Consider the following 72,089-nt stretch of genomic DNA (forward strand, 5'->3'; position numbering starts at 1 on the left):
GTACGAAGACACTTCAATAACTTGTTTGTCTCTCTTTCCACCTTAGCATGAAACTTCTTAAACTGCTAAAGTACCTGGTATTTTGTTTTCAAAACATATACCCACACATTTTGTGAAGTATCATCAATAAAAGTTATAAAAAAAACTTACAATCACTAACAATTTCCACCTCAATAGGACCACATACATCGAAGTAAATTAAATCAAGTCTATTCCCTTTTCTTTTAGAAGTGCTACTAAAAGAAACTCTATGCTACTTGCTAAATAATCATTTATCACAAGGGTTTAAATTCATACTATTGGCAAAAGGAATGAGAGATTTCTTTGTCAAAATTCGCAACCCTTTCTCATTAATATGAGACATTCATTGATGTTGTTAATGATGTGTCCTAATATTAGATTTAGATGATGTCTGGTATATGTAATTAATACATGTGATGTATTTTTGTATATAATTAATAAAAGACAAGTTGATCATCATTCATTAAACTCTCCAGTTTGTTATATGAATAAGTCCCTGAATTTCTTGTTTTGTTGAAGCATATACCGAATAAGTGGCTAATTTCCTTTAATTATTGATGAGTTATATTTGTATAGGTTGTTATATTATTATGTTTTCTGTGCTGTTAGTTTATATTTCAGCTTCCTATATAAACCCGAGCAATGCTGTCATTTGTAGGTTTTGATTCATTTTCAATAATTGAAAGTTTCTCTCTCTTGCATTTCATTTCTCTCTCTTGAATTTCGTTTCTTTTCATATCCAAGTTTCATTACATGGTATTAGAGCAGGGTTTACACTCAAACTCATCCTAAATCAGTTTTCTCTTTGCCTAGTATTCTTCATGTACCAAGCATAATTAAAAATTTACTAAATGTGTCACATTTTACTCATGATCACAATGTTGTTGCTGAATTTTATACTAATTCTTGTTTGATAAAGGATAAGAGTTCAAGAAAGGTGTTACTTTAGGGACAACTTATGGATGGACTTTATCAATGGACTCCAGCATTTGCTCATGCTGCTTCCAGCTCTTATGTTCATCCTATCAGTTAGCCTGTCAAACCTTTTTCTTCCAAACCTATTTTGTATTTGAACCAAAATAATAGATATCATTTGTCTTTGAATACTTGTAATAAATAGTCTCCATTTGATCATGGACTATTAGTTAGTGCTAATGTAGCTCAAAGTCAGAATGTTTGTCAATAATGGCATGTTTGGTTAGGGCATCCCTCATCCAATATACTGAAAAGTGTCTTGAATAAAATTCAAATTCCTTTTTCAAAGTCTAAAATTTATTTCTGTGACTCTTGTAAAATGAAAAAATTGCATCAGCTTCCTTTTGCTGATTATCCAATCAAATGCACAAAACCTTTGAAGTTGATACACTCTGATCTATGGGGACCCTTACCAGTTGTGTCAATTGAGGGTATAGATACTATATCATATTTGTGGATGCCTATACACGTTACACTTGGCTATATCCCTTGAAATTTAAATTTGATGCTCTTTCTACCTTTATTATTTTTCACAAATTTGTTGAACTTTAGTTTCAAGCTAAACTGAAATCCATTCAAACCAACAATGGGGGAGAGTTTAAAGCCTTTTTACCCTATCTTTCTAGCCATGGGATACAACCTCGTTTCACATGTCCTTATACTCATCAACAAAATGGGATTGTTAAAAGGAAACATAAACATATCACGAAAATGGTCTAACTCTATTAGCTCATGTAAACATGCCTTTGAAATTTTGGGTAGAGGCTTTTCTCACTGCTATTCACACTATCAATTTGTTGCTTTTCACTCCTCTCAAGTTAACTACTTCATTTGATCTCCTATACAATCGGTCACCTAATTACCTATCTCTCTAACCTTTTGGATGTGTTTGTTTTCCTTATCTTAGACCCTATAATAGGCACAAATTTAATTTTCATTCTAAAAATGAGTATTCATTGGATATAGCCAAACTCAAGCTAGTTACAAGTGTTTGCATCCATTGGGTAAAGTGTATGTATCGAGACATGTTCAATTCAATCCAAGTGAGTTTCCATTTGCTGTTCTATTTCCTTCTTGATCATGTAATTCGGACACTATTGGGATGTCAACTAATGGGTTATCAACCTCTTACTTCCAATTTTTTCCATCTCATTGTTCCTAAATGACACCTCCCTTAGCTCCTATCAAAACTTCTTCAAGTTCTTCTTCTGTTCAACATTCTTGTCCTATATCTTCTCCACCTCCATTTGTTCATTTATCTCGTTCTTTATCTTCTGCACCCACACAACCTGTTCCTAAACCTAGTCCTGCACCATCCCCTTCTATTCATCCAATGATTACAAGATCTAAGTCTAAACAGTTAGTGACCTCTTCACCTTGTTCCTTAGTAAGCTCTTTAGAACCAAACTCAATTCGTAAAGCTCTTTTAGACTCGTGGTGGGTTAAAGCCATGGAAGAGGAATTTTTAGCTTTGTTGCGTACACATACATGGGGATTTTGTTCCTCCTTCTACTGATACGAATTTAATTGGTTGTAAGGGTCAAGTATAACTCTGATGGGACTATCCTTAGACACAAAGCTAGACTTGTTGCAAAAGGCTTTCTTCAAAATCTGAGTGTAGATTATACTGACATCTTTAGTCCCGTAGTGAAAGCTCCTACCATTCATGTTCTTTTCTCCATAGCAATATCTTTTGGTTGGGAGATTCAACAAGTTGACATCAATAATGCCTTTTTGAATAGGGATCTAACATAAGATGTTTTTATGACTCAATCTAAGGGTTTTCTTGATTCTAAGTTTCCCACACGTGTTTGCAAACTAAGAAAGTCTCTATATGGACTTAAATAGGCTCATCGAGCCTAGTATACCAAGTTACGAACTGCTTTACAGAGCTGGGGTTTCTCTAAAGCCACTTCGGATGCTTCATTATTCATAAACGCACTACTAAATTTGTGTTGTTTATCTTAGTCTATGTTAGTGACATTTTATTAACTAGTTCTGATCCTACTGCATTGAAGTCTTGTATTCATGATTTGGACAAGCATTTTGCTCTTAAGACTCTTGGACCAATTAGTTATTTTATGGGGTTTGAAGCATATAGAAATTCCAATTGTTTATACTTGACCCAGTCCAAATACACAATGGATTTGCTAAAGAAAGTTGTTATGCAGGATTGTAAACCCTGCTCTATACCTATGGCATCGAGTGTTTCTTTAACTGACGAGGGTGATTTGTTTGCTAATCCTTCTTTGTATCATACTATGATTGGCTCTTTGCAATATTTAACTTATATAAGATTGGACATAGTGTTCACGGTTAATAAATTAAGTCAATTTTTGTTTGCTCTTAGATTGCAACAATGGTCAGCTTGTAAAAGATTATTGAGGTATCTTAAGGGAACTGTTGGTCTAGGATTGTTGTTCTCCTTATCTTCTAAGGATATGTCTCTAGTTGTTTACATAGACATAGACCATGCTGGCTGCAAGATTACAAGGAGGTCAACTAGTGGCTTTTGTGCATATTTGGGTACAAATTTAGTTGTTTGTGGTTCCAAAAAGCAATCTGTGGTAGCTCAATTGGTGGGAGAAGCTGAATATCGAGCTATGGCTTTAGGTGTTACTGAACTTTTGTGTCTTCGATCTTTACTTTCTGAGTTGGGTTATGCATGCTCAACCACACCTATTGCATGGAGTGATAATTTGGCTGCTAAAAGCATGGTAGAGAATCTTGTTTTTCATTCTCGAACAAAACATATAGAGATTGATGTTTATTTTGTGAGAGAGAAGGTTGAAAGTGGTGAAATTGAGATTCGGTATGTGCCTACTACTCATCAAGTTACTGATATTCTCACTAAGGGACTGCTAAGAGATCGATTTCTATTCCTTTGCAATAAGCTTGGTTTGGTTTTATCTCTTCCACAACACAATCCTAAGTCTACTGTCAACATTTCAGAAATAACTCACTTTAAGGAGTTTGATTTGAAGGGGAATGTTGAAGCATATATCGAATAAGTGGTTGATTTCCTTTAATTGTTGGTGAGTTATATTTGTATAGGTTGTTATATTGTTATGTTTTCTGTGTTAGTATATATTTCAGCTTGCTATATAAACTTGAGCAATGCTGTCATTTATAGTTTTTGATTTATTTTCAATAATTGAAAGTTTCTCTCTCTTGCATTTCATTTCTCTCTTGGATTTCATTTCTTTATATATCCAATTTTCATTACATGTTTGAGAGTCTTATTCTTAAAGTGTTGAGAATATGTGACGAGATTCTCTGGTGACAGGATTTCTTAAATATTCCTGGTCCTTAGATTAATCGGATGGGGACTCTGATTAGTCGATTATGGACTGGCACGTTGTTTACTACCTTGATTAGTATGAGATACTAGTGGTTAAGGGTGGTTAGTCACATACCATATAACATAGAGATGTCTCTAATAAACTTGTGGGTGGTTGTTAGAGAACAATGCACTGAATGTGATACTGATGTCTAATCACATGGCATTGTGGAAAATGATTTTGTCATTAAGTTACGATTGTGTATTAATCCTTAGACTTGAACTGACATGGTTGTCATGTGTATTGGTGTGTAGGATTTGCTAATATGTCAAACCATCCAATTGCGAGGTCACAACGTTCACCTAAGTGGTTTCGTATTGCTGATGCAAGGAGATAGGTGTTCAAGAATAGAATTTGTCACCTCGTCGTTACTGATAAGGCGAACGTCCTATGTGGTCTATTGTTAGTACAAGAAAGTCATTGGTTAAGGCAGTATGATTAATCAGGAAAGTGTTTCCTGAAGTGTCATCTAGTCATGTTGATAAGATCAGACATATAGTTAGTTACTGAGTTTTTGAGTTTATCATTCAATAACTCTCGCTCAGTTGGGATGTTAGGTGACGAAAGGATTATAGTACACGATAATCATTAACTATAATAGGCTCACTTGAAGTTAGGCTTCATTACTTTCTATATTGTCTTAAATCGCTGCTAAGTGCTTCCCAGGATCTTTTAGATCGTCACCAAAATATGGAGAGATTCTTGTGATAGGTCGAGGTGTTTTGGTCGGTACTAAATAGGTTTTGGTGCTATTTGTTTGCTAGCAAGTAATGAAGCTAGAAAGTTACACACTATATAGCATGGCATCTAGTATCAATACTGTACACCTGTTGTGTCTCGGACCTCAGTAATAGTTAATGATGGTTTTGGATATATCATTAAATATTAATAACAACGGTTCGTTAATAGTTAATGGGTCGGTTACGATTTGCTAATTGTTAGTGGACCGGGTTGCAGTTTCTTCTAGAAATAGTAGCAGAGTCAACTGCTAGTCAACTCTAGCGCTTCCCTAGCCAAATGTAATGGATGACACATGGCATGAAATTGGAGGGGGCAGTGGGGGTTACTTGGAGATAGAAAATGATGGGAGAGATTGCAAAGTTTTTAGCTATTTCTTCAAGCTCTCATTTCGCTCATGCTTCATAAGAAATTCATAGAGCGCAAATGTTATGCACATGGAAAATTTCAAAGAGTTAGGTGAGACACATGAGTGTTGGTGAATCAACATCCTCAGGTTAGCAAGGGATGAAAACTGCGACATGGTATCAGGTAGCTGGTTAGGTGTGGATAGACTAGGCTCACCACAACTTGAGATGAATTCAGTCTCAGTGTAGAAACACTTTCTACACCTACCCGACATTGGGCTATAGGTATGTGATTTATTGTATTCATATGATGAAATATCGTGTTGCTTAAATATCTAAACTGTGTATGGTGTGTGTATTAATGACTTTCATTGTGCATATCTGATGTGCAAATATTTTTAAACTTTACCTACATCATCGTACGTGTATTCCAATGAATGCCATATGTTTGGTGAAACACCATCTTCAACTACATTCAAGTCACTATCAAGTAACTTCATCATCTGAGTTTTGTACAATGTATGAGAAAGAATACCTTTAGCAATTGTTAGTGTTATATGCACTAATGCTAGATTTAGATAACATCTAGCGGGCTTATTTTAATACATTAATTATATTTTTGTATAAATGTATAAAAAGCAAGGTTTTCTTCATTCATATTTTTTCCAATCATTTATATGAATGAGTCCCTAGATCTTCTGTGTGAGAATCTTATTTTCAAGGTGTTGAGATTATGTAACAGGATTCTCTGGTAACAAAACTTCTTAAACTATTCATAATCCTTAGATTCTTTAGATGTGGATTTCGATGAATCGAGTATGGACTAACACAAGGGTTACTACCTCTTTTGGTATGGGGATACTGATGGAAAAATGGTGTGTCATGTGCTATATGACATGAGATGTCGTTAGTAAACCTATGGGTGGTCGTTGGGGAATGATCAGCCGAATGTGATACCAATGATTGACCACATGGCCTTGTGGATAATGGTCGTGTCATTAGGTTGCGATGGTGTTTTGATCCTCAGACTTGAACCAGTATAGTTATTTTGTGTATTGTGTGCGGGATTTGCTAATGAACTGAACCATCCAATTGGGAGGTGAAAATGTTCATCTATATGGTTCTGTATTACTGGAATATGGAGACAGGTGTTGGGAATAAGATCTGCCACCCTCGTCGATATTTGATAGGGTGAGCGTCCTATACAGGGACAGATACACTAGTGAGCTGCCCTGGGCTGAAGCCGAGGGCAGCCCATAAGAAAATTTATTTTTGTAATGTAAATTTGTTAATTTTTTACTAGTAGCCCAGCCCATCCCACCTGCTTGAATCCGCCCCTGGTCCTATATGATCTACTATTAATGTGACGGGACAGTCCCTAGCCAGGGCAGATTGCAAGTTAAGAAAAATGTTTCCTAATGTGTCATCTAGTCACATTAATGAGGTCTGACACATAGTTACTGAGTTTATTACTCCATGGCTTTCACTCAGTCGGGACGTTAGGTGATGAAAGGATTATAGCATACGGTAATTGTCAACTGTAATAGGTTCACTTGAAGTGAGACTTCACTGCCACCTATATTATCCTAAACCACTAGTAGGCACTATTCAGGAACTCTCGAAACATCGTTGGGATTTAGAGAAGTTCTGGTGATGAGTTAAGAGGTTGATCAATAATGAAAAGGATTTCAGTATTATCTAATTGCTAGCAGGTAGTGAATCTAGAAAGTTACTCACCATATAGTGTTACGATTGGTATCGACATTGTGTGGACAAAATGTCTCTGGAAATGGTTGGTCAAAAGTTGACCCTTAGCCCTTTCTGCCAATAGTGCATAGTATATAGTGTGAAATCAATTATTGATTGCACAGTAACAAGGGGTGATAGACGTGAGAAGGGATTGATTCTTTAAAATAAGAAAATAAGGGGAGATTGGATAAAAGAACAGAGGCAAGGCCTTTACCTTTTTTCTTTCATCTTTTCCAACGTTGCTTTCTTTTTCTTTTTGCTTCCTTTAAAAAATCATAGAAATTATATATGTAATTGCTATGTGTATAATTTTGAGACACAGACACCAGTGATAGGCATATTTTCTGTGTCTAGCTCGGGAAGAGGTGACTGGAATGGTACCTTACTGCATATTAGGTGTGGACAGACTAGGACCAGCACTACATGAGGTGAACACAGTCTGAGTACAGAAATAGTTTTTGCACCCTAACCTTACATCGAACAGCAAGTATGCCAAGATGTTTACTTATGTATTCAATTGTTGAATATGTGTGTTGCTTAAATATCCAAGCTATGTATGACATGTATATTATATTTCGTTGCACGTATTTGATATACAGTAAACAAATTATTTTTGCCTATACTGCCATACTAATGATTCCCTTTAGCAACCACTATCAAACACTTGTGTGAGCTTCCATTTCCCATCACCAAAATCAATGTAATAACCTTTGTTATCAAGATCTCAACAAGAAAGTAAGTTGAGACATATATTTGGTACGTGACGCATTTTATCCAAAGTTAATGTGCAACCAACATTAGTCTGCAAGAGAATAACACCAATTCGTACCATAGGAGCTATACCACAATTAGCCATGTTTACCACACCAAAATTTCCTGTTATGTACTCAATAAAAGATCTTTTCCAGGGGTAGGGTGGTTGGATGTTGTTAAGAACCTACTCGATATAAGGATCTGACACACTATCACACTGCTTTTCTTCACAAGAAGCAACCACCAATTCTTCCTCCATATCCGTCACACCAACAACAATATCTTCTTTTGACTTCTTTTTAACTTTCTCATCATTTTGTTCCTTTTTCCAAACCTTGCAATTTCCTTTTATATGATTTTTGACAATGATAGCAAATAACCTTTCCTTTTGTCTGTGACTTTTCTCTGGATTTATCATACCCTTTAGAACTTCTGCTTTTGCTTCTACCCTTGTTCTTTGTGACAAAAACATGTGACTTATCTATATTCATAGTCTTTCTTTTGATCTCTTAGTGAAGCAAACTATCTTCAACCATAGATACAATCAGTATCCCATTTGGAACAAAATTACTAAGAGATATCACTAGAGTTTCCCAACTATTTGGCAATTTGATCATCCATCGTTATTTCCATAACGACCGACTAGTTCACCAAATCTTGAAACTCACTCAAGTGATCCAAAATAGATTGCCCATCCCTATACTTCAAATTCACAAACTTTTTAATTGCAAAAGTTTTGTTCTGAGTTGTTTTTCTTTCATAAAGCTTCTTTAATTTTTTCTATAAGTTATAAGCATCTACTTCTATGCTAATATGGTGAAAGCACTAGTGTCGATCCATTGCCTTATAGTCCCCACTGCCTTCCTGTGCATTTTTTCCCAATCATCATCTGATTTTCCAGCAGGCTTGGTAGAACTAAGTTTGATAGAGTCAAATAAATCTCTGTAATAAAGAAAATCTTCCATCATCGACTTCTAAATTGAATAATTAGATGCATTCACACAATTAATCCGCATTCAAATCGACACCAAGCTCTGATACTATTTATTGGTCCACGATAATGAATTAATTGTGCAAATTAAATATTAACCATGTGCAAAAATCAAACACAAATAATAAACATACATGAATACGAACACAAAATTGTATGTGAACAACCCTCAAGTGTAGAGGAAAAAATTGCGGACCAAACTTCGAATCAAATTTACTATTGAAAGAGTCAAATATGATCAAATCACAAGATTAATATCCAAACTTGAGATCACTTATAATGGAGAATACAAAAAATTACTTCCCTACCAAATCCTTACAACTCTATATGATTGTAATCCAAAACTAGAGAAAAGTCTACTCCAAATAGCTTTAAAATTGTACTTGAACTTTTGCTTCAACTATGTGAAATTGAATTTGTTATTGTTGTTGTTTCATCTTGTGCCCTGCACAATTGCTCCTTTTTCGCTTTTCTTCTTTGTGTGTCTCTGTGGGGTTTACCCAACCCTAAAGTTTATTGATTTCTTTATTTTTATTTTTATTATTATATTATATTATTTTTATATCTAATGGGCTGGACTTTTCAGTCTAGGTCAGGAGGGTTGTCTCGTTATTTGGGTTAACAATAAAATTTTTTAATAATTAAAATATAATTTTTGATATTTTATATATTAAGGATCAAACATCATATTTTTAATTATTAAAAAAATATAATAAATCAATCAATTTATTCAAATATTAACAATTGATCATCGACTTAATATGTCATTCACTAAAATAAGTGCATTTTTACACGCATTAACATTCTATTATAATAAGTATTTAAAATAATAATTTTTAATAATTGATATACAGATCGTGACAATTTGTACATTCATGATCAAATACTATATTTTTTAATTATTGAGAGAACGTCGTATATAATAAATCTATAAAAAATTTTATCTACTAATATAAATTGGGTGTTTATGATAATGTATCGTTATTACACTTTATCAAAAAATGAAATGTATTAGAGGCACCTTAACTAATATTCTAAAAATAATTATCTAATACAACTCTAAATGCTATTTGAACTAAGTTTGGCATTTGTATTGGCCCACTATATTGAAAGGACATAAAATATAAAATACCATTATAAAAGTCAAATTTAAGTATTTAAATATATAATATTTAAACTTAAATTCAGAATCCCTTTGCCTAATACGATAATCACCCATAATTTAAGGGAGAAAACTATCAATACATTTATTCCACCCACAGAATGGTAAAGAAATACAGAGGGCTTAGGTCTAAAAAATTAATTAATAATATTATTTATGACTAGGATGCTTGTCACGACATTGCCAGTTTTGGATAAGACCACTCCAACCACCAAACCCTATCTGTCAGAAGGACGTGGAAATAGCAACAAACCCCCTCATGTGCCTCCTTTCACATACAATGAATCAAAATAGTATTTTATCCTACAATAAATAATACATTCTATAATCTATGTGTTTTTGTTTATCTATTTTTATTATCTTTATAACAAAAAAATAAAAATATCTTTAAGTCATTTATATATATTTTGTGATAATAATTTTTAAAATTAATAAAAAATAATTTTATAAAAAAATAATACTATTCATCTAGACTGGAAGTGAATGTGACACTTTTTTATTGAGTAATATAAAAGTGTCACCTGAACGAGTCTAAATGAATAACATTATTTTTTTTGTAAAATTGAGTTATCTTGAGAATAATATTTTTTAAAAAACAATTCATTAAATAAGGTAATTAATGAAACATTTTCAATTGAGTTTATACTTTGTATGATTCAAAATAGAAAAAATAATTTCATTAATCATAACTAAATAACTTATTTTAGACACTGTATTTATTATATTTTATTTATAATATTTAAATAATTATATTGATTATCAGTCAATACAATTATTTAAATATTAAAAATAAGATGCATTTATTGGTTTCTAACCATACGCATTGCCACGATCAGCATTCTCCTCTTTTAATTTTTTTTTTAATTTTTAAAACATCAAGAAAATGAAATAAAATAGTTGTTGGTTGAAAAGTAAATTTGGCTTAGATTTCTTGTGGCTTACTTTATGGTATTTTAAGTTTTTGTGTTTTTTTTTTTCTTAAAATAATGATATGAAATAAAGTGTGGTTCATTTTAGATTTGAAAAGTAAAATGAATTTAAAAAACTCTAAAAGTGTAAATAAAATAATTTGTTGTTCGAGATTGATGGGCTGATGGGATATGCGCTGAAATATTTATTTCACTAATTCTTTACTTTTATGATTAATAATAAAATAGGGTAAATTGCATTTAATTAGTATCCTTAAAATTTGATAAAATTATAAAGGCTTCTTTTATTTGTGTAAATAGATCATTTTCCTCTTAAACAAAAATGATAAAAGACTTGTGTAAATGGATCATTTTACTCTTATTATTTAATTCTTCTATCTCCTTCATCTTTCTTGTAGATTTGGCCCTTTGTTTGGTAATTTTCCATTTTCTTCAATGGTTGTCCATCATCTCTGATGACAACTTCAACGTCTTCTTCACCATTTGTTTTTCTAATTTTTTCTCTCACTAAGAAGTCACAAGATTATTATTTTTTTTTCAATAGCAACATAATAGAGAGAGAAAATAAGAAGAAGAAGAAGAACTTCAAAGCCTTAGAAATATTAGGTACATTTCTCTTTTATCTCTCTCTCTCTCTTTTGAGTAATTGAGATTAAGAGAAATCATTTCGGCGATAGGATTCATCCATTCTTTTTCTTATTCTTTTTGTCTATGTTTTATGTTTCTCATTATTAAAGAATCCCAAACTTAGATCTAACTAGGTTTTTCTAGTGGCTTTGATGGATCAAGCAACCAATTGCTTTAAATGGAAATAACTAGCTAGTTGCTTTGATTATCAATGGTGGTAGGTGGCGACAATTATTGTTTCTAGCCACCACCAATAATTTTTTTTTATCTTTGTGTTTTTCTCTTTTAACTACAAATAAGATAGGAAGAGAGGATAGAAAGCATTTTGCAGGATTTGAAAAGATTAACAAATAGGAACAGAAAATTCATGTCATTTTTAGTATGTTAAATGGGGGTCTGTGTCAATTTATCAAACCTCATGGAGCTCTTTGTAATTTACCTATTAAAGTAGGAAAAAAAAAAAAAAAAGGTATCTCATCATTTCAATAAAAAAGAATCAGTATCGAAAGAAAAGTTACATGCTTCTACCTTCAATTTCTTATCTAAACAATACAAATCATAGGAGGGTATGTAATAATATTAAGGGTTAAACAACAATAGGTGTATTTATTTTAAATTATTTTATTTTTAATATGTAAATAATTTAGTAATTAATAATAAATATATTAAAGTATTTAATCAATTAATAAAATTATTTATATAATTTAATCAATCAATATTGGCAATGTTAACTATTGTTCCAAGGGAAGTAATTAAATATTAATAAATATACAGTATTTTAAATAATATATATTTATTACATCTTATTTTAATATTTAATAATTTTATTGACGAATGTAAATATATTTTATTTTCTAAATTATTTAATTAATTAACAAAATTATCTGAATATTAAAAATGATTAATTTAAGATAATTAATAAATTTTCTAAATATTAAAACAAAATATGATAGATACATATTATTTAAAAATGAATTATTTTATTATTATTATTTAATTATTATCATCTTTACAAATAATTTATTATAAGGGCAATATTTAAGGAATAAATTTATTTTTGGAAAGAGAGAGGGGAATGAAAGAGATAAAAGACCTCGGACTACGAGAAGTCTTATCCACCACATCGCAGCAGCCTTCGGGAAATCTCTTCGCTACCCGGTAGATAAGATAAAACCGCCACCAGGGCAGCCCCCCACTCCGCCATGTATAAATACTCTTCTCAGCTTCCCTCTGAAAACCCTTCCGAATTAATTCAGCGTATCTGGTAATTGTTATTTGTTTTTGGTTCGTGACAAAATCATAAGAAAAGGGGTAGAAGAAAATTAACCAAGGTCGAAGATGCTGGCAATATTTCACAAGGCGTTTGCTCACCCGCCGGAGGAGCTGAACAGTCCGGCGTCCAAGAAGCGGAAGCTGCCGGAGGAGACTCTCCGGGACTTTATCGCAGCCCATCCCGACAACACCTTCTCTCTGAGCTTCGGACAGTCCGCTGTCCTCGCTTACGTCCCGCCTGAAACCCCTCACTGCCTTCGTCAGAGGTAATATTAGTTATTAGATAATGACTTTTGTCTAGTTAACTAGCTAGCTCTATTTCTAATGAATCTTATTAATATGGTGGTTCAATGTTTCTTGGCTTGGCATGGCATGGCGGATTTGATGATTAATTAGGTTGTTTTGCGGGGTGGATGAAATATACTGCCTGTTCATGGGGAGCTTGAACAACCTCTGCCACCTGATCCGGCAGTACGGGCTGTCCAAGGGCACGAACGAGGCCATGTTCGTGATCGAAGCTTACCGGACTCTCCGGGACCGGGGGCCATATCCGGCTGACCAGGTCGTCAAGGATCTGGACGGAAGCTTCGCCTTCGTTGTCTACGACAGCAAAGTTGGCTCAGTTTTTGCCGCCTTGGTACGTAGTTGAGATTAATTTTAATAAGTTGCTGTTTGTTGTTTATGATGGATGGATATATATATATATATATATGAGAATATTAAAGTTATGGGATTGGTGTTTGGTAGGGGTCTGATGGGGGAGAGAAGCTGTACTGGGGCATAGCGGGGGACGGGTCGGTGGTGATATCGGACGATGTGGGGGTGATAAAGGCGGGGTGTGCCAAGTCATATGCCCCGTTTCCGACGGGGTGCATGTTCCACAGCGAAGGGGGGCTGATGAGCTTCGAGCATCCGATGAACAAGATGAAGGCGATGCCCAGGATCGACAGCGAGGGGGTTATGTGTGGAGCCAACTTCAAGGTGGATGTCTACTCCAGGGTTAACTCCATCCCTCGTACCGGCAGCGAGGCCAATTGGTCCCATTGGGATAGGGATGAGTGATGAGTCCCCCAATTATCATTAACAACACTGCTCCTGCTGCCCAACTCTCTTGTCTCTGTCTGTCTGTCTGTCTCTCTCTCTCTCTCTCTCTCTCTCTCTCTCGCTTTGCTTCGTGGTTATTCAGAAAGAAATATGTAACTTAGTCCTGTTTAAGGTTTCACCGTCTACCTATATATGTATAGTAACTTTCTACCCTTTCATTAGGGTTTGCGGGGGGAAGACTGTAGATGTAGTCCAATAAAATATGGGTAATGTTTACCACACAAAAACTGGGATTATATATATTTCTTTAATTGTTTTCGCCTCATTAACATGTAATAAATAGGTTTTATTTAAAAGTAATATATATGCTTTGTACTGTATTTAAGCAATTAATTAATGGGCGCAGTTTAACATTAGCCTTGACTACCTACAGGGATCAATTCCTTGGAATGTTTTGCATTTTCAAGTTAGGCCATTGTCATTGGAAAATGTGTTTCAAATTTGAAGTGATCAGTCAAATCTTCCCAGCAAGCATTCTTTAAGTTTAAGATATAGTTCATGTAAATCATCATCATCGACTTGGAAAACTAATTTTTGTAATTTTATACTTGGGAACTTTAATATTTATTATTTATGCCCTTAATTTGTCTGTTCTGTATCCTTAAATTAATTTTTTTTTTAAAGATTTTATGAGAAGTGTGCCTAAAAGGGTAACAAAGTTACAACAAATTAAGTATGATATGATATGATTTATTTAACATTTTACCGTAAAAGTTAATTAATTGATACAAATATGAATCAATCATCTTTAAGTGTGTGATAATGGCTAATTAATTAATTACCGTAGTCAATGAATTGTTGCCTCATAAGTAATAATTAATTCAGTGGGAATTAAAAGTATGATTAAATGGAAACCCTAATTTCAAACATCATGTGTCTTGTCATTAGATTTAAAAACAAATTAAGTGCGTGGGTGATTGATGTAGCATTATTAATGGGCCATAGGCCATGATTTAAAAAACATATATATATTCCATCATGCAATTGCAGAAGAATAGGTCAACGGCGTGTCCATTTGCGGATGGCTGCCTGCCTTGCCTTAACATGGACAGCTACAATGCCTACCTTTACAAGTGTTGCCACAATATGGCAAGACGTATCGGTCATCCCCCCCCCCCAAAATCAGTCTCTTCTTCTATCACCTTCGCCTGCAAATACACGTGTATATATATATCTCTCTCTGTATCTCATAATTCACGAAGAAACCCCTTCTTCCTCTGTAATTTTCTCCTTCTGGCATGGAGATGGTTGGCTGGCGGCCGATGACCGCTCATCCCTGGTGTTTTTTTTTAACTACAATACACGAAGATAGGAGCTCCAATTTAGAAATTTAAAGAGAATGAATAATCGAATTTAATGTTACGTAAAATATAAAGTGAAGGGAGATTAATGACATATTTAAAAATATGATGCAGTCAATGCAATTTGACCAAATTTTAGATTCCCTGTGTGAAATTTACTTAAAGATTAAAATTTATTGAGTGAAATTTTAGTTTTGGATCAAGTGTTAAATAATTCATTTTATTTTTTATTTTAATGTCAAATTAATTAACATAATTAAAGAAATAATAAATAAATAATTATATTTTTAAACTTTAGCTATTATACTTTAAGAAATGTTAAATAAGTCATTATATTTTTAGATCAAGAGCTGCGTTAGCTATAATTTGACATTTTTTTTACACTTCAATAATATTTTAATTTTATTAATGACATTAACTTATTATTAATAAGAAAATCTCACACAATCATTGTCGACGTTCAATTTCAGCTGCGGTGAGTAAGTTCAAAGTGTCAAGAAGAAGGAAACAGAGGTTTCAGATGTGAGTTAATACCAGAATTTTAACGTGGTTCGGCCAGAACGATGCCTACTTCCACGACCATGCTCTGATTGTTCTTTCAGAACGGCGGTGTCTCATTATTCCTCTTGTCCCTCATGATATCTCTGATTCTTATTTATATCGAGGGACCTTTACAATTTAGATAACATATAGAAATACAATGATTATATAATGGGGGACAAACAACCCTTATCATCTACACAAAATCAGGAGTGACATCATCATTACAAGGGGCATGGGCTGTTGCAGATAAAGTGAATAGTCCCTACCTCTAACTTCTCAATAGCTTTACCACTTATGCGAGCTGGCGGTTTCAGGCTAGCGACCTGGGCGGTTCGGCGAACTGAGGCTTTTATCGGGAGCTCGTTAGTTGCTTTACGGGCTTCGGACTTCGGTGGTGTACGGACTTCCTTTGACCAGGTCGCCTGGACTTTCTAGGCTCTGGGTGATTGGGTCGGCCTATTGGACTGAGCCCAGCCCACGAGAAGTGAAGCGGGAATGGCGTATAACATAAGCCCCCCAGCTCGCGGTACGATCTTCGCACTGGGGGCTGACGCGTGCCAGCTGTTAACCCACCCCTCTGACTTCTGCTTAATTATTTCAAATCTCGTCGTTCCACCCAGCACGCCTCGTCGGCAGCGCATTTAGTGCGCACGTTCTCCCATTACTATACATGATTATGCTCGTGGGACCCACAAGCTGTCGTGCGGCCGGCTGGATGTGGAGCATGCAGGTAAGTCGCCTTTTGATCTGACGGCTAGGATTGTTTGGGCTATTGGTATAAATGGTAGGGGGTGTCCCCATTTTCCCTCTTTCACGCTATTTTGAAGTCCTCTCCAGTTTTTTGTCTTCTTGCTTTCGCCTTCTTCTCTCGAGGCTTCCATTACTGCCGTGCTTTCAAACGCCGACCATTCCCGCTCGGCTTTAGTGTTTGGTAAGTTTGCTGTGACTTACTTCATTTTTCTTCTTTTTCTTTCTGTGAGGCCTGTCCATTGTCAGTTAACCGTCAGTGATTTCTCTGGTCTCGCCGATTCCGTCGATGTCGCTTTCATTTTCTGGGGAAACGACATGATTCGGTTGGTTCGGCATTCACTGAGTTTTTGGGCACAATGACCTTAGGATTAGTTTCCCATGAAATACCGGGCTCGCAGTTGCAGCCCCTCCGCCTTAGGTGGCATCCTGTTACAGAGCACTCGGCCTAAAAGATTAGAGAGTATTTTTAGGGTTTTTCTAGTTTCTTGAGGTCTAGTTCGCGACTTGAGACCTGACTGTTCTTCTTTTTCCCTTTGTAGATGTCCGACCATATCCGTGAGAGTTCGGGTCAAAAGCACTGCAACTATATCGTAGGAGAAAACGATACTTTGAACTCCGAAGACTGCTTCGTGATGGAGAGTCAAAACTTTGAGGGTGCGAGCTCGCAATCTCAGGAGATCGTTGACGTGACTTCTTCTGAAGCCGACCTGGAGGTTCAAGATCAAGTCGCTGAGGGAAGTTCGGGACGCGAGGTCTTCAAAAGATTTCCATCTAAGGCCAAGCACCACGAGGTGGCGTCTTGCATTCGAGAGTTTCGCCTCCCTAGGAACTGCCTTGTATGTGTCCCTGCCCTGAGCTCCCACGCGGCCTACCTACCATCCAATTTCGTAGCCATTAGCCCCCAGCATCTTGAGTCTGGCCTTAGGTTCCCCGTAGCTCATATCTTATTGCCCTTTTGAACGATGTCAAACTCGCCCCCTTCCAACTGACACCGAATTCATACGCCCACCTAACCTCTCTAACCATTTTGATTCTTAGGAATGGCCTTCCCCTGCCATAGCCGAAATTAGTTAGATTTCTTTTCTCCTTTAAGAATGCCAAGGACGGGCTGTATTACTTGGCAGCTCGCCCTTCGCAGTATAAAGTCGTCCTTCCCCAAGGTAGTGCAAATGGAAAATCCAATGTGGGCGACTACAAGTCCAGTTGGTTCTTCGTTTCCTACCCCTCGCTTTCGTTGCTCAACAATTTTAGATTCATGCTTACTCCGGGTAAGGGTGCACTAGTTGGCTTAGGTCGCTTTACTTCGCCTAATGTTTCTAACGTTTAGCTTTGTCACGCAGACCGTGGAGGCAAAAAACCACTCCTATCGGTGAAAGAGACTGAGGTTCTGGACAAGCTCGTTGCTGCGGGCTTGGATTTGGAGAGCTTCGAGATAACCGACGAGCTGCTCAGGAATCACGAGCTCGCCTCTTCCCTCGACATCGAGGTCATAAGAGGAGACCGCATCGGGGTCCTCGATGCAAAAGTCCTTTCGTCTGCCTTTCAAGAGCCCAGCAGCCAAGCCAGAGGTATGGTGGATCTTGAGCTCGTCCAGCCAAAGAGGTCTAGGGCTAGACCTGGTGCCACTTCCTCCACGACCCCAAGTTCGAGATCGCATGGAGGGAGGTCGGAGCAGTCGCGACCACTACCGTAGCTTCAACAACAACAACACCCACAACAAACCCAGCCTCATTAACAAAGCCAAAGACAGTCGAACCAATGCCTCCTCCTTCCGCCGACCCAACAACAGTGCCCCTCGCAACAATCAGGGCAGCGAGCCTCCGCCTCTCAAGATCGCGACCCGAGCGAAGGTCGCGGGAAGGAGGTCACGAACGAGGTACAAATGATCCCTGCTGTGGGCTCGAAAAGGAGACCCGACCAACCTTCGCAGCAGGAGGACGACATGAGGAAAAAGGCTAGGGTTCCTGAAGGGGAGCCAGCCTTGGAAGACCTGCCGGGAGGGACCTTCGTCGGCCCCCTCTTAGACTCCATCCCTACCCTCCTGAGCGCGACTGCGAAGCCTCTGGATGATTCGAGGCTAAAAGGAGCCGCTCTCTATGAGTACATTGCTCGTCACAGCTTGGTGGTAAGTTACTCTCTTTTGCATCTTAATTTCTTGGCTCGCCATTTTTCTTGAGCTAACCCCTTTTCCCTACAGCTTTCTCTCGCCTCCATGAAGCTCAAGCAGTAGCACCTGGACTTTGACGCACAATTAGAGGCGGTGAATACAACTTTTCAAGCTGACGTCGGGAAGCTTGAGAGGGAAAATAAGGCTTTAGAGGCCGAGCTCCTTTCTGCTCGGAAGGAGGTTGAAGGCTTGGAGACGCGTCTGAGGGAGGCGGTGCGGAAAAATAAAGACCTTGATAAGGAGCTCCGTTGGTCGAAGAATAAGTGGGAGTCCGCCAACTCAAAGCTCACAAGCAAGCTAAATAAAGCCAAGGAGCATTTACGGGAAGTTCAAGATAAACTAAAAACGGCCGAGGTGGAGCGGAAGCAGGCTGACGAACAAGCAGTCCGGTGCGAGGAGATCGCAAAAAAGACCATCGATGATATCAAGGCGGAGGTGGGGGCTTGGATGGACTTAGTACGGAAAGAGGTCAAGTCTGACACTTGTTTGGCATTCCTGTACACTCTCTGGCTGAATCATCTCGAGATGGATTTCTCCTTCTTCGGTGCGCAGGACGTCGAAGAGGTGAAGAGGTACGCGGCTAAAGCTGCTGAGGACGTCGAAGCTGCCACCCCGCTTGATTCATCGGAGGTCGCGACGCCAGCTGTTGAGGTCGAGCAATCAAGGGCTGTTGAGGCTCAGCCAGGCAAGACCACTAAGGCACAGCCTTCAGAGGTCGTCGAGGTTTGTTTTACCGGAGCTACCGATCCTCAACCGGCCCAATTTGCCAACATCCTGCCGCCTGCTGAGGCCCAGCCTGTGGAAGCAACCGTACCTCCTAGCTAGGACTCCCATATGTATATATATATATATATTGTAATACGAGCTTTATTCAATAGAAATGAGCATTTTCTGTACTTGTGTATCTTGCCTTAGATTTCTTCGTGAACTTAAGCCAATCAAACTTAAACTCTAACGAAGTCCTGGCATAATAATTCTTTGAACCAATCTTCGTGATATATCTTGGAAACAACTCCAGCAAATTTTCACATACTAACTTAAGAGATTGACTCAGAAGAAGTCTTCAAGAATATAACTTGAAAGTGAATCGTCCGAAAATAGGTCTAGATAGACCCAAAGCATTCCCAGCTCGCAAGCCAACATGCTCGAAATAGCTCGTCAATGATAATTGCAATAATCAATGCGAATAGTTATACTTAGGCAAAATTAAGGAAACCCTTAGTCAGCATGTCTTGACAGAATGATGAGAACCTTACTGAGATATATATAAAAGAAGGTCGCCTTGCGATCTCGGTTAACATATCGTGGCTAAGCAGCTCGTGATCAGGACGCGTGTCTGGTAGGTTGCGAATGGTCTTATTTAGGAGAATTAAGACGGACCTCAGCTGACACGTTTTAATATGAAAGACTTGCCAGGATATGAGGTTGTGTTGCGACCTTGGCTAGCATATTGCGGCTCTTGACAAGTTTTAACAAATCGGGAGTGAACACTCAGGTAAGTCGCAGACCATGGCTTAAGCCAAGATAAAAGGACCCCAGCTAGTGAGACTCCAACTTGTACCGCCAAGTTATATGTTCGGGCGGATCATAGGGTGACCCTAGCTAACATACCATGGCTAGTTATTTCGTTGACTTACATGGCCGAGCTATGTGTCCAGGCAGGCTGTATCACAACCCCTGCTAACACACAACTGCTTTTATACGTTTAAATTGAACCGAGAGGGAACACTCAGGTAGGTCGCGGACCATGATTTGAGTCAAGATGAAAGGACCCCGGCTAGTGAACCCTGGCTCGGAGTCACTTATGGAAGTGGTTGCTCAGTAGGTTCCGAATCGTGACATTAAGTCAAGATAAATGGTTCTCAACTCGCAATCCACGACCTGAGGGAGGACTAAGATGAATGCTCGGTTAGGCCGCAAACCGTAGCACAGTGGCTAAGTTACTTAGGCCCCGGCTTGCAAACCATGGTTTCTCAACCCCTCATTTCATGGATATTCAATCGAATACCAATAAGAATAAAGTGCAGTGAAAATTCATAAATTCTAATCAGAACTTTGAAGATTACTCGTAATAAAAAGACGAAGCATAGGCAAGACCAGTTACATTCATTTGAAGTAAGGACGAAGGTGTTTCGCGTTCCAAGCCTGCGGGAGAGGAACCCCGTCCATATTTTTCAGATGATATGCATCGTTACCCAGATCTTCCTTGATGACAAATGGACCCTCCCAGTTAGGGCCTAGGGTGCCATTGCTCGTCGTTCGAGTTCCCGGGAGTACCAGGCGTAATATTGAGTCTCCGACATTGTGATGTCAGATTCGAACCTTCCTGTTGTAATATCGTGCCACCCTTTGTTGATAGACGACGACCCTTACACGAGCTAAATCCCTTGATTCCTCGAGCAGGTCCAAATTCGCCACTAGCAGCTCGTCATTGCGATCTGAATTAAAGGTGGCCCTTCGGTAGGCTAACCACTTCATTCTCAACAAGGATCATAGCCTCCGATCCATACGCCATTGAGAATGGGGTTTCTCCAGTGCTGCTTCGAGCTATTGTTCGATAAGCCCAGAGCACTGTTTACAATTCATCCACCCAAGCCCCCTTTCTAGCTTCAAGCTTTTTTTCAGGGTCTACTTGATTATTTTGTTAACAGGTTCGACCTGTCCATTGGCTTAGGGGTGGTCCACGGCGGTGAAACTTTTCTGATCCCCATTGATTCGCAAAATTGGATGAATTGCTAGCTGGTGAATTGGGTCCCGTTGTCCATTATTATTTGCTGCGGCACTCTGAACCTACAAATTATGTTATCCCATGTAAACGCTTATACCTTCGCACTAGTGATCTGCGCGAGCTCTTTGGCCTCTGCCTATTTGGTGAAGTAGTCAACTACCACTATGGCATGCTTGCACCCTCCGCGAGCCGTTGGGAGTGGCCTAATTAGATCCATGCCCCAAATGGCAAAGGGTCATGAGCTGCTCATCTGCTGCAGATAAGCTAGCGGAGCTCGTGGAACCTTGGCAAATCTTTGGCACTTTTCCCATTTCTTGACCGTCTCTACGGTGTCTTGCTTTATGGTGGGCCAATAAAACCCTTGCCGAAAGGCCTTCTATGCCAGTGAGAGCGCCCCTACATGATTACCGCAGTGACCTGCGTGAATTTCTTCCATCACAATCTGGTAGTCGGTGCCGTCAATGCACCTCAGGAGTGGGACTGAGAATCCTCTCCTATACAATCTATCATCATAAATGCAATATCGAGCTGCTTGAGCTCGTAACCGACATGCCTCCAACTTGTCTTCCGGCAGTTTCCCGTCTTGCAGATACTCCAGAATGGGAATCATCCATGAGTTTTGGGACATCGTGATCACCAACGTTTTAGCTCGTTGTTCTATGCTCAGGGCAGCTAAAAAATCCACGGGTATGTTCCCCAAGAATTTCGAATCCCGGGCAGTTGCTAGGCGAGCTAATGCGTCCACATGAGAGTTTTGGGAACAGGGGGATTTGACGCACTTCATATTTTTCAAAAGTGGCTAAGAGTTCGCGTACCTTTTGTAGGTATGCCACCATCTTTGTATCTCTGGCCTGGTATTCTCCCCGTATTTGGTTGACAACCAGCTGAGAGTCACTGAAGATCTCCAAGGATTCAGCTCGTATTTCCTTTGCCAGGCGGAGCCCTGCCAATAAGGTCTCATATTCGGATTCATTATTGGTGGCCGGAAACCTGAACCTCAGGGCGTAGAGGATTTTGTGGCCCTCGGGGCTTATTAACATAACCCCAACTCCCGTTCCTTGTTCACTTGATGACCCATCAACGTATAATTCCCAGGATGATCTTTTTAAGTTCTCCGCTTCTTCGACAATCGGTTCAGTGAACTCGGCAATGAAGTCTTCCAATACCTGACCCTTTTATCGCCGTCCTTGGTTTGTACTTTATGTCGAACTGAGCGAGCTCGATAGACCATTTTAGTAAGCGACCCGAGGTCTCTGGCTTTTGTAAGATTTGCTTCAACGGGTATTTGGTCAGGCCTTCGATCTCATGAGCTTGAAAATAAGGTCACAGCTTCCTTGATGCCATTATTAGATAGTAAGCCAATTTTTCAATCGGTGCATACCTTGTTTCTGCATCAATCAAGCTTTTGGAGACGTAATAAATGGGGTGCTGCACCCTGTCTTCCTCCTGGACGAGGGCCGCACTAAGAGCCTGCTAGGATACTCCCAAGTACAAGGGTCAACTTCTCTCCCTTCTTGGGTTTGGCGAGCAGTGGGGTCTGTCCCATGTATTCCTTTAGCTGCTGGAATGCAGACTCGCATTCTTCTGTCCATCTGAAGTCTTGCGCCTTTTTCAGAAGCTCGAAGAACAGGGCACACTTATCGGTCACCTTAGAAATGAAGTGGCTCAAAGCCGCGACTGTCCATTGAGGCTCTGTACCTCCTTCTTTCTTACGGGCGACCTCATGTCGAGCAAAGCCTTTACTTTGTCCGGGTTGGCTTCGATACCTCTGTTATTTACCATGAATTTAAGAAATTTTTCGGAGGCTACCCCAAAAGCGCACTTGAGTAGATTGAGTTTCATCTGATAGTTCTCGAGGACTCCAAACATTTCTCTCAGATCGGAAACATGGTCCGTCACTTGCTCAGATTTTACCAGCATGTTGTCAACGTACACTTCCATGGTTCTTCTGATCAGCGCTTCGAACATCGTGTTGACCAGCCTTTGGTAGGTCGCGCCAGCATTCTTCAACCCAAAAGGCATGACTTTATAACAATAAAGCCCTCAGTCGGTGATGAACGAGGTGTGCTCTTGGTCGGTGGGGTTCATGGGGATCTGGTTGTAGCCCGAATAGGCATCCACGAAACTGAAAAGCTGGTGGCCAGCTGTTGCATCCACGAGCTGATCGATTTTGGGGAGAGGAAAACTGTCCTTAGGACAAGCCTTGTTCAGGTCGGTGAAGTCGACGCAGGTCCTCCACTTCCCATTTTTCTTTTTTACTAGGACCAGGTTAGCCACCCAGACCGGATAGTGGGCCTCTTTAATAAAATCGTTTGCTAAGAGCTTGTCCACTTCTTCTTTGAGAGCGGCGTAACGCTCTGGAGTCATTGGCCTCCTTTTCTGGCGCACTGGCTTGTAGCTCGGATCTACGTTAAGCCTATGCGACATGACCTCTGGGGCGATTCCTACCATATCCTCGTGGTTCCATGCAAATACGTCGAGGTTAGCTTTAAGGAAATTGGTAAGTTGGGTTTTTACCTTGGGGGCTAGATTTTTTCCTAGCTTGAGGTGTCTTTCTTTGCCTGCCTCGCTGACTAAGATATCTTCGAGCTTTTCCACCGGGCGTGTGGATCTGTCACAGTCGACCTCGCGGGGATCTAGGTCATGATTAGCCCCCATTGGCTGGTCGATTGCGGGCCATCTTTTGCGATGATATTTACTTTCTTTCGTTTGGCTACCATGTTTAGGGCGTCTTCATAGCAACATCTTGCGAGGTGCTGCTCACCCCGTACACACCCCCACTCCATTGGGGGTCGTGAATTTCACCGTTAGCGACCTGGTTGAAGTGACCAGGTCTTGGTCGTTCATTGCTGGCCTTCCGAGCACGACGTTGTATGCTGAGGGGCAGTCTATAATCAGGAACTCCGCCAAAGTGGTAGCCTGGCAATTCACATCCCTGATGGTAAAGGGAAGGCTAATTCGAATGACAGGAATCACCGCGTCCCCCGTGAATCCATAGAGCGGTTCTAGGGACGAGCTCAACTGTTCTGGTCCCAAATCCATCTTATCAAAGCACACTCTGTACATTACATTTACTGAACTGTCCTTGTCCACCATTATCCTTCGCACTTCAGAGTTGCCAATCTGAGCTCGTATAACGAGCGCATCGTTGTGCGGCCAATGGACGTCTCTGGGCTCTTCTTTCGAGAAAAACATCTTCTCCGAATCGGGTTACCCCTAGATCGCTTCGCGGGAACTGACAGTTCATCCGATCTTGCCAGCAAGACATGGTTAGCTTCACGCACGTACTTGTCACGAGATTTGTTGGAGGATCCCGCGAGGTGGGGTCTGCCATGAATCGTGTAGATAGTTCACATCACCGATGAGCGTTCATCATCGGAGGGGGGCGGTTGTTGTGCTAGTGGCTGGCTTGGTTGATTGGTTAATCGCACCATGTAATCTTTCAAACGACCTTTTCTTATCAGATCTTCAATGGCGTCCCTTAGGACCCAACATTCTGAGGTGTTGTGACCCGCCTCGTTGTGATATGCATAGAATTTTTCCTTATTTTTGAATTTGTTAAGGGTTCTCAACGGGTTGGGCTTCCCGAACTCCTCTTTGTTCCTTTCTATGGCGAAGATCCTTTCTTGGGGGTTAGATATGATACAGTAGCTGTTAAAGCGCTGCGACCGCGGAGGTCGCTCATCTCTCTTTGCCTTGCAAGCTCGCTTGAAGACTTCATTGTTTGAGCGTTCCCCCCGAGCTTCCCTTCCGGCATCTCCGTTATTCCTCCTCTTATTCTGGTTAGAGCCTCCAGCTTCTTCTTTCGACCCGATGGGTTTCTTTGACCCGAAGGCGTCTTCCCATCGGATCTCCTTGGAAGCTCGTTCGTAAAATTCTCCCAGGTCTTTAATCGGGGTCCTGTAGGTGCTCTCATAGAGCTTCCTGTCTTTTCGAAGGCCAGCGGAGATCGCTGTCAGGATACTTTCGTCGGAGGGATCCTCGACGTTGCTCACCTCGCGTTTGAACCTGGTGATGTAATCTCTAAGGGGCTCGTTCACTTTCTGGAACACTGTGGCGAGATGACAAGGTGGTGCGAGCTGTCTCCTTAGGGCCCTGTATTTGTTGAGGAATCTTTATTGGCATTCCTCCCAATAGTTGATGCTGCGAGGCGGGAGGCTCATGAACCAAGCTTAAGGAATATCGCCCAAGATTTCCGAGAAGGCACGGCATTTAGCCAGCGAGCTGGTTGTCTGCAAATCCATTTGCACATTGTACTCATCTAGGTAGTCATAGGGGTCGCTGTCTCTGTTATACCGTGGCATGCTTGGGACTTTAAATCTCCGGGGGAGGGGTTCGAGTTCAACCTCCCTGGTGAACGGCGTCCTGTCCCTATGGCCATTGTTCTGGTTGCGGACTCCTTATCGTTCTTCCAGTTGCCGAACTCTTTAATATAATTCTTCCACAGTTGAGTCTGGGCCCGTTGATTACTGAGCCTGCGATCGCCTACTTCTTTCCCAGACTGGGGAGTAGTGATTTTGGAATGGATAGTTATCCCCGATATCCTCTTCTGCGGGCGGGGGTCTCTCTTCTCATGATTGGTGGACCCTACGAGGCGAAGCCGGTGGATCGTGAGCAGCCTGGGCCTGAGCTTGGGCCAGAATTCTGACCGCATCAGCGAGCTGCATTACTGTATTCTCTAATGCCTCCTGATGCTACTGCCAATCCCGGATCGTCCCTGTTCCAGTGATTTGAACAGTGGATTGAACAGGAAATTATGGCGGTATGTCAGTGGCGTCTCCGGCTGGTGGTGGTGGTAAGGGGATATCTGCTGTCGAGGCAACGAGTCCTCCATTTGGTGGAAAGTCTCGCGGTCGATTGGGATGATTTTCTGGTGGGTCGATCGCTGCCTCGGAACTTCGAGTATTCCTTCCTCTTGCCATGGCTATTGATCAGAGCGGCCCCTTCCTCTAGCGTCAAAATGTCGACGTTCAATTTCAGCCGACCGTGATTCGTTTTGGGCTGTGGTGAGTAAGTTCAAAGTGCCAAGAAGAAGGAAACAGAGATTTCAGACGTGAGTCAACACCAGAATTTTAATGTGGTTCGGCTAGAACGATGCCTACTTCCACGACCGCGCTTTGATTCTTCTTTCAGAACGGCGGTATCTTATTATTTCTCTTGTCCCTCATGATATCTCCGATTCTTATTTATACTGAGGGGTCTTTACAATTTAGATAACATATAGAAATACAATGATTATATAATGAGGGACAAACAGCCCTTATCATCTACGCAAAATTGGGAGTGGCATCCTCATTACGAGGGGCATGGACTGTTGCAGATAAAGTGAATAGTCCCTATCTCTGACTTCTCAGCAGCTTTACCACTTATGCGAGCTGGCGGTTTCAGGCCAGCGACTTGGGCGGTCCGGCGAACTGAGGGTTTTATCGGGAGCTCGTTAGTCAATCGTTGAGAGCTCGCTATGGGCTTTACCAGGAGCTCGCAAGGTGTTTGCTTTACGGGATTCGGGCTTCGGTGGTGTACGGACTTCCTTTAACAAGGTCACCCAAACTTTTTGGGCTCTGGGTGATTGGGCCGGCCCACGAGAAGTGAAGCAGGAATGGCGTATAACAATCATGAACACTCAAATTAATTTTATAATTAATTTATATTTTTAAAGTATAATAATTTATTTATCCCGAATCTTAAAATATAATAACTTATTTAATTTTCTTAAAAACATAGCAATTAATTTGACCTTAAAACTAAAATACACTAAATTATGTGACACTTTAGTCTTTATTTTAAACCAGTGGAGTGTTTAATCTTTCGAATTTACCTATAAACTTTATTTATTAAAAAAAAATTATAAGATCCAAAGCACTGGTATGACTATGCTACCTCCATTTTAGATTCAAATATTATTTTTAAATAAATTAATTAAATATTTAATTTTAATATTTAGAGTGAGATTCGTAGATATATTATATTATATATCACATTAAGACGCAAAAAATTATTTAAAATATTAAATTTAAATGACTGAATAATTGATTTAATATAATAAACGGATCAATTTAAAATATTTAATCTTAAAAAAAATAATTTACATTCTGTCTGGAAAATAATTAAATTTAATATTTCTTAACCATTACCTAAAAATAATATTTAACCTTAGCTATTTTTATGTGATATACAAAATATTATTCTATTCGAGAGAGAGTCGCCTTTATCGAGATTCGAGAGAGAAGGGAGCTCCTCGAATTTTCGACGCAGAGAGAGAGAGTTCGTGAACTCTGAATACCGGTGCGCATCGAGAGATTCATACACAGCGGAGATGGCAGACCGTTTCTTTCCCAATGAAATGCCCGATTTCGTGCCAGAAAACCCAGTTGAAGGGTCGATCCCTGGAAGTAGTGGAGATCCGCTCTCGAAGCTTCTCCATATTCCTTACAAGGCAGTCGCCGAGCGGCTTAAACTGGCTGCTCTGGACCTAAAAGAAATTGTTAGCACTTCGTAGAGAAATGCCCATTTATGAATTTTACCTCCAGTTTTGTGTTTGTTGAGTTGATGTGATTCAAAGCTGTGCCCACCAAGTATTTGTGTTTTTGCTTTGGTATTCTTTCAGGTTGTGAAGGAGACGTGGGGGCTGAGTGGAAGGCGCGTAAGTGACTATACTGTCTATACTGGGGCTCTGGGGACGGCTTACCTGCTCTTCAAGGCTTACCAAATTAGCAACAACAAGGATGATCTTAAGCTTTGTTCCGAGATTGTTAAGGCTTGTGATGCTGCATCTCGCAACTCCGAGTAATTCTCTTGCGCTCCGAGTACTTACAAATATACAGGGTGTTTGAATATATGGGGTTGTGGTTAAGTTGCTTCTTGTCCGATTTTGTATCTTAAGTTAGCTCATTTTGTTGGAGACATTCTGTTTTATTTCAAATAAACCGGTTTGCATAACTAGGTTTTTGATGGGTGTGATGGCTTTCTTGCTGAAACGTTTGAAACATTAGGAATAACTTTGCTTAACTTGGATGTTGATCTTATGCGTGGGGTTGATTGGAAACTCAATTTTAGATTTATGTCGATCTTACTCTGGGTAATTGCAATTTAGCTCAATTATAGCTCTCGTATGATATGGAGTAATGCTTGTCGCGGATGATTTTGGAAGCTGAATCAATTATTCTGGACCTGCCATTGGAAAGATTGATGAAGTTTAAATAGGTTCTTTCTGTTTACGTCATTTATGGGATGACAGGCGTGTGACTTTTATCTGCGGGCGGGCTGGTGTGTGCGCTCTTGGTGCTGTTGTGGCAAAGCACAGTGGTGATGAACGGCTGTTTGAGCAGTATTTAACCAAATTCAAAGAGGTATTTGGTTTTTCATTCGTAATTGTGGCCCTCTTTTAATTTTCTTGAGGATCAATAGTACATCCGGCGATATGATTATTGTACACTTTTTTTTTTTTTTCTCCTCCAGATTGAGCTTCCTGAAGAACTTCCAAATGAATTACTATATGGCCGAGCAGGATTCTTATGGGCATGTTCATTTTTAAACAAGATGATCGGAAAAGATACAGTATCTTCTAGACGCACTGTATGACCTTGTGAAACTGATGTCACTTTGTCTCCTTTTAGCTTGAATATGATACTCGAAGTGGTTGTTTTACCTTTTATCTCCTTTTCTTTTCTTTATTTGTAGAGGCCTGTTGTGGATGAAATTATAAAGTCTGGTAGAAGATTGGGAAAAAAAGAAAGGTGCCCGTTAATGTATGAATGGCATGGGAAGAAGTACTGGGGAGCTGCTCATGGATTAGCTGGGATTATGCACGTGTTAATGGACATGGAGCTGAAGCCAGATGAGGTGGAAGATGTGAAGGGTACACTGAGGTATATGATTAGAAATCGTTTCCCCAGTGGGAACTATCCCTCTAGTCAAGAAAGCGAATCGGACCGTCTTGTGCATTGGTGCCATGGAGCTCCTGGAGTTGCTCTTGCTCTTGTAAAAGCAGCTGAGGTAATGTGCATCAGGCCTGTTGCTTCCAATAGTAAATGGAAATCAGAATGACAATGAGAACTGAGTCTAAGTATTATTTCCAAGAATACTTGTTGGATTGGCATTATACAGAGGAAAGCAAAGTAAGAACACTCAAGTCAGATCCAACACCCATTTGACATCCATAAGAAACTTGTTTTTTTTGTTGTCAATTATAGTTGTGGAGCTATCTCTAGTACAAGGTCATTTTACTCTTGCCTCTCTCCCATCTGATGGGAAAGAAGAGGATGCAGAATAGGCTTTGGGAGTTTACTTTGATTGTGGAAAATGTGATTTGCTTGTGTAACTTCACTTATTTAGGGGGTGGGTAGCAGCATGAAAAAACATTAAAATTGGAGGTTTCTTTTTGGATACATATATGCCTCTGCAACAAAATGGGCACCCTTGGTGCAGGAGACTAGGGTCAGGGGAGGGTCTAGGGTACTTGTACATAATCTTTCCCTTACCTTTCTTCAGGATCATACATCCGAGGATATACATGCCTGTTCTGCTCTCAAATTTTGACCTTTTAAGTCGTCCACCCCGTTTAATTAAATAATTCAAATATTTTCAGGTTTTCGGAGATGAGGAATTCGTCAAGGCAGCCATAGATGCTGGAAAGGTGGTATGGGAGCGTGGATTGCTTAAAAGAGTTGGGATTTGCCATGGGATCAGTGGGAATAGCTATGTATTTCTCGCACTCTACCGATTAACAGGTAGAGTAGAGTTCTTGTACGAGTCCAAAGCCTTTGCTTGCTTTCTACTTGACAAATCTCAAAGGCTTATATCAGAGGGGATAATGCATGGGGGTGATCGCCCCTATTCACTTTTTGAAGGCATTGGAGGTATGGCTTATCTCTTCCTGGACATGACCGAACCATCCGAAGCTAGGTTCCCTGCCTATGAGCTTTAACTTCCTGGACATGACCGAACCATCCGAAGCTAGGTTCCCTCCCTACGAGCTTTAACTTTCTGGGTGTATATTAAATGTTTGCCTACCACTTATATGTATATGTGACTTGATCGTGCTGTATAAATGTTGAAAGTAGGGTTTGTTTTGACGTAGAGGTGCCCGTTGAAGTGGTTGCATGGTTTTGTTCTGGAAATGCTGTGTGGCAAATGAGAGTGGCTCTTTATAAGTTTCAACTCTCACTCTTGATTTGATTGGAATATGGCGTGGGATTGTTCTTGTCACACAATTTTGTTCTCTTGCGGCCCCAAGAGGGGGTGTGGGACCCAACTCTCGATGAGAGGGGGCCATGGCCCCATGGGGGGTGGGACCCAACTCCCGCACAAACTGCAGTAGGCAACATAAGAGTTGTCCAGAACATAACAGGATTGTCTTGTCACATTCCATTTACGGGCTGTGTAACTGATTATGAATTCTTCAGTTGAGACTTAAAATTCACAAAGTTAGATACTTCTACATTTTCTTAAAAATAATTAAAAATTAAATTATTTTAAACTGAGTTTACTAATAATTTTTCCAATCAAGTTCATGTCTTCGCTAATATTGCTCACCTGAAAAAATGATGATTGATGAACTTAAAAGATTAATAAAATAAAATTTTACATGTCTAAATTAATATTTAAAATAAAAATTATATATATGTACATTAAAATTAAATTATGGGGCTTTAACAAATGCCGATATGTAATATTTTGGCTTCCAAACACGACGTAAGGCAACTATTGGCAAAAAAGTTTAGTGCTCATTTTGCATTTGAAGTTTAGTGCTTACTAATTTTGGGTTCAAACGGTCAAAGCAAACAATTATCCACTTTGTTTAGGAATGCGCCATAGCGTAGCTGAGCTAAAGCACTGTTTGGCTGCACTCGGAATTCGGAATGGGTTATGACGTATGAACATTAATTTTTTAAAGTCTTTTTTTTTTTTTTTTTAATACCATGTGAGTGAGGTGACTCGTTAAATGTAAATCTGTCCTATAATCTCCATATTTTAGATATTTGGTTTAAATATCTTTTTATATTTTATTTTTCGTCAAATTAATACCTTACGTAAATTAATTGTATACCTTATGTATTTTAGCTGTATTTTATTTTTAGCACAATCAATCTTTTAATTTTCTCGATCATGACATCCATTTATTAGAACAATATTAATATTAATTAAATTAAAATTAATTAATCCAAAATTCTTACAAAATTAAAAATAAAATCCAAAAATCAGTCATTGGCTAATTGATTGGTTGGAACTCATCTTAAATAATTAAAAGTTTTTTTCTTCTCTTCTCTTTGCCTCTATTTTCTAGATTCGTATAGAGATGTGATGGTTCGATCATTGTCATCGGTCAACAGGTTTTTCTTGAGACCAGTAATTTCTATTTTGAGTTTTATTCTTATTTTTTTTGTTAAACTTGACTTAGTGTAATTTAATTAAATGAAGATTAAGAATAATTTTAATTTAATTTAACTTAGTAACAGAGAGGTGGTGTCATGGCCATTTTATTAAAAAAAAATTAAAACCAAATAGACAGGGAATTACATTCAATCTACCCTAATTATAAAGATAATAGTTATAATTTCTGTGGCATTTTCTACATAAATACTTTATAAGAATCTCTTTTCCCTTTATGAATTTCTATCTTTGGTGGTTTATTTTGGCTTTTGCTGGTTTATCGGAAAAATTTAGAAACAGTCCCCAATGCTACTTTTGTGCTAATAATAACAAAAATATAAGAGACCAAATTATATTACGATCGATCATAAAGAAGGCTTTGGTAAACAATTAACTCCTAATTCAACTAAGGCGCCCTCAACTTAATAAGTATTTAATTACTTATTATTTAATTCTTTAACATAATTATTAAATAAAATAATATTGAACAAACAAATTTTACTTAATTAAACGAAGGGTAAATTTTATGTTGCACCTTGAGGTTTAGTTTAAAAAAACACCAACCATTCATGTGTTTAAAAAAATAACATCGATTTTCATTTATGTTAATTAACAAAACCATTTTTTTTTTTTTGTCTCTTTCTCTCTTTCGGATCTATTTCTCTTATCTTTTTGTCTTGTTATTATCGGTAATGGTTGACTCATCACCATCACCTACCATTAAACTGTAGTTAATCGATAACAAGAATCTTTATAACCTAATCGAGATAAATCTTCACACAAAAAACTTCATCAGCACAAATAGAGAGCTAATCACCAAATTATGGGTTCTCCATTCATCCTTTAGTAGAGAACCTATTGTGATGAGATTGCTATCTTAGGGAGATGTTGGTTGTAAGCTAGCGAGTGAACGAGATAGAAAGGGAGGGGGTGGGGGATAAAAGAAAATGGTGGAAAGTGATGGCCAATGGTGCCATTGATAGTGGGAGACATTAGATGAGGACGTAATATATGAGTAAGATTGTGACGTTGTCGATAACAAAGGTGAGATGATGATTTTCTTATTCTTCTTTTTCTTCCCAACCTTCCCTTCTCTTGAGCTTTCTCTAGATTTCGACAATCCATCATTGATGGATTCTTTATAACCCATAACATAAATAAACAATGGGTTCTTTTGGGTTCCAAGAAGTTGTGGTCACTAAATGATGGTTTCTCAAAATACTTTGTGGACAACGATTGGTTATGTGGGAGAAACTTATTATCGATGTCTAAATTTTCTTTTTTATTTTTCTTTAATTCTAGTGGGGGAGGGGGGCAAATAGATGGTTAGGCATTTTGGAAATTTGTAAAATGTTAAGTCATTTTCTAATATTAGGAAAAAAGTGTTGCATGGTAAATAAAGTTGAGAGAAATTAGTGTTATTTTTTAAAATATAGAAATAATTGATGCATTTTTGAAAAACCTCAAAGGTGTCATGTGGAGTTTACCCATAAGCAAATGGAGTCACATGTCAATCTCAAGCTTGAGGTGAACTCATTAGACACTTATAATAGCTCGTAAACCATACACACTAAGCAAGCATATAAAAATTGGCTAAATTCATATTTTTGTCTCTATACTTTCATGTTTTTTTTATGTGATCACTCAAACTTTTTTGTTATTTCAATTACACCCCTAAACCATGTATTTTTCAAGTTAATTGCACACCTCACCTAGAGCATACAACACACATGCGCTGAAATGCCCAAATTATCCCTTACATGCATGCAAACCCTCGTTGTCAACCACCATCTCACCACAACTTCTTCTTTCAATGGCTAGTGACAATTGTGATGCAGAGAATAGAGAAAAAAAATAGATTAGGCTGAAAGGGATTTATAGGGGGTGAGGGGTCAGGATGAAGGGATTTACAGAAGATGGAATGAAAGGAAACACTAACACTTGGTGGTTCATGCAAGGGTTTTAGCCAGTTTTCAAAAAAATTCAAAAATAATATTAAAATGGCAACGGAAGGAAAACAAGATCACCTTACAAGACTCAGTATCTAACAACTATATACCATAAAACCAAACCATACATAGGGAGTTAGAAATTATACCTAACTAGGTGATTCTGCTGGTGGTGAGAATGCTGGATATGCGGTTGAGGTAACCTCGTCCTTATTGTGAGCTCCTGAGGCAGCTTCATAAACAATCACCAACTGCTCCAAATTTGTTTTCTGGATGACCAGTCCACCCCTGCTTTCACGAAGGACTAAGTCAGTCAATGCTCCAAGTAATGGTGAAACCCTACAATAACCTTATGTGCTAGCCGAGCTTATTTGTAAGTGATAAGTGCTATAATTGGGTTTACAATAAAACAAACCCAACAGTTTCATTATTGGATTGGGTTGCTAGAACAATAGCTAACAAGAATGGAGCAAGATGAGGGGTTTTTGGAAATTGAGGGAAGAGAGGAAGCAATTACCGAGAGAAATTAGCAATTGCAAAAGACAGTCAAAAAACCATAAGCTTCTTCTCTTCCATTTAAATACCAAAACCCTAACCATCACACATGCTCCAAATCGAACAAAACCGACTATGAAAGAGAGATGAAAGGAAGAGGGGGAGAGAGGCATGCCATTTAGATGCAGTCCTTCCCCTTCGTCACTCTCCAACATGAGTCCCCTTTTCGATTATAGAAAACGACAAAAGAAACTTTCTCAAACTTGACCCTCATTGTAAGAAACAGTTGACCTATTTCGAGGACATGATCGACCAGTTTACATTGATTCAATAAGGAACGGTCAACCAGTTCTAAATTAGTCGATCGATTTGGGGTGAATCATCAAGGATTGGTTGACCACCTTTATTCCCTCATCTTAATTTTTTATAAATTGCATCTAGATTTGCCATTAACTCTTAATGGCCCTTCATTATCTTATAATGAAATCGAGACCCCCGTTAACTTTTAACGGCATGCCTGTTAACTCTTAACAATTGCTCCCATTAATTAAACCTATTCCATTAACTCTTAACGACGTCATCATTAAAGCTTAATGATAATCAATAATTAATTATAACATTACATCACTAATCCACTACCACACTCGGATTTTCATGTGACTTTCTAGGCTCACCACCAAGTAGTAATTGGGACATGTCAACAACTTTAACGTCAATCAAACACTTTGATCTACAACGAGAATCTCTTTATCTCCTCGATCTACCTTGAGAGGTCCTGAGTGACAACTACCATTATGTTAGCACGATCTCATCAATAATGAAGTCATAACTTCAAGTAAGCCTATTAGGGCATTCGATTCCCATGTACTATAATCCTTCCATTGAATAACATCTCAATCGAGTGAGAGACATGAACTGATTAAATTTACAAAACTCGATAGCTATGTCAAGATTTAGCATGGTGTGATTGAAATGACACTTCGAAACTCTTTTCGACATTGAAAACTCTTTTTCAATTGCATGCACCCTGACCAAGGGTTTAAACAATCACAAACTATAACTGATCACATAGGATGTTCGCCTCACACCGGAGGTCAATGGATCCCATTAGCAATCACTTGCCTCCATATGTTACTGTACAGAGAACATTCCCATTATGATATACGAACGGTTCCATGAAACGGTAAATCTCTAACATCAACATACAAGACAACCGTGTGCCTTCAGTTTAAGAAACAGTAACACAATCAAAATTAGTAACAGATCATTAATCCTCTTAGTCATGTGATCTGTTACTTACGTTACATTCAGTAGATGTTCAATTAACATCTACCCATATGTCTATTATATTTATTTTATGAATTATGGCATGTGACTCACCATCTTTTATCATTGGTATCTCATACTAATTAAAGGTAATAACTCATGTGCCAATCCATAATCAATTAATCATATTCCCTTTTTGAGAAATCTAAGGATTAAGAATCAATTTAGGAAATTCCAAATACAAGAGTTTCTGTCACATTCTTAACAGCTTAAGAATAAGACCTTTATTAGGAAATCTAAGGACTCATTTATATACAAATTAGAGAGGTATGAATGAAGATATGACTATAAAATATGAAAATATATTTAATTAAATTTGTAAAATATACATCACTAGTCCCAAATTATATGTGCCAGACGTCATCTAAATCTAACATTAGGGCATTAACTCTAACAATCTCTCACTTACACTAATACTAATTTATAGATTCTTATTGCATTGTCGCCTAGTATCTAATAGCCATTCTTTTAAGGTGGCAATTAAGATAAGCTTGTGATAGTGCTTTGGTGAGTGGGTCCTCAAGATTCAATAATGACATGATGTTTTGCAGCCACCACTGAAAGGTGGTGCAGCGGGGTGCGACCAAAACACCAACTCTTGGTAGATCAATGCAAAAGTTTTATATTTAAAAGCATTTTTAACACAAAAAATAGCACAGTAGAAGCATAAAACAAACAAAGTAGAAACAAAATTGACCTTGTAAGACTCAATATTCATCATCCATATCCTAAAATAGAAAACCCATGCCATAGGGGTTATCTGGATACCTCTCGAATCAAGTCTAGTGCCGGTTGTCCACGTGATGACCCATTCCCTTTGTTGTCTAGCAAGCTCTTCTCATACTTGCAATGCTTAGGTGACCAGCCTGCCTCCATAAGTGTAGAGGACCTAGTTGGTCCACCCTTGAGCAGCCACAAAACCCTTTAATGAAGGGCTAGGACCTTCTCGATGAAGGTGACTCGAAGCTCTTAAGCAGTTCCTTGCAACCGGGGCTGTCCAACAACCTATCTATGAGGGAGATAATGAAGAAGGTGTTGCACCGGCATCCTTTTCACCGGCTAAACTCAGATTAAGAAGGAGCGTTAGTTGCAGCAATAAAGGAAGAAGAAGGAAATGGACAACAAGAGTAGAAAAATAACAAGGAGAAGAAGAGGGAACAAGGGGAGCAACTCATGTGCACGGGTAGCTTCCTCAACCCCTCCAACTTATGTTCTAAATCTCCTCCAATTTTTATTGAATTACCGTCCACACTACTTACTCTCCCATGCTTTTCCAAATCATTGCATTAGAGCATTTAATGCTCTAATACGACCAAGTGGCGGAGAATTAAATGATAGAAATGGTCGACCACATGAGGTACCCGGTTAATCTACAACGGTTAACTTTCCTCACGCATCAGTCAATAGAACTAGACTGGTCGACTGCATGAGAGCACCGCTTCGTGCACCAAACGATCAAATTTTTACCACCTAGCTCTAGCTTTGGAGAATTAGCTTTTGTCCCTCCTACATATAAGTAGCCTCCCATATCCATAGATCCATGTGTCCAACACACAACAACAACCAACATCATTGACCATTAGTGACGAGGAACACACTAATAGCAAAGGGTCACTAATCCGCTACATTACTTAGTATGCGTGTGACTTTTTAGATTCACAGCAATGTAATAATCAGAACATGTTAACTCCTTAACATCAGCCAAACCTTTCGACTTACTAAGAGAATCACTCTAAATCCTTAGAGCACCCTAAAAGATCCTGAGTATCCTTTAGCCAGAACTTAGGATGATCCTAATGGCAATGAAGTCCAACTTCATATGAACCTATTAAGGCTCATCAATTATCGTGCAAAAAAGTTTTTCCATTGACCAACATCCTAACCGAGTAAGAGCCATAGACTGATTAAGCTCACAGGACTCGGTATCTGTGTTTGATCTAGTAAGGTGTGATTGAGGTAGCATGTTGGATCCAATCTAACATTGGAACTATTTCCAATCTCGTACTCACCCTGACCATGGGATTTGTAACACCCCAAAATTTTCAAGTGTGTTATAACTTAGGATTTCAGGAATTTTTTCTTTTTCTTCACAACACATCCATCGATATACATCACACAATTTTCTAGAAACCCTAATGTTCACCTTTTCATCCTAACAAACCCAATAAAGAAATAGCCAAGACAGGTGATATAGTTACAAATACGAAAGCTAGATCGAACTTGATATGGTACACAACCGTAATGCTTTATTTATAATATAAGAAATCGTTCAAGATGTCTACAAATGTATTACATGGATATCATTTCTCGAAAGCGATAACCAAATGCCTCAACATAACCAAATCATACTAAGGTTCGCATCAACTAAATTTTTCATACATACATGGAGATATGCTAAAACATGCTACAAACAGCAAAACGAGCTTATCCTTCAACCATTTCTTTTCCCTTAGAGTCACTTATCGAACTTGAAACGTTTGAATATTTCAAGGACATAGTCTAATTAAAAGATGAACCTTTTAGTAAGAAACTCCAAAACAGTTTATATAAATGCGTGAACAAGTATAAAACATATGAGGAAATAACAAGGACTACTTCGAAGTGCCTCGTGAACATGTCAGTCTTCTCTAACGAAAGCTTTCTCAACGACGCACGCACAACACCTCTCAGGAGGTCTCTAACCATGTCACCTCGGCCCGACCTTATAGAACTCATGCAAACATCATATCTGTTGTCCCTTAAACTCACAATCTTCCCACGAGAGCTTTCTCGATGGCACACGCATAGCCCCTCTTGGGGGATATCCGACTTTTGCTCTCGGCCAATAATAAATAGGTGCAACAGTATGGCCACACGAATTTCATAAATGCAATAGTTGAAAACCAACGGCATATATTTTCAGAAAAATACATTTCATATATGTAACATGATTTCACGTAAGAGAACAACAAGAGTTTACGTATGGGAATTTCACAAAACACATTTCATGCAATAGAAGTCTCTTGTAAGAGAACAAAAATAGGATTTAGAGTACAGGAGTCTCACATAAGAGAACAAAAATAGGATTTGGAGTATAGAAGTCTCACCTTGACTTAATTCGGGATTCCTCAAAATTTGTGCAAATCCTCAAATCTTTTGACCAAACCACCTTCTCACACGCCCTCACGCATTACCCAAGTGCTTCTTCTTCTCTAGGAACAAAAGCCTTCTATCCACTAAGCTCGAAGCACCCTCGTCTAGCATGAATTTATCACAACTTAGAATGAGAAAACCATTGGCCATGAACATCCTATTTATAGGCTTTGAAACTTGGCCACAAAGTAGGTCACAATCATTTTAGATCTTTTCTAAATCTTCCAAGATATTCCAATCATTTCAAATCTTCTAAAATATTCTTTAATCATTCCAAATCTTCTAAAATCAACATTTACGATTTTGCCCCTAACTTAGAAACTGAACTTCTCTCTCAAGACTTTCATAACCCTTTTGTTTTATCTCAAAACCACCTAAGGGTTGTTTTATCCACAAAATTAGATCCTCCTCAGGGTTCCGTGGATTTTTCGGAAGCCCCTAACCATCATTCGGTCTTTCAAATCGGCTTATAACTGTACCAAAAATCGTCTCTAATTTGATTTATTTCGGCATCATAAATCTCGTCTCAAGACGCTCTCCAATGACATACCTTTTTCCTTAGGTATCTATCCTCCAGGGCACTCCCTGTAGCTAATTCAGCGATTTATTTTTCTATCAAGCCATTTTTTGATATTTTAAACTCACTTAAAATACGTGACAACCTCACAAAAATATGGGGTATTACAAGATTTCCAATCACCACTAACACAAGCAACGCAAAATGCATGCCTCCATCTAGTGGAGGTCAATGGATCCCATCAACAAGCATCTGCCTCCATACACCACTTCATAGAGATCACATAGAGAGTATTCTCACCTCTTACACCAGATGGTTCCTCTCAACGGCAAATCCCTAACACTAGTGCACAAGACATTATGTTGCCTCTGGTCTAAGGATTAAATACATAATCCAGAGCCAGCAACAGATCATTAATCCTCCAAACCACGTGATCTGTCATAGGCGTCACATTTAGTGGATGTTCTACCAACACCCACCCACATGTCTACTTATATGCATCTCATGTAATGTGGTATGTGACTCACCACCTCATTCCCATTAGTATCCTATGCTAACAATGTTAGTACCCCATGTACTGGTCCACTGATTGATAAATCATATTCTCTTTTTGATAAATCTAAGGACCGGGAATACCTTTAAGAAATCCTGAACTAAAGATTCAAGTCACATAGTCTCAACTCCTTAAGAATAAGAACTCTACTAGGAAATTTGAGAACTCATTCATAAAGGCGAGATAGAGAGATATGAATGAAGATATGACATTTTATTAATATCAAGAATAAATCAAAAGTTTCATTCACTTACATCTCATGAAGTGTAAATCTAGCATTTAGGGCACTATTACTAACATGCACGTCTTCATGTGCAATGATCTCTCGGATTAAATGGAAGCGCCGCTCTATATGTTTGGATTTTTGGTAAGACCTTTGTTCCTTAGCTTGTGCAACATCCCAATTGTTGTTGCAATATAAAGATATCAATAATTCAATGGTCTGAACCATTTCTAGTTTAGCAATGAACTTCCTTATCCTAATAACCTCTTTTGCAACATCGCACGCAGCAACATATTCGGCTTACGTGCTGGAGTCAACAGTCATTTCTTGCTCGGAACTCTTCCAGCTAACTTCTCCTTCATTGTAAACAAATATAAACTCGAATGTAGACTTTTTATCATCCACGTCAAATTAAAAATCTAAATTAGTGAATCCGTCAACATGAAGATCACCTTCTCAATAAACTAGTAACAAATCCTTAGTTATTGTCAAGTACTTAAGGATACACTTTACTATAGTCTAATGTTCCAAACCTAGATTGAATTGATATCTGCTCGTAACACTCACAGTATATACGATATCAAGTCTTGTACATAACATAACATACATGAAACTCCCAATAGTTGAAGCATAAGGAATCTTCTCCATGTGCTCTTTTTTCGACCATTAGACCATAGTTGATCGAAAACAAGAATCTTTGTAACCTAATTGAGATAAGGCTACACACAAAGAACTTTACCGCTATAGAATAGAAAGCTAACCACCAAATTATGGGTTCTCTATTCATGTTTTAGTAGAGAACCCTATTGTGATAAGGTTGCTACCTTAGGGAGATGTTGGTTGTAAGCGAGTGAACAAGATAGAAAGAGAGAGAAGGGGTGGTGGGGGGAGAAAAAAGAAAATGGTGGAAAGTGATGGCCAACATTGATGGAGGGAGACATTGGATGAGGACATAATGCGTGAAGGAGATTGTGACACTGCTGATAACAAAGGTGAGATCTTCTTCTTTTTCTTTTTCTTCTTCTTCCCAACCCTTCCTTCCCTCCCCCCCAGGCTTTCTTTAGGTTCCAACAACCCATCATTGATGGATTCTTTGTAACCTATAACTAGACAATGGGTTCTTATGGGTTCCAAGAAGTTGTGGTCACCAAATGATGGTTTCTCAAAATGCTTTGTGGACAAAGATTGGTTCTCTAAGAGAAACTTATTATTGATGTCCAAATTTTTTTTTTTTTTCTTTAATTCTAATAGGGGGAGATAGATGGTGAGGCATTTTGAGAATTTGTAAGATGTTAAGTCATTTTCTAATAGTAGGAAAAAAGTGTTGCATGGTAACTAAAGTCAAGAGAAATTATTGTTATTTTTCAAAATATAGAAATAATTGATGTCTTTTTACAAAACCTCAAATGTGTCATGTAGAGTTTACTCATAAGCAAATGGAGACGCATGTTAATCTCAAGCTTGAGGTGAACTCATTAGACACTTATAATAGCTTGTAAACCATACACACTAAACAAGCATATAAAAATTGACCAAATTCATATTTTTGTCTCTGTACTTTTATATATATATATATTTTATGTGATCACCCAAATTTTTTGTTATTTTGATTAGACCCTTGAACTATGCATTTTTTGAGTTAATTGCAGACCTCACCTAGAGCATGCAACACATGCGCTGAAATGCCCAAATTATCCCTCACGTGCATGCAAACCCTTGTTTTTGACCACCATCTCATCAGTCGCAACTTCTTTCTTCAATGGCTAGTGATAATTGGGATATAGAGGATAGAGAAGAAAATGGATTAGGATGAATGGGGTTTGTAGGGGGGTGAGGGGTTAGGACGAAGGAATTTGCAGCAAATGGAGAAGGTCTATTCAACATCATTGATCATTGTTAGCCTTTCGCAATCGCTGTCGATTACATCAGTCGTTATTTCCAATAATCACTATTGTTCTCGTGCCTTCTCTGATCATCACGATCGACCATCGATCTTCTCCTATCAATGAGACCTCTTGCTTCATCTTCACCAATCAGTCTTCCTAGTCGGCGATGCCTCCAATCGTCTGTTTTCTTCTTCAGTTGCAACAACTGATTGTTCATTTGACTTGTTCATCTTCCTCAACCAATAGCTCCTTTGCTTTTTTTCCTTTTGCCATTGCTAATGATGAGATTTGCACCTTTTGCCATCATCGACGCCTTTTTATCGTCGATTGCCCTTCGCCATAGTTGTTGGCCTACACCTTTTTCTCCATCATTTGCACTTAAAACTAGCCACCACCCTGGCCTCGTCACTAGTTGCTTTTTGTTTTGCCACCTTGCCCACCTAGCCTCATGCCAACCACCATCTCCGCCAATCCTTCACCCCTTGCAAACCCCCTTTGTTTTAACCCATTTTATTCTCCATCATCTACATCCCAATCGTCGCTAGCCACTGAAAGAAGAAGCTGTGACAGAGATAATGGTTGACAACGAACATAATTTGGACATTTCAACAAGCATATGTTGCACGCTCTAATTCAATTCTGGTGAGATATGCAATTGATTTAAAAAATGTATGGTCTAGGAATATAATTAAAACAATGAAAAATTCTAGTCAAAAAAAAAAAAAAAAATAGACACAAAAATGAGTGTCTTATAAAATTTTTTATGTGAGTTTACCCTTTCAAGGGCATTTGAACTCTAAATATAGAGTATAATCTCTTACTATTAAGCCAACCAATGATTTATAAAAAAAAAAAAGAAAAAGGGCCCTCTTCGGAAATGGAGAATGCAGCAGGAAGCAGAGAGCTATGCACGACGTTTTTGGTTTTCTCAATCTTGCTGAGTAGTTGTTAAAGAGTTTTGTGGAGAGATGTAAGGCTGATTTAAAGGAGATGATTGATGGGCATGTGTGTTCGATTTCTAATGATGTTTTTTCTGGGCAATAGCCACCATCTCCTGTGTGTCTGTAAATTTGGATAGATTAGGAAATTGGGTGCTACGACTTCGGAAACATTAGATGAGGTTTCGTTAGTTAATATTTGGGTAGTCTTAGAATATAAAGATTTTAAGTGTAGGGAGAAAGAGAGAGAGAGAGAGATCAATAACATAATGTCATTAATGAAGTTCTCACAAAGTTATGCATTGCTTGAATGGGAAAGGAATGAATGAATGAATAAGAAATTGGAATTCGCGAATGCACAATCACTCATGTATGTGTATGTATGTTCATTGTTCAGCACAACTTTTAACTGCAAGCAATATTACCGTTTCAACAAATGTAAATGTTGATAATAGTATGTATCTACCTATTCAAATTTCATGCAATTTGGGTGGGTAAATAATAATAATCAACAAATAAAGGCAGGCAGGCAGGTAGGTTGATGAAGAATACAAAGAATTCATTTAATTTCAAGAGTTGTTGCGTGTACTTGTACTAGTAGTAGTATTAGTGGTAGTAACTCTACAATTGCAGCAGATTACAGGAAATCCCACCCCCACCCTGCTCCTCCTCCTCCTCCTAATTCCATGCTATATTTTTTTTTTCCATTTTCTTTCTCTTTTCTTCGTCAAATCTCTCTCTCTCTCTCTCTCTCTCCCCTCCACTCAGCTTAGCTAATCGGATTGAATCTCCATCCATATTCCAAATCCGACTAGCAAAGAGCAAAAGAACAAGAAACAATAAAACTGGCTACTATTACCAATCTCACCCAACATGCCTGTACAAATTTTCCCACCTAAGGGTACACCCCCTCCCCTCCCCTCCAAAAATAAAATAAAAAATAAAAAAAATAAAAAGAAAATTACGGACTTAAATCAACAAGCTCCAGCCTTAATTTTTTTTTCAAGTCCGAACTGGCAGTCCAAAATTCTGGAAAGTTCTGATTTCGCCTCTAAGGCTAGCAGTTACAATCACCATGCCCCAGGCAGACCTACTTTGGTTCAACCCATCGGACATGTCGACACTGACGCGAGGACTTCTGACCTTGGTGGCCATAAGAAGTTTTTCCTCTGGCCATGTTGCCGAGATTCTATCAAAGAAGTAACTGTTGCTTGCACTAGAAATGGTGCCATGAAATGGACTAACAGAATATCCAGATGACAATGGTGATTTCTCATTACCGTTAAAGTCTTCAACTGGTGAAGGCGGATGATTGGCTGTGGATACCTCATCCAAATGATCCCCATAAGGATTCTGTTCTCCAGAACAAGTCTCTTGGCATCCCCATGAGTCGCACATGCCAGGCCACGGGATGGCCACTGACACATCTCGACAGTGGAAATTCTCACATGAATGTGTAACAGTAACACCTTTGTTTCTGCTTGTTCGGGAATCACCTTCATGTTTCCAAACGTAGACGTGAGAATCTTCACTGGCACAGAGCACATATTTTCCATTTGCTGTCAGGGACGCAGAGATTTGACTGTTTGTGTTGCGAAACCCTGCCATCAAACCAATACTAATTCACAGTATGAGATCAAAAGAAAGCTTGATGCAAATATACCTGCACAGAAAATTAGAACGTTGTCCCCCATTTGCCACAAAAAATAATATATTGATTAGAAATTCTTTCGTGTAGATCACAGCAACACCACAAAGTGATTATATATGTTAATGCTAGCTGAACTGATAACCAAACTAACAGAATTTCAGGCTTACTTTGTAAATTCATATCCTTGTCATATTGTTAAAATATCTATAGTACTTCTGTAATAACCCAAACTAGTTTTGTTCTCAACTTCTTGCCAACAAAACTGCTACCTAATTGTTGTTGCACGACTGACTTCCTAACCTGTCTCTATCACGGCATTGCAAATACTTTTGTGTGGGTGGGTGCATGCATCGTGCACCTAAAACATGTCAAGATAAATTTGAGGCCAAGAGAACGGGTTTAATTGCCTCAAACAAGATAAAATATATGATTTTGCAAGGGTGGCTTTAGGCGAAAGTTCAGGCAATTCTGGTTCGTTGCTTGAAGGCGAAGTAGAGAATAGGTCTAGGCAAGTGGGAACCCTAGCGATTGCAACTAGGATCCCGACGAAAAGGAAGGTGTGAAGCGGACGTAAGTTCAAGAAGCGATCTTGATTGAAGATTCAAAGTGATGATTCTCAACTGTGCGACTTGAAAGCAAGGGCAATTAGGCGGAGCAGACCCAGATTTTGACGGATTCCGTTTGAGGCAGAATTAGGGTGGCAGAACTTGAAGCCGCTAAGGAGGCAGATTAGGTTTACCAGAGAGGCGATCTATTATCAGAAGTCATGGGCGGATTCCTTCGACTCTTGCTCAGGTTACTAGCAGTCCAGAACTGAAGGCGAAGAATACCCAGATTTCGGTGGATTCTGTTTGAGGCGGAATTAGGTTGGCAGAACTTGAAGCCACTAAGGAGGCAGAATAGGTTTATCGAAACCAATTTTAGTTTCTAAGGGGACCCTTAGAAGCTAATCAAAAAGCTATTACAAAGGTGGATTCTCAAGAATTGAACTATGGAGATGGCCAAAGGACTTCTTGGAAGTGCACCGTCAAGGGAGAAATCACTCAAGAAGGAATGTGTTGAAACAAGAAATCAATTCGCTATCCTTAAATGGAAGCTCGACGACTTGTTGATTCTATTTTCACAAAAAATTCCGCTTTTAGAAATAAAGGAAAGCTCTAGATCCAATATAGGACCAATTTGAGCAAGCATTGAAAGCTCTAGATCCATGGAGTCAGCTTTCCGCATACCTAATGCTTCCAGTTTGCAAACAGAGGATGAGTTAGCATTACATCAAGCCGGAGATGAAAGGTGAATTCAATAATCTAAAGCAAGAAGGCTCCGTAAGGGATTATAGTGTCAGGTTTGAGGAATTAAAAGCGATGTTACTCAAATCCCATCTAACCTTGAATGAGTCTTATTTTGTATAAAAATTCATAAATGGTCTTAACGATACACTGAGGCCTATGGTGAAAATGATGTGTCCTACCATGATACAACAAGCAGTTGAGAGGTCTAGGATGCAAGAGTGGGCGCTAGAAGCCATTTACAGAAAGCATGGGATGCCTGCTAAAAGTTATCTTAAGAGCAACCAACAGAGCGAAGGTATTTCAACGGCTACCCCCAGTTTGCAGCAAGAAGTTGATGAACTTCTTGCAATGGATTAGGAAATTCAGGAAATAAAAGATAATCCGATTGAGGAGAACTCTATGAAGATGAGGAAGTAAAAGATGTTGTGAAACTGAGAAGGGATATGATCACAACAATTGTGGATTTTGAAGACTTCAAGTCTATTTCTCTTGAAGAAATAAGTACTCCTCCAATACTTTGTCAAGCTCGGAATCTGAAGAAGGGTTACCTTCCGTAATTCTGGAAGGAATGGTTTAGGCGGGAAGAATTGAGAAGAAGAGATTGAGAGAGAGAGAGATTAAGAGTGGGCGAGAGAAACATGAATTGAGAAATGAGAGGGAAAGGAAACTGTGGAATAATCCTCACATGCCTCCCCATCCTCAACTTATCTTCATTTATAGGAGAATTACACAGCTTGGCGCGGCAGTTAGGAAACAGCCCATGCACGCGCCATTTGAATTAGCCCCTATTGGATTATTACAATTCTGCCATTACTCATCTAATTACAGCTATACTCTTGGTCTATGACAATTCCCTCCCCTTAAAATATTTCTTGTCCCCAAGAAATTACAGTAGACTTGTCATTCTAGGAAAACGTTGCAGAAGGTCAGGGAGATATTCCCATGAGGCGTTATCCAGATGGAGGTGAGACCATTGCACTAATACTTGTGTCAGTGGAGCCTGGTCTTGGTAAACCACTCGTCTGTCCAACACTGCCACTGGTTCAGCATTGGTCTTGATGTCTTCAAGTGGAGTGGGCAGTGTATTGCTGGAACTGTCAACTGGTCCAATGGATCTTTTCAACAGGGAGACGTGGAACACTGGATGGAGGCCAACGCCCTCAGGCAACTGGAGACGATAGGCGACAGGTCCTACCTTTGCCACGATCTTGAAGGGCCCATAGAATTTAGGACTGAGTTTAGAGATTGGTCCCTTGTGAAAAAGGTGTTGTTGGAACCTTTTTACCTTTTAAGTAGACCTCAGTTCCTTCCTCAAACAGTCTCTCTGTGCGATGCTTATCTACCAACTGCTTCATCCACTGAATGGCTAGGGCCAATTCCTACTTAATAGTTAGTGGGGCTTCTTGTATGTCCTTTAGGTACTGATCTGCGGATGTTTCCTGAGGAGAGTAGTGCATTACAGCCGGAATGATGGATGGCAGATACCCAAACAGAGCTTCGAAAGGAGTTCTCTTGTGTGCGGTATGGTAGTTGGTGTTATACCACCATTGGGCAAGAGCTACCCATTGACTCCAGCTTCGTGGTTTGGAAACACACAAGCATCTAAGGTAAGTCTCGAGACAGTGGTTGACTCTTTCAGTCTGTCCGTTTGTCTCTGAATGGTAGGCAGAAGAAAGATGAAGCTTAATGCCAAGCCCTTGAAATAATGACTTCCAAAACTGGCTTGTAAATACTTTATCACGATCAGAAACTATTGCTTTAGGCAACCCATGGATTTTGAATACTGAATCCATTAGTTTCCTTGCGACTTCAGTGGCTGTGAATGGGTGAGCCAACGTGAGGAAGTAGCTAAATTTAGTCAACTTGTCTACTACTACCAAAAGAGTGTCAGCACCTTCAGATTTTGAGAAGCCTTCAATGAAATCCATTGAGATTAGTTCCCAGGCTTGTGAGGGTATTTCTAGGGGTTAAAGGAGGCCTGGATAAGGAATTTGCTCATGTTTGCACCATTGACAAGTAGTGCATTCCGTGACAAACTTGGTGACATCTTTTTTAAGGCCCTTCCAGTAAAAAAGTTGTCTTACCCGCCGGTAGATTACATTGAGCCTGGAATGTCCACCTATGGGTAAGGGCGAAGCCAGCAAATGTAAGCAGGGGGGGCAAAAATGGTTGGGGGGAGGGGAGGGGAGGGGGGGGGGGGGGGGGGGGACGTGGGGGGGGTGGGGGCAGGGGGGCAAAGATTAATACACTATATAGAGATGTACAGTGAAAATTTTGCTTGGGCAGCCGCCCTCCCTGCCCAACACGCTGGATCCGCCACTGCCTATGGGGGAGTCATGCAAGCTCTGAAGTATCTTCTTCTTCAACAATTCGTCTTCCCCAATCACCACTCTGTTCTAGAACCTCAATAATTCCCCTTTTAATTGGTAGTTAGGATCATTAGTGGCCTGCGCAAAAAGCCTGATAAGTAGCTCTTTGATCCAGGGAGTCTAATCATAGCTATAGGTAATGTCTTGCACCCAATCTGAAACCACGACCGAAATGGCCTGACAAGCGGCTGGCACCTCTCTCTGGGACAGAGCATCGGCTGCCTTGTTTTCCTTTGCGGTATAAAATGATGAAGTCAAAGCCCATGAGTTTGGTAATTCCCTTCCTCTGTAACTGGTTGTGTACCCTTTGTTGGGCTAAGAATTTGAGGCTCTCGTGGTCCGTCTTAATGGTGAATTTCTTGCCCTCTAAGTAGTATCTCCATTTCTCCACAGCCATTAAAACTGCCAACAACTCCTTGTCATATATACTTAAGCCCTGATGTCGTGGGGCCAATGTTTGACTTAGATAGGCCACTGGTCACCCTCCCTGGCTAAGCACTACCCCTATACCGGTGTCACACGCATCCGTTTCCAAAATAAACTCCTTGGAAAAGTTGAGTAGAGCCAGTGTTGGGGCTTGTGACATGGCTGCTTTAAGGGATTCAAAGGCTTCCTCTGCTTCCAGACCCCAACCGAAGTTATTCTTCTTAAGCAATGTGGTCAGTGGCTTGCTAATCATTCCATACCCTTTTATGAAGCGCCGATAATATCCAGTCAAGCCGAGGAGGCCTCTTAGTTCCTTCAGGGTTTTTGGCCAGGGCCAGGCCTTCGTAGCTTCAATTTTGTGAGGATCAGTACCAACTCCTTGGCCAGATATGATATGACCCAAGTATTCAACCTTCCCTTTTGCGAATGAGCATTTAGACCTTTTCACATACAGCTTATGGAATCTAAGGATCTGAAATGCCAGCTTGAGGTGGGATAGATGCTGGTCTAAGGTAGTACTATAAATGAGGATGTCATTGAAAAAACCCAAAACGAATTTGCGCAAATAGGGAGCAAAAATGTGGTTCATCAATGCTTGGAAGGTTGCAAGCGCATTGGTGAGGCCGAAAGGCATTACCAAGAATTCATAATGCCCTTGATGGGTTCTAAAAGCTGTCTTAGGACAATCGGCTGAGTTCATTCGGATTTGGTGGTATCCGAAGGTCGAGTCAAGCTTAGAAAAAATGGATGCGCCTGTTAATTTGTCTAAGAGGTCTTCAATAATGGGTATAGGGAATTGGTTCTTGATGGTTAGTGAGTTGAGTTGTCTATAATCCACACAAAACCTCCAAGTGCCATATTTCTTTTTCACTAGGAGGACTGGTGAGGCATATGGGCTTTGGCTTGGTTGTATCAAGTTTTTGGACAACATTTCTTTTATGAGTTTTTCTATTTCGGCCTTTTGTATGGGAGAATATCGATAGGCCTTTAAATTGACTGGTTCACTGTTGGGTTTAAGGTGAATGGAGTGGTCAAGGATTCGATGGGGTGGCAAGGTTTGGGGAGTGGCAAACAGATCCTCAAATTCCATTAGCAAATTATGAATGAGTAAAGGGAAGTGTACCTTTCTGTCCTCTGTTGCCAAGGCAGTGTTCCTTGGTGCAGCAAACTTCTGTTCTTCAGATGTCATTAACCCCACGTCCACAGCATAAATGGAGTGCAGCTATCCCACGGTGGTACTTCCCTGTTCCAGCAACTTTTGAATTTGTTTCCTTGAAACAACCCTACACTCCCCTGTTTCTTGACTCCCATGTAAAGTAACCTGTTGGCCCTCCAAGTTAAAGGTCACTTCCAGGGTATTAAAATCGAATACTAAGGGGCTCACCGTCTTCATCCAGTCTACCCCCAACACAACATGGCACCTTCCCAACTTGAGTATTCTCAGGTCTGCCGAGAATTCTCATCCACTCATTAGCCACTTGAAACCCATACATCTGAGTTGGCTTACCATTCTGGTCCCATCAACTATTAGGACTGATAGTGGGGGAGTCTCCTGGAGGTTGCACTGTAGGTTGTGGGCTGTGGTCTCATCTAGGAAACTATGTGTGCTGCCACTGTCTATCAACACGACTATCTTCCTTTTCCGGGCCACCCCTGTCACCTTTATGACTCTTCCCGCTGCTTGGTCCTGCAAGGCGTGTATTGAGATCTCACCCCCTTCGTTTTCCTCAGGCAATTCTTCATTTCTGCCCATTCCCGCTTCCTCCCCCTCTACTTGCTCCTAACCTTCCATAGTAAGTAGGAGTTTCTTACACTGGTGACCTTGTCCATACTTTTCACCACAACGGAAACATAAGCCTAATTGTCTCTTTTGGTCCACCGTAAGGTTTCTTGGTTGGGTCACAGGTTGGAGAACCTTAATGGTAGGTCCTCCTCTCAGCCCTTGGAAATTACTTCCCCTGTGATATCCCCTGTAGGTGTGATCCTCCCTGCTGTTTTTGGACGACAACTTATGTCTCCTAGCAAAAGTTTCCATCAAAAGCTCGTGCAATCGAGCTCGTTCAGCTGCTTGTGCCATCGTGGTGGGGTATAACATCTTAACCGTCGGTCTAATTAACTCCTCCAGCCCGCTGATAAAACTCGAAACAAAGTACTCCTCATCTAGGTAAGGTTGCAACAATGAGGGCAAGGACCTCAATTCTTCAAATCTAGTTTGGTCTCCTCTATTGTTTCATTCTGTTTCAATTTGTTAAACTCCTCAATTACATCAGATCTGATCTTCTCTCCAAACCTTTTGCGCAATTGGTTAACAAATTCTGGCCAACTCAAATCCAACCTGCCATGACTCAAATTTTGGAACCACGCATCCGCCACATCATCTTAGTAGGAAGCAGCCATACATACCTTATCACCTTCTGCGATTCGATGTTGATAAAACACGTGTTCACATCTGCGTATCCACCACCTCGGTTTGTCCCGATCGAAGGCCGGAATCTCCATCCTCAACCCCGGTTGAGCGGAATTGTTACCCCCATAACCCCTTTGATGTGCTCCTTCTCCCACTTCTGTTGGTTCTTGAGGTCGCAATCTATTCACCAGTGTAGTCAGTATTGGTGCCGGCGTTGACCTTGGGGGCAAATCCGTTGACAAGCTGACATTCGGTTGCCGAGCAAACATGCTCAGAGCTGCCGACAGTTGTTGGCTGAGTCCCGAGAATTCTTCTCGAATTCCAGTCACAGCCCGATCTAAAGCAACTATGTTTTCCAATCTACCCCGGTGGATCTCTTCCTGCGCATTCCGAATTCCTAACTCCAGCGTCTCCAATCTATCGTCCACCTGCTCTTGGTGTTGTCGCAATCCCAACTCGATCGCGTCCAGTTTGACTTCCATCTGCTTCGCTCGCGTTCCGTCGGCCATCCCTATTGCTAGGTCGCGGGCTCTTATACCAATTGTCAAGCTTGGAATCTGAAGAAGGGTTACCTTCCGTAATTCTGGAAGGAATGGTTTAGGCGGGAAGAATTGAGAAGAAGAGATTGAGAGAGAGAGATTAAGAATGGGCGAGAGAAACGTTAATTGAGAAATGAGAGGGAAAGGAAACTGTGGAATAATCCTCACATGCCTCCCCATCCTCAACTTATCTTCATTTATAAGAGAATTACACAGCTTGGCACGGCAGTTAGGAAACAGCCCATGCGCACGCCATTTGAATTAGCCCCTATTGGATTATTACAATTCTGCCATTACTCATCTAATTACAGCTATACCCTTGGTCTATGACATACTTGATGACAATACAAAGCTAATTTTTGGGGATCTATAGAATAGGGCCAAAGAGGAGGAGGAAAAGGCAACTCAGAAATGTCAACGTGTGGCAAAAGATTTTGTTGATCTTTTAGGCACTACCAAGGAAATCATAGCAGATGATCTTGTGGGACATTTTTTAATCGCTAAAGATACAGAGGAATTGGTGCTGACTTTAGCAAAGAAAAATAAAGGAGGTATTTCAAGAGAGCATGAAATACCTGTTGAATAAAGAGATGTTGTTTTCTCTTTCATCTATAAAATAAAATGAAGGCGAAAGCAAAAGAAGCCAAAGCAAGTAAGAGAAAAGAACAAGAAAAGGCGAAGAATAAACTAGATCATGAAAATGGGAATTGAATAAAGAAACAACAGCCCAGTTTTAATAAGTTTCTTGGGGACAAGAAGGGGGGAATTGTCATGACCCAAAGGGCAGTAGTTGGAATTGTAGTAGAGTTTGTTAGTTGTAGTTACTTGAGTTTGTTAGCTCGTTAGTTTGATTAGTTTGGTAATAACCGCAGGGATGTAAACAACCTATAAACAGGCTGTTGTATAGAGAATAGTGTCATGACCCTAGGGGCAATATGTAATATTGTAAAAATAATAGGGTCTAGAGAAGGAAATCAATTGATTAATAGGCGGGAAGGGGGATTATACAATGGCAGTTAGAGGAGTGGTGGATGTAGCTAGAGGTCCTATAAAATGGGGACCTACAGCATTATGAGAGGCATCGTTGAATTGAATAATCAAATCCTCTCTCTTAGATTGTCTCTTTCTCTCCCTTTCCCTCTTTGTTCTCTCTCTCTCTCTCTCTCTATGTTGTTCTTACGTTTCGAAAATTACCAATTGCCAACCCTAATTCAAGGTCTTGACAAAGTGGTATCAAAGCCGGTCAATCCGACGATGGGAAGTGGCGACAGCAACGGTCAATCGACATCGGTACGAAAGGAAAAGAACCAATGTTTGTGAGACCCAGTGCAATTGAGGAGCAGGAAGCCATGGTCAAGGGAATGCATCTGAAGCAACTTGAGGTTAGGTTGGAATCCATGGAATTCGGTATGACCCATACCCAAGATGCCATGCGCCAAATGCAGGAAGAACTAGTCGAGTGGAAGGAAGCCATGCACGCAGCATCAGAAAAGCAACAAGAAGCGGTTGAAAGATGCCAAGAATCGGTCCAAAGGTATTAAGAAGCGGTAGAGTAACAAGGGTTGAGAATCAACAGTATGCTAAATATGTTGGCCTCTCTGCCCCAGTTCCAGTTGTGTGTCATGACCCAAGGATATAGTAGTAATTAGATAATAGTGGAATTTCTTTAGTTGTATTGTAAAAACCTCCAGCTGTATTCACTTGAATAATTGGCAGCCCTATTGGCGCCAAACCTAGCTACTGGATCAGTATATAAGGCTGATCATATCTGATTCAAAAGACAACCAATTATTGAATGAAATCTGATTTTTCAATCTCTCTCTCTCTGTTTCCCTCTCTTCCTCGGTTCTCCCTATTCCCCCTTTCTCTGTTTCTGTTCTTCTTTAATTCCCTTCCATTTCTTCTTATCTCTCTCCCCAATTCGTTCCTATTATCTCCTAAACCCTAGGTTGAACCCTAGAGACATTGTGGTCGGAATTTCTGCCAAGACAGGTGTCGGAGCCGATCTTACCGCATCAGGGTAATTGATTGGGAATGGTAAGAATTTTGGAAGAAGTGGATCAATAGATAGTTCAAGAGAATTTGGGGAGAAACATGTAACAATTGGCACCTAGCCTTGCACCCATGCCAAAACTAGAGATACCCATGTTCGAAGGAAGAAACCCGAGGTGGTGGCTAAGGAGGTGCGAAAGATTCTTCCAATTCTATTGGATTTCTAAAGATCAAAAGGTGACTTTAGTAGCAACCTATCTGAATGAAGTAGTAGATTCTTGGTTCCAAGGGTGGATCCAAGATGGAGGACTGCAAGAGGGTTGGAGAGTTTTTTCAAAAGGGCTCTGTGAGCATTTTAGAGAAAAGAAAATGACAGATGTTATTGAAGAATTCAATAAGTTGAAGCAAGAAGGTATTGTCATGGAGTACCTTGGCCACTTCGAAGAGTTGAGATTGATGGTGTGTACCATACAGCCCGGACTCACTAAACAGTACATGGTATCAAGTTTTGCTAGCAGGTTGAAGGAGGAGTTACGACCCATGGTCAAGATGATGACACTAACAACTATAGGACAGGTTGTAGAAAAAGCAAGGCTTCAAGAAATGACCTTGGAGGCCATTTTCAAGAAACACAAGGTCCGCTATAAGCCAAGTCTTCTGGCTGGACAGTATGGTGGAGGGAGCTTGAGGCCTTTGCTCACATGGCCTAACCAACCAACAACCAAGGCAGTAGAGAACAGTAATGAGGGAAAAGGAAATTTGATAAAGCAAAGAAGGCAATTGGGGTTGTGTTTCAAATGCGGTGACAAATATGTCCCTAGTCATCAGTGCAAAAGACAACTGATGAAGATAGAGGGAATTGATGGGGATAAAGAAGGGGAAGAAGAAGCTATAGAAGGAGAAGGGTTGCAAGAAGAAGAGGAAGAAGTGCAAGGAGAGGAAGGAGGGGAAATTTCCTTCCATAGGTTAGGAAGTCCGACTAGGAAGTTCGACGGGGCAGATAATCAAGGTGAGGGGCCAAGTGGGAAAGAGGAAGCTAATGGTGCTAATTGACAGTGGAAACACTCACAGCTTCCTTAATGAAGCAACAACTACAGACCTGAAGTGTCCTTTGGCAGCCACAACTCCTTTGTTTGTCACTATAGCTAATGGCAGCTGAAGGTACAGCCACTACAAATTCTTGGGGTTCAAATGGAGTGTGTAAGGGCAGGAATTTATGGCAGATCTAAGGATTTTGGAGTTTGGGGGTGGGGGTTGACATCATTCTCAGTGTGGATTGGATGAGGACAGTGAGTCCCCTAACTTTTGACTTCAATAAATTAGAAGTCACAGTAGTGATTGAAGGGAAGAAGTTGACCTCATTGGGCAGCCTAGAGCAGGGACAATGCAAGCTAATAAAAGGGGAAAAGCTGCAGAAGATGATGCTGAAGAAGTGGGGGCAGATAGCATAGTTCTATTCTATAAGAGCTGTGAAAATGGAAGTTGACAGGGAACCCATAGAGGTGTCTTAGCCTATAGACTCTCTTGATGCACAGATCGCAAACAAGGTACAATTCTCGAATGACTTGCATTCAATTTTGGTAGAGTTTTAAGGATCTATTTGCAGAACCAAACTCTTTGCCACCCCCCAAAGACCCTTGGACCATTCAATTCACCTTAAACTTAACTCAGCTCTAGTCAACGTTAGAGCCTATAGGTACCCATCGATCCAGAAAATAGAAATTGAGAAGCAAGTTAAACCATGTTAGATTCAGCTATCATCCAGCCCAGCTATAGTCCTATGCCTCTCTAGTCCTTGTCAAAAAAAAAAAAGGATGGAACTAGGAGGTTTTGCATAGATTACTAACACCTCAATTCCAACACAATAAAAAATAAGTTTCTCATAACCTTGATTGACGACCTATTGGATGAGTTGTTTGGTGCGAAAGTGTTCTCTAAGCTGGACCTTAGGTCTGGCTACCACCAAATTTGTATGGCACCATTTGATATACCTAAAATAGCTTTTCAAAACCATCAAGGCCTATACGAATTCATTGTTATGCCATTTGGCTTGACTAATGCCTCTGCCACTTCTCAAGCCTTGATGAACTAGATTTTTTTATCCCATTTGAGGAAGTTCATCCTCGTTTTCTTTGATGACATCCTTGTCTATAGTTCCAACTTTGACCAGCACCTAACACACCTCCGCACTATATTTGAGATCCTTAAGTCTCACCAATTATATGTTAAGCTCTCCAAATGTACTTTTGCTACGAAGGAAGTTGAGTACTTGGGTCATATTATTTGTGGTGATGGGGTGAGGACGGATCCAAAGAAAGTTGAAGCTATGAGGGAGTGGCCTAGGCCTAAAATGGTGAAGGAGCTGACGAGTTTTCTGGAGCTGATTGGTTATTACCGGAAATTTGTTCAGCACTATGGCTTGATCAATAAGCCACTTACTGAGCTACTCAATGAGGGATTTCAGTGGAATCCTCGAGCAAAAACAACTTTCCTAACCCTTAAGAAAGCCATTTCTATGGCCCCAATCCTAGCCTTACCAGATTTTCCAAACCTTTTACAGTGGAAACGGACACGTGTGACTCTAGAATTGGAGTTGTTTTAGTGCAGGAAGGGCAGCCCTTGGCTTTTATAAGTCAAGCCCTTTCCGAAAAACACTTGGGATTAAGTGTTTACGACAAAGAATTGTTGGTTGTGCTAAGGGCAATTGATAAGTGGTGTCGCTACTTAGAAGGAAGCCCATTTGTGATTAGAACAGACCACGAGAGTTTGTAGTTCTTATCCTAACAGAGGCTGCATACACAACTCTAGCGGAAGGGAGTTTCCAAACTTATGGGGCTGAATTTTACTATTCAGTACTTTAAGGGCAAGGAGAACGTGGTGGTTGAAGCCCTCTCAAGATGAGACGAGAATGCAGCTTGTCAATCTATCACAGTTGGAGTGCCAGAATGGGTAAAGGAATTGGAAGAGAGATATGAGCAGTCTGAGTGGCTCAAGGAGCTATGAGCAACTGTAGTTCTTGGTTATACATTGACTAATGGGTTGGTGAGATAGAAAGGCCAGTTGGTGGTGGGGAATGACATTTCCTTAAAGGACAAAATTCTTAAGGCCCTTCACTGCTCTCCAGTGGGTGGTCATTCAGGAATACGTGCCATTTATCAAAAGGTAAAACAACTGTTCTTTTAGCCGAGGCAGAAAACGAAAGTGTCGAAGTTTGTGATGGCATGTGCAGTATGCTAGCAATGTAAACACGAGCAGGTGGCTTATCCCGAATTATTGCAGCCCTTGGCGATACCACAACAAGCATGGGAAGGCATCTCCATGGATTTTGTGGAGGGACTCCTAAGATCTAAAGGTAAAAATGTGATTATGGTGATAGTTGATAAGACTGACTAAGTTTGGACACTTACTCAGCTTATCTCATCCGTTTACGGCCCAAGAGGTGGCCAGGATGTTTCTAGATAGGGTGGCTAGCATCCCATGGTATTCCTAAAACCATTGTTTCGGATATGGATAAGGTTTTCACAAGCTCATTTTGGCAAGAGTTATTCAGGAAGTTAGGAGTTGGATTATGTATGTCAACAGCCTATCACTCCCAAATGGATGGACAAACAGAAAGGGTCAACCAATATTTGGAAGCGTGTTTGAGGTGTATGTGCTTCACCCACCCCAAGAGTTGGAATAAGTGGCTACCATTAGCACAATGGTGGTACAATTCCACCTATCACAATGCCATCAAAAGAAGTCCTTTCGAAGCTATCCTTGGGTATAGACCTACTTTGTTGCCAACACTATCAGGTTCTTCACCCACTATGGCTGTTGTAGAGCACTACTTCCAACAGAGACCGCAACTGTTAAAAGTTTTAAAAAACGAATTGGCTATTGTTCGTAACCGAATGAAGGAAGTGGCAGATAGGAGGGGTAGTGAAAGAGTTTTCAAGGTAGGAGATATGGTTTACCTCAAGACGTCGGTTCTTACAACAACCCTATACTTCCTCGCCAACTTCCAAGCTAAAGTCCAAAGTATTTTGGACCTTATCCAATTGTGGCCAAGGTAGGTCCAGTGGCGTACAGGTTGCAGCTACCTGAAGCAGTGACTCATCATCCGGTGTTCCAGGTCTCCTTGCTCAAGATGGCTAAAGGAGTTATGTTCCTACTGGGCAGGATTTTCCCTCTAATGTTGAAGACATAAAAGAGGTGATTGAACCCCACGCTGTTTTGGAGAAAAAGGTGTTATACCAAGGGAAGCTACCTCTCACTCAAGCGCAGGTGCAGTGGTCTCATCTACCACCAGATCACACCACGTGGGAGTATCTCCCAGATCTTTTGAAGTAGTTTCCCCAGGTTGTAGGCCTTCTTTGAATTCTCAAGAACAAGAATTGTTTGAAGGGGTGGGGATTTGTCACAACCCTAAGGGCAGTATGTAATATTGTAAAAATAATAGGGTCTAGAGAAGGAAATCAGTTGGTTAATAAGCGAGAAGGTGGATTGTAAAATGGATACTGTTAGGTCATTAAGGCAGTTAGAGGAGTGGTTGATGTAGCTAGAGGTCCTATAAAATGGGGACCTACGACATTATGAGGCATCGTTGAATTGAATAATCAAATCCTCCCTTTTGATTCTCTCTTTCTCTTCCTTTCCCTCCCCGTTCTCTCTTTCTCTCTCTCTATCTCATTCTTACGTTTCGAAAATTACGAATTGTCAGCCCAAATTCAAGGGCTTGACAAATAGGTAGCTATGAATTGAATAAATCAGTCTGTTTCCTCTCACTATTATCTCTCTTTCTTCGTCCAAATCATTCCCTTTGCTTCTCAATTTCTCCCTCTTCCTGTTCTATTTTCTCCCTCCATTATGTTCTTTCTTCTTTAAATTCCTTCAAAATTCCATTCTAAACCCTAGGAAAACCTAGGTCCGTGACAAAAGCTTTCCCAACAAAAAGAAATTTCATTGGTTCTTCTGTAAAGAGAAAAATGGTTTTATTAAAGGGTTCTTCTTGCAAATTTGAAATCATAAGGGTATCCCTTGGCATATTTGACAAATTAAAAAGGTATACCATATAAGTATATAAAACAAGAAGGCTACCCTGTGTAACAAAAATGTCACTAGGTACCCCTCGGATTTCTCAAATATGTATGCCAAGAGGCGCCCCTTTGATTTCTATGCAAAAAACAAGAATTCTTTACACATTTCATAAAGCTTTCTTATGATTTTTAAGTTCCTTTTTCATCCACAATGACAAAGTATTGTGTTCTCAATTTCCTTACCTTTTCTCCTTCATTCTTGCGGTGTGTATATATAGGCCAAAAGGTCAATTTAGTAACTGAAGTATACACCAACCCTCAGTTTAGTACCTATGCTTTTTTTAAGAAAATTTAGTACCTAAACAACAAAATCGACTCAACTTAGCAATTTTTACTTACGTGATTTAGATCTACATTAGCCACACCAAACGTTTATTAACAACCTTCTATTTTAATCCAACAAAGCCAGCAAAACAGATTGATGTTGTCCAACTAGTAAGAGACACTCGTCAACTTCTTCTTCTTCTTCTTCTAGTTGGTTTATCGTCATCATCATCATCTCTCTCTCTTTCTCTCATTACATAATGGGTTTTGAAACAAACCCAAAACCCTTGCATGCAATGCATTCTAGAGATCATTCCAAAACCCATTGTGCAGGGGAGGGAGGGAGGGAGAGAGATAGAGAGATATGCAGAAGAAGGAGAACAAATAAGAAGAAAAAGATGAAGACGAAGGATAAGAACCAACAGGAAGAAGAAGAAAAACCAGTAGTTGCAAGCCATTTAGAACCACTGTGAAAAAGAAGAAACAATATCCATGAGCCATCAAGCACCACCATTATCGCTACCCCCATTTTTTTGTTGTTAAAGTACCAAATTGACCCCCTAAAAAAAAAGAATAGATGAACCAAACTGAGCTTTAGCATATACTTCAAGTACCAAACTAGCCTTTTGACCATATACATATATATATATATATATATAGAGAGAGAGAGAGAGAGAGAACAAGGTGGAATTTAATATTTCAAGGGTAAAACTATAATTTTGATTAGTTAACTCACATCCATTTGATGAATGGGAGGTAGTGTAATTTTCAAAATGTGAGGGGTACAGGCTGTAATTTAGTGAAATCCCAAGGAACCCAAGTGTAGTTTACTCAAAATTTCCTTCCGTATTTCATCAATTGTTCTTCCCTATTTGCTATAAAATCTCTTCTATGCTGCAAATAAGTCTATGTTTGCAAACGATATACAATTAAAAAAAATTCAAGTTATGGATTGTTGGAAGAATATTGAATAATTAAGCATTGTTTCACTTTATAATTTTAATTGACTGCAATTGCATTTTGCCTTATATGTATAAAGTTATATTTTCATTTCAATCTGAATTAGTTTCATATACAGCATATAAAAATAAAAATATCCTTTTGTTGTATCCTCATTATGTCATGTTCTGCATTTTTCTGAAGTCCCATGTTGATCATCAATAGCATGTCCACTAATGTGCTTCCTTGACCATACTCTCTCATGGATTTGAAAAAAATAATAATAATAAAGTAGACATGCTTCAAGTCAAAACATGAGCTAATAATGTGTGAAGTAATAGGACCAATTTTTCAAATGAACATTTTGAAACATCTACTAAAAGCACTCTGAAGACTGACCAACATTACACATTCAAGAAATTAACTTAATGAGTACTAGACTTACCCTTAAACTTGTGAACGAGATCAACACCATCAATGACACGTATTCGTGAATCAGCAGATGTTACAAACACTTCTGATGAACTTCCTGGTGCAAACTGTTGGTAGAAAAATAATTAGCAACTGAGGGACTATGGGACCCCAAATTAAATGGAGTCAACACCATGCAACCTATAGACGTCAACGATTGTATTTGAAACCCAAAAAGAGATTCAGATGAACCATCAATATCTACCATGAGGGCTTAGTAAATTACCTGGAAACCAGTGATTTTCTTGTGATGAGATTTCTTCTTCTTACTTTGCAAATTGATTTGACCTTTCTGTTGCATCTTATTTTCTGGGAGGAAAAAAAAACCTTTAATAATAGTGCTAACAGAAGGGGTCCAGGAAGCAGAAATGTATATTACCATACCAGATGTGTTATATAACCGACACCTCCCCTCGTATGAACCAACCAGTGCACCCTTAAGAAATCAGCAAATATTCAACGAGTCATATACAAAAACATCCAAATACTATGAAACAACATCTCTATTTATTACTCTTGAGGCAAAAATAAATAAATAAATCAGAAACCATCCAGATAAGGCCAACCTGACCATCTGGAGTATAGCAAGCAGCAGTGACCATCTCATGCAGATCACTCCAATCAACAACTTGACGATCAGGAATGCTCCATAAGCGAACCTTTGCATCTAAAGATCCACTGATGAAGTATCTATCATCAACTGGATTAAACTGGATGCAAGTTACTGCATCAAGCAAATCCAAAAAAATCAATGATATATTAGCTAATAGATTAACAAAGCAAAGGAAATTAACATCTTTCTCACTGCAAATTTTGATACTGATATTTACCCAATAAGAATAACGCTTAATTAGACAGTAAAGAAACACCTAAAACGTGTCGTGTTATTAACTAAATAGAAAATATTGAGTGGTTTTGTGGATTGTTAACATGGGTGTTCTTACCACAGGAAAAAGGGACAGGTTTATTTTACCATGATCAAAAAGCGAACAACGAATTGAAGCAGGGTAAAGTATCAAAGATCATTAACTCACCATAATCACTGTGTGAAAATACCTTCAAACAAGACTTGCTAGACAAGTGCCAAAGCCTCACAGTTTTGTCCATTGAAGAAGACAGCAAATGCTGAAAATATAAATTTTGATTGTAAGAATATAGAGAACCCTAATCCCATGGCAGCCAGGAAGCTCAATAGTTTGGCTTACAGGCCCTTGACCGAGGGTTTTACTAGTTTGAAATTAAATCATTACTTTCTCAAACTTCCAATACAATGGTTATCAAAAACAATCAACCGTTAAGGGACAACAGCGGAATTGAAAAATGTTAGTGGAAATATTTAAGGTTCCCAATCTTGTCCAACAAGGACACAAATAAGGACAAAAAGTAACAACAGAAACCAGCGGAAAAGTTAAGGATGTAAGAAACTAGTAACAAAAATTATCTAACAAATCCATGAACTAGAGAAACTTCAACACCATACAATTTCCTTAGGCCTCATTGTGACAAAAAAGGGATATTGTATTGAAAATGAATCATTCACCCCCAGTCAACCGAATAAAATAGAAGCAATTGCTTGGACATAACTGCTGGCATGGCAAGGCAATCTTAAACTACAACACCACCACATAATTCATTTTCCAAAATGTCCTAACCATATTTTTTTCCTGATATTCATATACTACAATTGGTTTAAAAATACCAATGCAGTCAAACTTTTAATCACCTCATTGTAGTGCAGAAAAACTCTCAGGTCAATGCAAAACAATATGAACCCTAATTCCAAATCTCATGTTATAAAGGAGCAAGCCTAATAATCAAATAAACAGACCAGCAGAAATCTTAGCCAAAAAAAAAAAAAAAAACAGACCAGCAGTAATGGAAGACTTCACTACATATCAGACTCCACATGGATACCCTTAACTCTAGAGACAGTGGACAACATTCTTTAGTAATGCACCTATCCTCCACATTTTTAAGGAATTCCATCCCGCTTCTTTGTTGAGACTAAGTTAATTACAAAACTCAACAGCTTTGGTACACTTGCTTTTGTATCCATCAACCTTAAATACAAAGAAAAATTTCTAAAGCATGTGCCAGAACTTGTCCAGCTAGTCTTTGCGCCAAATCCCAAAAAATTGATTTCCAATGCAAATAACTAAAGCATATATGTCGTCTTTCCACTGTTAGTGATTAAGATCTGTATGATATATACTTTTATGCTAACCCATTCAATTTCATAATCAATGCTAAAACAATTGACTTTCAGTATACTTTTACAAGCCTAATTTATCTGAAGTAGACCTTTCATCACAACTCCGTGAAAGAGTAAGAAACCTAGGTGCCAAGGGCGGAATTGCATTAATCATGTTCAAGTCTTGAGTTTCCACAGTCCCATAGGAGAAAATTTGCAAATCCACCCCTCTTGCCCCCAAGGACAGAGCGTGACAAATATTGTCCCGGTGGCCACAGAGCTATCGTATAAACATAATTATACAAATTCATATATATTAGCACAAGCTCAATCAAATTATAATGCATCAAGTAAAAATAAAAATGAAAATATATGCAATTCTTTATTTTTACAAAATTATTACACTTATTTTTTTTCCCTTAGTATTAGATATTGGGAGAGTTATCCTTACAAACATTATAAATAAATTCAAATTTTCGAGTGAAAAATCATGTATATGAAAACATCTTGAAAGGTAGGGAGGGAAACGAAAAATCTTGAAATTTAGGGGGTGTTATGGCCCCCTACCCCAATGAGGCTCTGCCTCTACCCCTTGAAACTTAGGCAAAAACAGGTTGTTGGAGGACAAGCCACACACCCACACGCATGACTAGTTCTCCTACATGTGAATATCACTTGTCAAGGAATCCCCGCATGTGGCAAATTTGGTGAACCTCTAGCTTACACTAGCAGGCTTGCCTCTTACAGATATATAAGAACATGCAATCAACTAGACAAGAAATAAGACCTAACACGATAAATAGACAAGAAATAGGGTTTTAATACAATTATATAATATAGGACACATGAGGCGCACACCTCATGCGCCCAGGCAACACTTCAATGGTGATGAGGCACACAAAGTTGTGTCTCTATGCGTCTTGCACTTAGATGCACCTTCTACAACTATGCATGTACCTTGTGCCACTTCCACGTCAAAATAATTTGGCTCATTTTCCAAGAATTCACAACCCATAAAAGGAGCTTCACCCTTTTTTTACAAAGGATATCAAAAAAGCTAGTACATGCCTATGTGAACCCTCAAACCGAGGATTCTCCCCCCCCCCCCGCTTCTCTCTCTCTCTCTTGATTTCTATGATTCTTTCCATTCTAAGCTTGATATCTCTCAAGACTATTTTGGTGTCGGTCATTACTTCCCTAAAAACTTTACTAACTCAAACCTAGTCAACATAAGTAGTCCTTTCACTCGCGACCCTGAAGGTTGAAAAAGTAAAATGAAACAAGCGCTCTAATATCAAATTAACTAGTAAGGGTTTGAAGCATGCACCAAACACTATGTCATGAACCTAGGGTTTAAAATGGAAATTGGAAGAACTTGAGGAAATTAGAACAGAAAAAGAGAGATAACAGACAAAATTGAGAGAGAAGAATAGGGAAATTAGAGAGGGAAATCAAAGGAGGCAAGAGAGATAGAACTAGGAAGGAGAGAGAGAAGAGAAGAAGAGAAGCTGAGCGAGGGAAGTCTAAATTCAAAATATCATTCCATCATGCAATTCTCTACCTACTATAGCCTATTTATAGGTTGTCCAACTAAAAGGTACAAGTAAAGCAGCAAAGTACAACACCTACCAAATACATGTAATCTATTATTACTAATACGTCATTGGAGTCGTGACAATTCCCCCCTTCTTGAGAGAGCTCTTATCCCCAAGAACTCATAGCTTCTGGCCCTGTTCTTCATCCAATCCCTATCTTCGTTATCTGATTTATCCTTCTTTCTTTCTTTCTCCTTCTAGGTCTCTTCCTCTTTACTTTTATGTTCCTTCTCTTTTCTTTTTTCCCTACAAGTGTAAAAAGCAGTCCTCAAAGATATCCATGATAAAGCTCTCTTCTCCAGATGATCTGTAAGTGCCAGTAATTTCCTGGACCTTCATACAGAAGTTATGCCTTTCCTCAGACCCCAACCTCTCTCTTTGGTCCAGCGTCATGTAGTCACATGTAGATTTAGACCCCCTATAATAATATTTTGGAATATAGAGGTCCAAATGTCCAATTCTTAAGACTTCGGTTTCCTTAGGGCCAATGTAAGATTGTTCAGGTCCAAATTGGCCGATCAGAACTTCTCTAATTGCAAGTGGACTATCACAAACTTGATCCAGCCCAGGATAGATATCACAGGCATACCTCTTATCAGCTACATGGAAGCTATCGTCTTTGCAATCCTCCTCTTCCAATGCTACTTCAACTTTCTGCAAATATAAAATGTGATCCTCACAGATATCATTGTCCAATCTCTCTTCCTCATTAGAGTCTTGAGTTACAACTGACTGGTCTACTTTCGATTGTTCCTCAAATTCCCGCATTGCTTGATTGGCACCTGTAGAAGAAGTTCCTTCAATTTGCTGGCCACTTATTGAACAACTTTTAGGTTGCAGCTCATACTTTCTGTAAATGGCTTCCAATGCCAATTCGTGTAGCCTAGCCTTCTCAGTCACTTGTTTTACTGTAGCAAGACACATCATTTTCACTATAAACCTCAGCTCATCATTTAGTCCTTAGAAGAAGTTCGATATAAAGTAAGACTCATCCAAGGTCAGATGGGAATTGAGCATCTTGTAATCCATTACAGAGCCTTCTTATTTTAGGTTATCAAACTCTTCGTTGCAACTCTTATCTCCAATCTAATTTAAGGAAGCAGAATATTCCTTAGAAAAGCATTCAGCCAGAATACTAATATGAAATTTCTGTGAAAATAGAATCAAAAAGTCATATAGCTTGTGATTGAGGTTAACGAGTTGATTACATCATTCATTGATTCTTTTTCTTATTGCAGCGCATTCTTCCTTGACTCTTTTTTTGAATGTGGCACATTCTTCTTTGATTTCTTTTCTTGTTGCAACACTTTCTGCTCGATAGCCACTTGCCTCCACCTGAATCAGTCTTAAGCCTATTTCCAAATTATCCAGCTAGGTTTCCAATCGTTTCATCCGAATTTCTTCTTCCATAACCACCATTTGCCTCATTCGTGTACTTTTTGCCATCTCCAATGCTACCACAAACTTCGACTGACCACCACAAAGATCACCTGAAGGTTACTTAACTCACAGCCGAGGACCAACTGGAAATTAATTGCCAAGAAGCATTGGGAATCAACAACTAAGTATCGTCAGAAATTAACAGTCGAGAAGCATCAAAAATCATCACTAAGAATCATAGGAAATCGTTGCTTGATCAATTCCGCAAAGAGTCGTCGAAACCCGCCCGGCCTAGCTTTGCGCAGTCTGGATTCCGCCTCTGTCCAATTGGAATTGAGAAACCAACAATCAGATCACTAGATCTGACAGGGGGTATTTTTTGGTACTTTTTTGAGAAACCAACGAAAATTGATGGGAGAGAGATTGAGAGAGAAAAAAAGATAGAATAGTAAGAGAAAGAGAAGATTAAAGAGAGGAATTCAGGGGGAAAAGATTCAAGTTAATCCATTCATGAATCCCCATCCTCAAGCCGTGGCTTATTATGTAGGTTCACAGCCACTTGCATGCACCCATGTGCAGTACAAACAAAAATATAATTGCCTCTATATAATGGACAAATATCCATAACAGAAAAGAAAATAGAAATTACAACGGCTACCCTTGGAATTTGACAAATAAAAGTTGTCACATTCTTGTCCCCCCCCCCCCCCCCCCTCCCCCCCAAATGAAACATTTCTTGTCCCCAAGAAATCATAACAATTGTGCCACTTGGGAAAACTACTTTAGGAGGTCTGGTAGATATTCCCATGCTATATGATCGGGATGTAGGTGAGTCCATTACACCAAGACTTGAGTCAAAGGCAAGGAGTCTCAGTAGATCATTGTCACCTATGATGGCTAACAAGGGAGATTCTTCTTGAGATGGAAGAATTCTAGGGAAGATAGGAAGAATATTCAGGACAGAAAGGGACAAAAGACAGAGGGAGGGATTAAATAATAGAAGGGAGAGAAAGGAATCAAATTTTGTATATTCAATCATGAGGAGTCATTCTCATGAGTCATCATTCCCAACTATGGCCATATACATATATAGTGTCAGATCTCCGATCTAACAATTGAGAATTCTCAATTGCTAAGAGGAATTGAGAAAAGGGGAATTGGGAAATTAGGGGGAAAAAACGAGAGGAAAGAGGGAGAGAGAATTTTCAGAAATGAGAGGGAAACTAATTTCCAATTTCATTCAACATGTGGAACTTGGCATAGATTAATGGTATTTATACTGATCTATAGCCTAATTTGGGCACCAAAAGCGATTAACCCACTTGGCCTTTCAACTTGTCATAGGCATGCTGGAACATTCCTCCAACTATGCCAAAAACGTGGCTTATTTAAGAAGGCCCAGCAGCCTATTACATAATGGCTAACACCCTGCTAATGTAAGAATCCCTCCCCTCAAGGCATTTCTTGTCCTCAAGAAATGTGTAGCAAGCTGGCTGAGTTGGGAAATTGCTAGAGAAGATCTGGCAAATACTCCCATGTATTGTTGTCCTCATGGAGTGAGGACCACTTGACTAGAACCTGGGTGAGAGGAACTCCAAGTCTGTGGATCACCCTCTTGTCTAGGATAGCGGTAGGGACTACCTCCATCTCTACTCTTTCCATAGGTGGAAGTGTGGGGGTGGATCTCTATGCTCTAATGGCTTTCTTGAGAAGTGAAACATGGAACACAAGATGAATTTGTGTCTCTTATGGCAATTGTAACCTGTAGGCCATTGCACCTATCTTTTCCAATATAGTGAATGGTCCATAGTATTTAGGGCTCAATTTGGATATGGGTTGGTGGCTTAGAGACTTGAAATGCTGTACTTCAAATAGACATCCTCCCCGACTGAGAATTTTCTCACTTCTTTTCCTATCAGCCAATTGTTTAATCCTATTTTGTGCTCTAGCCAACTTCGACTTAACCAACCTGATTGTATCTTGTCTTTGTTGTAAGTATGCTCCTATTGCAACCACTGTAGATTGTCCCCCAATGGCCAGTAACAACCTTGGCTTATAGCCATAGAGAGCCTCAAAGGGAGTCATTTTGATCGAGTTGCGGAAGCTCAAATTATACCACCACTAAGCAACTACCAGCCACTTATGCCACCCCTTGGTTGTAAAAAACTGAAGCATCTCAAGTAGGATTCCAAACACTGATTTACCCTTTTTGATTGGCCATCAGTCTCAAGGTGATATGCAACGAACATATGTAGCTTAGTGCCTAGGAATTTCATCAATTCTCTCCAAAATAGGTTGGTGAATATTTTGTCCTTGTCAAAGACTATAGACTGAGGTATTCCAAGTATCTTCACTACATTATCCATGAATGTTCTAGCCACTTCTTGTGCTATGAATGGGTGGGATATGCCAAAGAAATTACTGAACTTAGAGAACCGATCAACCACTACCATTATGTAATCCTTCCCTTCCGACCTTGGGGTCCCTTCTATAAAATCCATGGTTATGTTGGTCTATGCTTGGTCTGGAATGGCTAAGGGTTGTAGTAAACCCGGATAAGCCACTGTTTCATGCTTGCATCTCCTACATACATCACACCTCAACACATAGCCCCACACATTTTTTTAACCATGGCTAAAAGAATACCTATTGCACCTTACGATTAGTATTTTGAATCCCCGAGTGACCTCTTATAGGAGACTCATGTAGTGTTTGTAGTATCCTACTCTTCAACTCCTCATTTTTTCCAATCACCAGCCTACCCTTATACCATATTACTCCATCGTTATTGAATAATCCAGCCTGTTATTGGCATTTAAGCTCAACTGTTCCAACAACCCTTTGGTCCACTCCCCTTGTTGATAATTGTCTGTAACCTCTTGGAGCCAATCCAGTACTACTGCTAAAATGGTTGCATTCATTCCTTCCTCTTGGCAGTGAGACAAAGTGTTTGCTGCTATATTTTCTTTTCCCTGCCAGAATTGGATCGCATAATCAAATCCCATGAGTTTAGTCATACCCTTCTTCTGCAATTGGGTAATTAGCCTTTGCTGCAATAAGAACTTCAAACTTTCATGATCCGTTTTGATAACAAAAGTTCCTCTTTCTAGGTAGTGTCGCCACTTCTCCACTACCATAAGAACTGCCATCAATTCCTTCTCATAGATACTGAGTCCTTGGTGTCTAAGGGCTAGGGACTAGCTAAGGAAGGCTAGGGACCTACCATCCTGTGAAAAGACTACCCCTATACCATGGTTGCTAGCATCGGTTTCTAGCACAAATGGTTTGTTGAAATCAGCCAAACCTAGCACTGGTACTTCACTTTGTACCTTCTTCAACTATCAAAAGCCTCCACAACTTTAAGGTTCCACTTAAAGCCATCTTTCTTCAACAATTCAGTTAATGGTCTGCTGATCATCTCATAATTCTTTACAAATCTCCAGTAATAGCTGGTGAGCCCTAGGAACCTTTTTAATGCCCTGATGTTGGTGGGTTTAAGACATACCACCACAGTCTCAATTTTCTTGGGATCCGTGCCCACTCCAGCCCCTAAAATTATATGCCCTAGATATTCCACATGCTTTTGTGCAAAAGCACACTTTGATCGCTTGATACACAATCGATTGAATCTCAAGATCTCAAATATAGCCCTAAGGTGATCTAGGTGCTAATCAAAGGAAGAACTATAGACTAGGATATCATCAAAGAAGACCAACACAAACTTTCTGAGGTAAGGCTAAAAAAATTTGGTTTATGAGAGCTTGAAATGTGGCTAGGGCATTGGTTAGGCCAAAAGGCATACTGTGAATTCAAAATAGTCGTGGTGTGTCTTGAAGGTTGTTTTGGGTATGTTATTTGGATCCATCCTAATTTGATGATATCCTGACCTTAGGTCCAGTTTAAAGAATATAGAGGCATTTTTAAACTCATCCAATAGGTCCTCAATAATTGGGTTAGGAAATTTATCATTAATGGTAATAGCATTGAATTGTCTATAATCAATACAAAAATACCATGTGCCATCTTTTTTCTTAACCAATAGGATGGGTGAAACAAATGGACTGTGGCTCGGTTTGATGCCAGATTGGTTCAACATTTCTTTCACAAGTTTTTCAATCTCGGATTTGAGTTTAGGTGGGTATCTATAGGACCTAAGTTTACTAGTTCAACATTAGGTTGAAGGGTATTATGTGGTCCAAAAATCTTTTAGGGGGCAGTGACTTGGGTTCTACAAAAGATCTTGATATTCAACCAATAATGCATCAAGTAGGGCCAATTCGTGTACCTGCCAAGTGGTTGTAGGTGATTGGCTTCCCTGTTTAAGACCTCATTCATCCCTTACCTCCAGCTGCTCGATAGCTTCAATTGAGAATAGTTGTGCTACTTGGGACACCTTCTTTCTGAATAGCTGTTGCAATTTCTTCCCCTTGCTCAGCTTGCATGATCCTACTTCCATGTTTCCTTGCAACACCACTCTCCTTCCATCTTTCTCTAGGGTTACCTCCATTTTGCTAAAGTTAAAACTGACCCCTCATCCAATCAACCCCAAGTACAATATGGCATGGCCCCAACTTAAGTAATCTCAAATCAGCTTGGTAATCTTCCCCTTGCATTTCCCAGCAAAATCCTATACATGCAGATTTGTGTCATGAACCTAGGGTTCATAACGGGCTGAAATTGGCAATCAGGAAGATGTGATTGAATTAAGGTCAAGAGCAGAATGTATTAGAGGGAAAATTGAAGAAGAATGGGGAGAAATTAGAGAGAAATGAGGGAGAGCAATGGAGAGAAACAAGAGGGAGAAGGGAGCGAATTGTAGAGAGAATTAGAATTTCATTTTATCAAATCAGGCATACCATCTTCTCTTACAATGGGGCCTTTATATAGGCAAAGTAGCTAGTTAACTAATTTCTAACAACCTCCTAACAGCACCCATGTGCTTCTAACAACTTGTAAAAATATCCTAACTACCCATTACAATCCTATTACAATAATACCCTTCTATTATTCCTTGGGTCATGACAATTCCCCCTCCTTGAAAAAGTTCTTGTCCCCAAGAACTTACAGCAAGTAGCCATTGCTTCATCCAATTCTCGTTTTCTCTATTTGATTTATCTTTCTTTCTTTCTTTCTCCTTCTAGGCCTCTTCTTCTTCCTCATTCTTAAGTGTGCAAGATCAATCCCAAGCGTAATTTGGCCTAGAACTTCAATGGGAGCAACCTGATAGCGTTCAAATCCAATACACCCACCTTCTACAATAGCTGCCCGATCAAACTTGATCTCCAATCTATAGACATGATCAGCAAATTCCGGACAGACATACTTAGTAGCTGAAACTTGGAGTCCAACGTAAAGACTATTCGTGTCCGTGACCTCCATTAGTAGTTCTTTACCATCCAATACAAATAAGAATGGTAGACCTTTATCCTTAGTTGTAATTATTGTCTTCCCTTTCAACCCACAGCCATGCTTCGTTGCATAAATATCAACAACATCCTCAAAACACAGCAATGGAGGATTGCAAACTTGCCTTTGATACTCAAACCAAGGCTGTTTGTGACCATTAGCATTAGGAGCTACTGCAATCTCAATTCCAACCAACGATTTCTCAATGATTGACACCTGGCCAAGTATCTCAGCACTAGTAAGAGTGCTTGAGAGGCTGTCAATTGATTGAGTGCCTTCCTCCAATTCCTTTTCCTCACTCTTTACTTCCATGTACTCCTCAGCCTTCTCCATAGCCAAGACCAAGGGAGTAGTATGTTTAGACCCTTTCATATCTTCAGTAGGGGCCTCCTCTAATGGAAATTCTTTTACTTGTTGGTAGCTGGAGTACACCAAGGATTTACTTTCAACAAGGTTGTCCTCATTCGGTTGCTCCACTTTAAGGAATTCCTCCTTGTTAAAACTCCCGCAATAATCATTGAAGTATTCAATAGGAAAGTTGTAATGATACTTCTTGATTTGTATCATTACAAACTCTTGTAACTTCTCGCGGAACATACGGCCAAATTCCTCGCACTGTTCATGAATCCCACTGCTTGTTCCTTTATCCCTTCGATTAGAATCATTCTCAAACTTCTTTCCCCATGTTTGATTCTTCCGGCTACACTGCTGCTTATCCTTGTTGCTGTCAACTGAAAATGCAGCCTTCTTTGGCTGCCATTGAAGCTCCATTCCAGCTGAAAATGAAGCATTCATCTGCTGCAATTGAGGCTCCAATGGTCTCCTACATGCACTGCTTCCCAAGGCTTCACGAGCAGGACATTCCATTGAAAATGCAGCATCCTTCGACTGCAATTGAGGCTGCTCTCTTGCATAAAAATTAACCGCTGAAAATGCAGCATCATTCGGCTGCAATTGAGACCCCACTTCAACTGAAAATGAAGAATTTTCTTGCTGCAATTGAGGTTCCAATTGTCTCGTGCATGCACTACTTCCCATGGCCGATTTCTCACGAACAAGACACTGCGAAGACCAAGGAATAAGAGTTCTCGTGCATGCACTACTTCCCATGGCCAATTTCTCACGAACAAGACACTGCGAAGACCAAGGAATAAGAGTTCTATACATACTGAATCCCACACTTCCCTGAGCTAATTGACCATAC

General features: G+C 39.5%; 3 protein-coding genes across 4 annotated transcripts; 2 read left to right on the forward strand and 1 right to left on the reverse strand.

Annotated features, from left to right (window-relative positions):
- Positions 1-12,757: 12,757 nt before the first annotated feature.
- On the forward strand, positions 12,758-14,362 carry LOC127812331 (stem-specific protein TSJT1-like). Its single transcript, XM_052352759.1, has 3 exons — positions 12,758-13,171; positions 13,302-13,542; positions 13,653-14,362. Exons 1-3 carry the CDS (start codon positions 12,972-12,974, stop codon positions 13,965-13,967), a joined length of 756 nt encoding a protein of 251 aa, XP_052208719.1. The 5' UTR covers positions 12,758-12,971; the 3' UTR covers positions 13,968-14,362.
- Positions 14,363-27,693: 13,331 nt separating this feature from the next.
- Positions 27,694-30,576, forward strand: LOC127810872 (lanC-like protein GCR2). 2 transcript variants are annotated; one of them, XM_052350449.1, is made up of 7 exons: positions 27,694-27,982; positions 28,106-28,284; positions 28,736-28,847; positions 28,957-29,073; positions 29,179-29,493; positions 30,086-30,227; positions 30,348-30,576. In XM_052350449.1, exons 1-7 carry the CDS (start codon positions 27,815-27,817, stop codon positions 30,422-30,424), a joined length of 1,110 nt encoding a protein of 369 aa, XP_052206409.1. In that variant the 5' UTR covers positions 27,694-27,814; the 3' UTR covers positions 30,425-30,576. The 2 variants fall into 2 exon arrangements, with proteins under 2 accessions (XP_052206409.1, XP_052206408.1); XM_052350448.1 differs by having other exon boundaries at positions 30,086-30,576.
- A 13,281-nt stretch (positions 30,577-43,857) lies between these two features.
- LOC127811426 (uncharacterized) lies at positions 43,858-61,558 on the reverse strand. The gene is made up of 6 exons (XM_052351287.1): positions 61,348-61,558; positions 60,880-61,037; positions 60,698-60,749; positions 60,540-60,622; positions 60,288-60,381; positions 43,858-44,489 (listed from the first exon to the last, which is right to left on the reverse strand). The coding sequence occupies exons 1-6, from the start codon at positions 61,418-61,420 to the stop codon at positions 43,891-43,893; spliced, it is 1,059 nt and encodes a 352-aa protein (XP_052207247.1). The 5' UTR covers positions 61,421-61,558; the 3' UTR covers positions 43,858-43,890.
- Between the last annotated feature and the right edge of the window lie 10,531 nt (positions 61,559-72,089).

Source organism: Diospyros lotus, chromosome 10, assembly GCF_014633365.1.
Source record: "Diospyros lotus cultivar Yz01 chromosome 10, ASM1463336v1, whole genome shotgun sequence".
NCBI classification, from domain to species: Eukaryota; Viridiplantae; Streptophyta; class Magnoliopsida; order Ericales; family Ebenaceae; genus Diospyros; species Diospyros lotus.

What these genes read in the sequence shown, in the direction of transcription:
- LOC127812331 (XM_052352759.1), top strand. Translation starts at nt 12,972, where the DNA reads ATGCTGGCAATATTTCACAAGGCGTTTGCTCACCCGCCGGAGGAGCTG. An exon ending in CCTCACTGCCTTCGTCAGAG is followed by an intron (nt 13,172 to 13,301) that starts GTAATATTAGTT and finishes ATGATTAATTAG; the next exon opens with GTTGTTTTGCGGGGTGGATG. An exon ending in GCTCAGTTTTTGCCGCCTTG is followed by an intron (nt 13,543 to 13,652) that starts GTACGTAGTTGA and finishes GGTGTTTGGTAG; the next exon opens with GGGTCTGATGGGGGAGAGAA.
- LOC127810872 (XM_052350448.1), top strand. Translation starts at nt 27,815, where the DNA reads ATGGCAGACCGTTTCTTTCCCAATGAAATGCCCGATTTCGTGCCAGAA. An exon ending in GCTGCATCTCGCAACTCCGA is followed by an intron (nt 28,285 to 28,735) that starts GTAATTCTCTTG and finishes ATGGGATGACAG; the next exon opens with GCGTGTGACTTTTATCTGCG. An exon ending in CTCTTGTAAAAGCAGCTGAG is followed by an intron (nt 29,494 to 30,085) that starts GTAATGTGCATC and finishes AAATATTTTCAG; the next exon opens with GTTTTCGGAGATGAGGAATT.
- LOC127811426 (XM_052351287.1), bottom strand. Translation starts at nt 61,420, where the DNA reads ATGGACAAAACTGTGAGGCTTTGGCACTTGTCTAGCAAGTCTTGTTTG. An exon ending in TCGGTTATATAACACATCTG is followed by an intron (nt 60,623 to 60,697) that starts GTATGGTAATAT and finishes TTTTCCTCCCAG; the next exon opens with AAAATAAGATGCAACAGAAA. An exon ending in AGAAAATCACTGGTTTCCAG is followed by an intron (nt 60,382 to 60,539) that starts GTAATTTACTAA and finishes TTCTACCAACAG; the next exon opens with TTTGCACCAGGAAGTTCATC.